Source organism: Convolutriloba macropyga, unplaced genomic scaffold, assembly GCF_964194025.1.
Source record: "Convolutriloba macropyga unplaced genomic scaffold, txConMacr16.3 SCAFFOLD_1161, whole genome shotgun sequence".
Classification (NCBI taxonomy): Eukaryota; Metazoa; Xenacoelomorpha; order Acoela; family Convolutidae; genus Convolutriloba; species Convolutriloba macropyga.
In genome coordinates, this window is record NW_027449742.1 from 1 (window position 1) to 63,055 (window position 63,055).

Consider the following 63,055-nt stretch of genomic DNA (forward strand, 5'->3'; position numbering starts at 1 on the left):
ATGCGCATTCAAGACCACCTAATGTGCAAATTTAAACGAGTCAAGCACTAACTCTTAAACACGTTGATAATTCAATCAGGCGCAGAGACGCCTTTTCCTACAATTCTCTCCTTACAATTCCCCAAATCCCGCAGGTGCTTTTACATCCCCTAATTGACACTTTAAGGTCGCAGTTAGCCCAATGGAATAATAAACAAAGGTAAACAAAGGGCCAAAATGACGGATTCTTGGGAAAACAGTGTCGACCGGATGGTCCCCGTTTGTGTGGCAGTGTTCACCCCTTTGGGGAGCCTGTCTTTCAAATTAACTCCGGACGCTAAATTTTAATGTGGAATTGCTTATTCTTTTCTGTTTTGAGTTCTTGTTAGTTGCATAACAATGAAATGAACACACGTTAAAAAATATACAGAGATCCTGTCAATATTTTTTTTAAAAAACTGGTAAATGGTTGAAATTTAAATTTGAAGCTGAATTGTAAAACATGACAACATAAAAAGCACCCATTTTTATTTAATCATGCGGCAGTACGGGTTCAATGGAACATATGTCGAGTTGAAAAAGCATTAAAGATCAGACTTTGCTTTGTTCATATGTTTTCATTTCAATCTTTCTCAAATGGCCAGTATTACACTGACCAAAAGATGAGTCTCCCATCGATGATAACATTACGCCTTGTAAAACATGGACTTTTGTTGTTTTTGAGGATTTTCGGGGCTTTTATGGATAACAGTGGAATATCTTGTTACTTTTTCCCAGTTTGTGTTAGCATTTCTCAACGCGGAAAATTAACCGTGGCACAACAAGTGGAGGCATTTCGGCACTAAATTTCAAGAATATTTTAAACGTTTTCCACAATTAAATTGCTAAACATTTTTCTCAATGAACCTAAAAATTCATTGCTCAGTTTTATGAAATAATTAGTAATGACTAAAATTGAAAACTTTTAAGTGAGAATTTTTTAGTGAGAACTAGTCAAGATCCCGATGGAGGTGAATATGTCGTAGTCAGGACAAAACCCATTGCCCACATACAACCAAAATATGCCAAATCGGTCAGTCTATTATTAAGAGGATCAAAAATATCACTTGGCTAAATAAAGCTAAAAAACATTTGATGATAAATTGAAGTTCATTTACAAAATTAAACAATAGACTATTTAAATTGGCTATAATTTAAAGGCCATGGACTTTCCTGCGTGGCTCTTAGCATTTGATATGAAACTACTACAACCGATTAGGAGATTAAATTGCCCTCTTTAGCCTGATGAAACAAGCTTGTAAAACCGAGTGCCAATTTGTAATCAGATTTTGTAACAGAAAGATTTAAAACGATAAATCAAGAATTGAGACGTTCAATGGATTGGCAGATAAATTTTTTAGAGAAAAGCGCAAATTTTCGTGTAATAGAATTTGTCACTTGACTTCTCAATCTGCAATCATTTTTGAGAGATTTCGAGGTAAATTTTACAGTCATTTATAAATTAGGCCTTCCTTCTTTTTGCCATGGCAATGTGCTGTTCAATTTAAAAAATTCTCATTAGATATTATCTCTCTTTCTCTGTCTCTCAAACTCTCTCTGTCTGTTGATCTCTCTCTCTCTCTCTCTCTCTCTCTCTCTCTCTCTCTTTCTCTATTCTAGCTTTTTTTATCTCTCTCTCAAAAACTCTCCACAAGAACTTTTTCTCTCTTCACAAGAACTCTCTTACACATACAAAAATAGCAATTGGCTGGACGTGCCTTAACAAACATTTTAAAACAATTTTGCCCAATAAAAACAAAGAGAAACAATTAATGACAGTTTGAATTTCTTTTACAGAACTAAACATAATTCTATTTAGCTTGGCTATTCTTCAAAGGTCATGGACTTTCCTGAGTGGCTCTTACGATTTATTATGAGACTACTATAACTGATTGCGAAATAAAATGGTCGTATTTAGTCTGATAAAACATTCTTGTAAAACCGAGTGCTAATTTGTAAACAGATTTTTGAAAAGAAAGATTTAAAATGATAAATTTGGTTTTAAGGCATTGAATAGATTGGCAGATTAATTTTTTAATGTAAAGCGCAAATTTTTGTGTAATACATTTTGTCAATTGACTTCTCATTCTGCAATTTTTGTTGAGAGATTTTGAAATATGTTTTACAGCTCTTCATAAATTAAGCTTTCTTTTTATTTGCCATGTCAAAGTGCTATTCAATTTGTAAATTTTCATACTCTTTGGATTTTATCTCTCTCTCTATCTCTCTTTTTTTCTCTCTCTATCTTTTTCCCTTTCTCTCTCTCTCTCTCTCCCTCTCTCTCTTTCTCTCTTTCTCTCCCTCTCTCTTCTATCTTTCTTTCTCTCTCGCTCTCTCTCTCTCTCTCTCTCTCTCTCTCTCTCTCTCCCTCCTCTCTCTCGTTCTCTCTCTCTCTCTCTCTCTCTCTCTCTCTCTCTCTTCTCTCTTCTCTCTGTAATCATTTTTTCTCTCTCCCACAAATGCATACAAACTTACATATGTATTTCCACAGGAATACTCATAAACATACAAAAAATTAGCGATTGACTGGACGCACTTAAACAATCGTTTTGAAAAACTTTGCTGGCACCAAGCTCCGTCCCAAAAGTTGGGACTGCAAGAAAAATTCGGTTATTTTGGAGCGTTTTGTTGTCTCAAAGTTTACAACAACTGACCCTCACATTATTTTTTTTGAACACATTGATTTTTCTACACCTTCAGCTCAGGAAAATTGAAAAAATACACAAATTACATTGTCGAAACTTTGCATTGAAAAAATAAATCTCGAAGAATTCTCTTAAAAATCTTGCTATAATCTGTTAGTCCGTTATCGTTTTGGTCTGTTAACGAAGAATAGTTTCTAAAACTAATTTTCATACTTCAAAATTTGAGTTCCGGTGACTACTTGAGTAGTGCATTGAACTTAGAAAGTTACATAGAAACCATTTGTTCTGAGACAGTTCATTGCTATGCTACTCTGCTGTTCAATTTTTTAATAGCCTGTTTTGCTTTCATTTTTCAATGAGTTGTATCGTCTCATCATCTGTATCAGCAACATTACTTAAGAAACAGGTGTACATCAGATAACTGGCGCAGCTTGACGCTGTCCAGACGAAACTCTCCTTTTTGAAAAAAAATGGCCAAAGGAAGAGCAGATTGCAATTGCTTCAATAAGTGAACTTTGCCAAAAGATATTTTACAATTCTCCTTTTCAAACAAGTCCTCCAGATTATTTTATATTGGCAGCGAAGAGAATGAAAAACAAGCTTTTCGGGCTTCAATTTTTTATGATACAGTGAAAAATGTTCAGAGAAAGCTTAAAGGCAATCAATTTCATGCATTATCCACTTTATTTCCATTAATTTTTCCCCTTGAGCAAATATTTTGAGTACGTATGCATTTATATATACAAAAGGGCAGAGAGTACTCTGTTTTTGTTCAGCTGAGGCTTAGAAGCTATTCACGTGGTGCTGACAGATTGTTATGACAGCAAAAAGATGAAAAACAATTCAATGGCAGACAAATAGGAAGCTTATATGGCAAAATTGTTCATTTTTATAAAGGGGAAAGGATTGGAAGTGGTACATGTAATTGAATTTTCCCAAAAACATATCAGCTGGAAAATGCTGGAAAAATGAAGGCCAGTCGACCGGAGATTACGCTGGCTGGCTAGGAAGCGGCTTTGGTTCCCTCAGGGTGTGTTTGGCAAATCGTCCGGTCAGCTTAACAGCAGTGTGAAAAATTGCCTTTTTTTGTAGTATTCTCAGAACCAATCAGATGGTGTGGGGGGGGGGGTTCTTGTAAGTTCTTTTTGTAGTCACTGAGTGCAATAAGTGTTGTTAGAGAAGTGATGTGTGTTGAAGTGTATTGCTAAGCTAAATTGAGGTAGATTGGAGTTTTATGGCTGTGTGGGTTGGGAAAGGGTTATTATATTATAGAGTGGGCTTGTGAGCGGGGGGGGGGGTATGATGGGGTGTTGGGTATAGGGGTACTGGTGGGCGGTGGGGTATTGGTAATGGAAGATAGATTGAGGGTGTTGAAAAGATATAGGTTTGACATGCCACTCTTTCTATTCAGTCGAGTATTATCTCTCTCTGATGTGGCTTGGCTTCACTTTGCTTTCCTTTCTCTTTCCCTCCAACCCTCTTTGCTGACTCTGCTCTGCTGTTAGCTGATGGTGATGAGATGGTGATAGATAGCCACCGTGTGATTAGATCACGCATGAAAAACCCAGCCACAAAGCTAGAATCTCGAGTAGCAGAACCGTTGCTACAAACATAAAAAATATCGCTATTCTTACAATGTCTAGAAAGCTAATATGTTTTTAAGCGATTGAAATGGCAAAAAAGAGCCGGTCATGAGCGTTGCACCTGTTTTGCGAACTTAAAAAAAATAAGAGGTTTCACCGTTTTGCTTTAAGAATTCCGGCCAAAAATGGTATTTTAACATGCTTTTTCTTGCGCAAGACTCTTGCAAGATCTACATGCGATCTGGACTAGCGTCTTTTTCGGACAAAATTCCAACTGTAGTGATTTTTTTTTCACTACTGCAAAGATTAGAAGCCTTCAGAAATTCTAGGAAATCAATTTGCAACTGAAAGATTTCAGCTATCTTTATTTGCTCATTTCCGTTTAAATTATAGAGTAAATACCTCTAAAAGAATCTTCGAGAACAGAAATATCCAAAATAGTAAAAAAGTATATACTCATACCGTCAATCGAGCACATTAATTAAACATTATTTTGTTTTTTTTTACAAATTAAAACAAAATGACAATTTTTTCTAATTTACTATGTATCTGCAATAAAAAGTTCATTCGAACCTAAACAGGGCCATTAATTGTTTCTCATCAATATCCGTTATAAACCTAAGCTTCAAATTCCGATTTATACGGAGAAGTTAGTGCTGATTTGTTCAACGATGATTTCAAGGCCAAGATTAAACAATTCACATAATAGCATTTTATTGAAAAAATTTATTGACTCCTAGCTAAATCAAGTCACCAGTTTAAATTTGTGCTTCAAAAGGATTACCAGCAGACTAGAGAATTTGTTCACACACACACACACCAAAACAAGTCATGTACAGACTGGAATTAAAGATAGTCCAGACAAAAATGCTTGCGCAGTTGTCTATATTGACTTAGGTAATTTTTCTTACCAACACGGGTATATTTTTAAAGTACTACAAGTGCTTCATACTTTATCTCACTGTACCATTCTTTTCGAATAACACCGTTCGTGAGAATTTTTAGAGATCGATGACAAAGATCAATTTTTGCCCGTATTCATGAGTGTCAACAAGTAATAAAAATATAAAAAATTTTGCAACGCAGCTTTCCAAACCCAAACCAGACAAATTCGCAAGTTTTTTAATTTAGTTTTCTAAAGAACTCGAATATTATAAAAGTTGCACATAAACTACAAGTTTTTGCAACATTTAGTCAATTTTATTACGCTTTTGAGAGCACCACAAAAAAATAAAAGTTAAAAAGTTAAATAATCTTAGAAGACAACTTAAGAGTTGAGATAAAAGTTTCATTTACAATTGGCAAGTAGACGTTGAGTGAAGGAAAAAAATATCTCTAAATCTCTTTCAAATTTTAACCCCAAATTTCGCCCAAGCGAGAGTTCGACCAACTGTAACTTATTAGCGATTCGACTGTTTATAACAAATCCCTTTCGTCTTCACATCTTTACAATCCAGAGGGAATTGCGAGAGAGATCCATTAATTCTGCGACTGAGATAAATGAAGCCAGGAACCCACTGCCACTCTTACAACCCCGCTTCATCAATCTATCCCCCCACCATGTATAAAAGTATATATACATCCTTAGTATTGTATATATTAGAGGGGTCTGATTTAATGGATGTGTCTCGAAGCGGAACAAAGCAATCTAGAAATACAGAAGAATGCGCCCTGGTTGAATGGTTTTGCCCAACAATACTTTATTGGGTTCTTTAGCTCTCGGATGAAAAGAGTCATTCTTTTCTAAGAGGGAGGATTTCTGGGTTTGTAATTAATTAATCGATAGCACGCTCCATTAAGTACGGGTTACCATAGAATACCCTCAAAGTGGTTTCAAAAAGGGCAGAAATACTTGCGAGGCTTGTTTTGTTTGTTATGGGATATCAGTTTAAAATACATGCATCATTTTTCAAGGTGATCGTTACCTGTAAACAAACAAGAGCTTGCTTAATGTGCGTCCGCACATTAAGTTCTAAAATGTGTCAATTAAAATTTTACGGCTGAATTTGGAAGGGTCAAGGCGTTTGTAGTATAGCAGCCACATGCTAGACAGAAGTGACTAGTCCTCATACAAATTCAAACTTATAGCTAGAGTTATGAATCTTAAGCTACGGTTTTCAGTCCAGTTTCTGAAGGATAGCGATAAAACCTTTCTCTTTCCGATTCTTTAATGGAAAAGGTATGTCTTAAACTGAGCAAAGTATCATATGAATAAAACCATTTTTTGTTGCAGAGCGATTATCTAAGAAGAAGCGAGCCAGGATCCATGTTTAAATTTAATTTGAACTTGATTAATTGAATTCCAATTTTTAAAAATTCGTGCTATCTTTCGTGAAAAGTTCCACGTTTTTGAGGACAGCAAAGCTAGACATAAAATCAACGATTCCATACATGATTTTCACCAGCCGTGACATTTATTAATGGTGCCCATAATTGTTCTCACATTCTTTGAAAAAAAAAATAGGCAATACTTTGATGGCCCCACTTTTTTGTTCAGACATTTTTTGATTTTTTGAGGAAATCCCAGGTTCGCAAATGTATCAATTTAAAGCTCTCTGCCACTAGAATTTTACTACAAAAAATATTATGCATTTTACTTTTTTTGGAAAAAAACTTCAACATTTTCTACCCACAATTTCAGGCAATTTAGGCAACTTTTTATCAAAATTAATCAAGACTTTTGTCTAAATTGAATAATTTTCCGTCTTTTGAGAAAAATGTTGTAACAAAAATTTAGCCAAAATTTAGACATTTCTTTCAACTTTCATCGCGTCCCTCACCTCAACTTCCTGATAAAAAGGGAGAACTTCCTTTTTTTAAGATCTGTATATTAATCGTTAAAATTTTTTTTGACCAATCAAAAACTATAGATATTTTATAACGAACTGCAAAAACGGAGAGTTTCAAATTTAGGTGAAAGCACACACTTTGTCTGAATGCACAATTGACTGAACACCAATCAACTTTGATTCTATCTGCATTTTAATTTTTTTGGCCTACACTGAGATATGGAAGTCAATGTCTGTAATTCATCAAAAAAACAATGATTATGAAATTTCAGGAGCAGCTCCACGTATTTAGTCAACTGTTGTTGAAATCCTGTTTCAAACAATTTAGATTGCTTTTGAGAGCAAACTTTTTAAAAAAAGAAACTCTTAAAACTTTTATGATGATTTTGAGGTCAGTTGGAATGCAAACTACAGGTAGCACATAGGGTAATTAATCTGAGGAAACACTTGAAAAAAATTAGGATTCACGGCGCAGACTGGTAACTCTGAGATAAGAGAGAACTCAGATTTTCATGAGTTTTTTCTCGTCTTGCCAAGCTTTGACTGCTGCTTTTAGTGATATTCTCTTTTCATTATTAGAGTCCTTCACGACTGCTTTTAAAACGCAACAGTTTAATTTCAATATTGCTTTGCTGCTTTGGTTCCCTCAGGTTGTGTTTGGCAAATCGTCCCGGTCAGCTTAGCAGCAGTGTGAAAAATTACCTTTTTTCTTTTTGTAATCACTGAGTGCAATAAGTGTTGTTAGAGAAGTGATGTGTTTTGAAGTGTATTGCTCAGCTAAATTGAGGTAGATTGGAGTTTTTTGGCTGTGTGGGTTGGGAAAAGGTTATTATATTATAGAGTGGGCTTGTGAGCGGGGGGGATGATGGGGGTTGTGTATAGGGGTACTGGTGGGCGGTGGGGTATCGGTAATGGAAGATAGATTGAGGATGTTGGAAAGATATAGGTTTGACATGACACTCTTTCTATTCAGTCGAGTATTATCTCTCTCTGATGTGGCTTGGCTTCACTTTGCTTTCCTTTCTCTTTCCCTCCAACCCTCTTTGCTGACTCTGCTCTGCTGTTAACTGATGGTGATGAGATGGTGATAGATAGCCTCTTAGCTAAATTTATTGACACTTAGCCAAATCAAGTCACCAGTTTAAATTTGTGCTTCAAAAAGATTACCAGCAGACTAGAGATTTGTTCACACACCAAAACAAATCATGTACAGACTGGAATTAAAGATAGTCCAGACAAAAATGCTTGCGCAGTTGTCTATGTTGTCTTAGGCAATTTTTCTCACCAACACGGGCAAATTTTTACAGTAATGCAAGTGTTTCATTCTTTATCTCACTGTAGCATTCTTTTCGAATAAAAATTTTTGCAAATAAATTACAAAAATCGGTTTTTGCCCGTATTCAAGCGTGTTAACAAGTCATCAAATTTACAAAGTTCAACGCAGCTCTCCAACGCAGCTTTGCAAATTGTTTATTAACTTAGTTTTCTAAACAATTCAATTATTACAAAAATTGCTCATAAAATATCAGTTTTTGCCAAATTTAGTCCAATTTTTGACGTTGTTGAGAGCAATTTTTGCTTCATTTTTTAACCAAAAAAATTTGATAAAAAAATAAAAATTACAAAGTTAAAGTAAATCTATTGTCGCAGGCTTAGGATAATGACAACTTAAGAGTAGAGATAACAATTTCATGCAGAATTTGGGTGGAGGAAAAAATATTTCTAAGTCTTCTTCAATTTTAACCCAGATTTCGCCCAAGTAATTTTTCTACTACCTGTAATACTTATTAGCGATGCTATTGTTTATAACAAATCCCTTTCGTCTTCACATCTTTACAATCCAGAGGGAATTGCGAGTGAGATCCATTTATTCTGCGACTGAGATAAATGAAGCCAGGAACCCACTGCCACTCTTACAACCCCGCTTCGTCAATCTATCCCCCATGTATAAAAGTATATATACATACTTAGTATTGTATATATTAGAGGGGTCTGATTTAATGGATGTGTCTCGAAGCGGAACAAAGCAATCTAGAAATACAGAAGAATGCGCCCTGGTTGAATGATTTTTCCCAACAATGCTTTATTGGGTTCTTTTGCTCTCAGATGAAAAGAGTCATTCTTTTCTAAGAGGGAGGATTTCTGGGCTTGTAATTAATAAATCGAAAGCACGCTCTATTTAGAGCGGGTTAAGATAAAATACCCTCAAAGTGGTTTCAAAAAGGGCAGAAATACTTGCGAGGCTTGTTTGTTTGTTTTGGGATAGCAGTTTAAAATACATGCATCATTTTTCAAGCTGATCGTTACCTGTAAACAAACAAGAGCTTGCTTAATGTGCGTTCGCACATTAAGTTCTAAAATGTGTCAATTAAACTTTTACGGCTGAATTTGGAAGGGTCAAGGCGTTTGTAGTATAGCAGCCACATGCTAGACAGAAGTGACTAGTCCTCATACAAATTCAAACTTATAGCTAGAGTTATGAATCTTAAGCTACGGTTTTCAGTCCAGTTTCTGAAGGATAGCGATAAAACCTTTCTCTTTCCGATTATTTAATGGAAAAGGTATGTCTTAAACTGAGCAAAGTATCATATGAATAAAACCATTTTTTGTTGCAGAGCGATTATCTAAGAAGAAGCGAGCCAGGATCCATGTTTGAATTTAATTTGAACTTGATTAATTGAATTCCAATTTTTAAAAATTCGTGCTATCTTTTGTGAAAAGTTCCACGTTTTTGAGGACAGCAAAGCTAGACATAAAATCAACGATTCCATAAATGATTTTCACCAGCCGTGACATTGTTTACTGGTGCCCATAATTGTTCTCACATTCTTTGAAAAAAAAAGCAATACTTTGATGGCCCCACTTTTTTTGTTCAGACATTTTTTGATTTTTTGAGGAAATCCCAGGTTGACAAATGATGTATCAATTTAAAGCTCTCTGCCACTAGAATGTTAATACAAAAAATATTATGCATTTCACTTTTTTTGGAAAAAAACTTCAACATTTTCTACCCACAATTTCAGGCAGTTTAGGCAACTTTTTTAATCAAATTTATTCAAGACTTTTGTCTAGATTGAATAATTTTCCCTCTTTTGTGAAAAAGGTTGAGAGAAAAATTTAGCCAAATTTTAGACATTTCTGTCAACTTTCATCGCGTTCCTCACCTAAACTTCCTGATAAAAAGGGAGAAAATTTTTTTTAGGATCTGTATATTCATCGTTAAAATTTTTTGTAACAATCAAAAAACTATATATATTTTATAACGAACCGCAAAAACGGAGAGAAGTTTCAAGTTTAGGTGAAAGCACGCACTTTGTCTGATAACACAATTGACTGAACACCAATCAACTTTGATTCTATCTGCATTTTAATTTTTTTGGCCTACACTGAGATATGGAAGTCAATGTCTGTAATTCATCAAAAAACAATGATTATGAAATTTCAGGAGCAGCTCCACGTATTTAGTCAACTGTTGTTGAAATCCTGTTTCAAACAATTTAGATTGCTTTTGAGAGCAAACTTTTTAAAAAAAGAAACTCTTAAAAATTTATGATGATTTTGAGGTCAGTTGGAATGCAAACTACAGGTAGCACGTAGGGTAATTAATCTGAGGAAACACTTGAAAAAAATTAGGATTCACGGCGCAGACTGGTAACTCTGAGATAAGTGAGAACTCAGATTTTCATGAGTTCTTTCTTGATTTGCCAAGCTTTGACTGCTGCTTTTAGTGATATTCTCTTTTCATTATTAGAGTTCTTCACGACTGTTTTTAAAACGCAACAGTTTAATTTGAAATGTTGCTTTGCTGCAACTGTGAGCATCAATTTTTTTAGAATTTGGATAATTTTTCGGTCTTCGAAGCTAATTCACTGCAAAAAACTGCCGACGTTTTTTAATTCTTGTTCTCATATCAGGAGGCCCCTTTTTGGTGGCTTGACTTCTTATGATTATTGACGACATTTTTGCTGCAAAGAGGTTTTTTTAAAGCATTCATTTCCGCTGATGCTCATGGAAGTTACCTGCTCAGAGTTTTTCAAAACAGAACCTTTTAGATTTCTAAATTTTGTTCTGACATGTTTTTTCTCCATTTTGCTTTGCTTTCTTTCCTGTTGTTGACATCTTTTTTGTGTCTTATGTTCAGAAAGTTGACCAAATTTCAGCTCCAACTCTTCGGTTTCTCTCTTTTAAAAATTTTTAATGTTGTTTTTCCATTAAACGAGTTTTAAATATATTTTTAAAAAGTTAAGTTTTTAGTATTGACTATTGATTAAAATGTTCTTTTCTTTCCAAAACAGAAACAATTAAGAGGTCTGAAGTGCTCTCTAGTGAGGCATATTTCATTCTTTTTGACCGTTCGTTTGCGTAGTTCATGGTTCTATCCATATTGATTTTATTTTGAGGTTTTTTCTTTTGCTTGATGCTCTTGAAAATACAATACACCTTCCTTCTCCGAGTACGAAAAGAAAAAAATTATGGCATGAAAATATGACTTTTTGCAAAGCTTCTCTGAGAGTTTTTTAGTTATCTTCACAGGTGCACATGTTTTTAAGGTACCAAAACTTTCTTCCAGTGTTTTCACATCTGAAGAAAAAATTTAGCTCTTTTCAAAATACTTTTTTTCTTTTTGCAGCTTTTCTGCCTAAATTTGCCCCATATCTTTTTTGTGCTCTGTATTTTTGAACTGTGGTCTTTAAGCAGCTATTAAAAGTTAGTTTTTTTCGGAACAAACGAAACGCCGCCTGGTATGGGAAACCAAGTCACATTTGTTTGTTTTTATCGGTTCTTCAGTTCTCCATAGTCTGTATTGTTATAACCATTTCTCATATGGTGTGGGTGCGTCACTAGGATTCCTGGCTCATTATTAATTTTACTTTTTTTTCAAATAGTTTGTTCAACACTTCTTTCTCAGTTTTGTAACCCTTCTAATTATCGTTTGTTGTTTTTCTGTGTTGGAACTTTATTCCGAGAATTGTCCTGCTTCGATCAAGAATTTCTAAACTAAATTCATTCGCGTAAGATGTTTTTCCGCTTTTTTATACAACTGCCTCAAAATCACTTTGACTTCTACTTGCTATTAAATTTTTTCGTTTTACAGAAAACAATATTTGGGGTAATTTTTAAAAGTAAATTTTAAAAAATGAGACTTTTTCCGTTGACTATATAATTCATATATAGACGTTGACTATATAATTCACAAAATTAATAAAATTGTGACAACTAATTATAAGAATATGTTTCCGGTCTTTTACCTAAAGGCATAGCTTGAAATGAGAAGGGCTTCATTGAATACACTTGACGTGGAACTGCTGATTCCATAAAGATTTCAGGGTTTGTTATCGATTATCTAGACAAAACATGAAAACTTCGAAAGTACTTTTTTAAATCAAAACTATTGTACTTATACAGCCACATTCACCAATGTCTTTGACCAAAACGTTCTTGCTGAGAAAAGTAGAGAGGATGAAAAACATTTAACCTTGAGTTAATAAATTGAACTTTAAAAGCGCTTAAAAATCTTTCATCCCTTAAAGAGTTATACATAGAACTGATGAAGCTCAATCAAAAATGTGTATATTGCAAAAGAATATAATTTTAAGGGTTTCAAATTTAGTTACAACGCGTTTCAGGAAAAAAACTTTTGATATTTTATATCATAATTTAAGTTCGACTAAGTGTTTCGCATTTAATTATTACTGAGGTGTTTTTTTCGTCAGAACACTCAAAAAATTTTCCGTTGTTTCTGCTTCAAACTGCAGCTAATATTTTTTGTAGCAGCTGGATAAAAGCAACATGTGGTTCCAAAACTAACGTTTCCGAATTATCAGTTTCGATGTATCAATTTGATATTTGTTATGCTTTCAAATTCCAGTGTGGGAACATTCTGCGCCACGCAAAGAACAAGCAAGCCGTCTTGTTAGTTGTTTTCTGAACTTCCTGACGCTCATTTGAATATGAATTGAAAAGTCTTCGCTGCTGATTTTTCTGCTGATATTCAATTTTAATTTCAAAGTTACAGAAAATTGATTCATAAAATGATCAAGCCCTCTTTTGTGCTGTTGCCCCCTTACATGTTTTTTCATTTTATCTATTAAATTGGAGTGCAATAATGTTCAGTTTTTTTGCGACAAGATAATGACTGTAGAGTTTGAATCGTGTACAAGATTTTGCCAGAGCAGTTTTATGCAGATATCATTCTGAATTGGATGCGGATCTGTGAGAGTCGATATCACGAAAATATTTCCGTAGTTAGGGAACCTTTTTCTTGTGATTTCAGGTCCTGCAGATGATGTGGAAGTGGGAATCCAGGTGTACAGCATTGGACCCATTTCGGAGGCTGACATGGTACGTCACATAACTGTTTCATAATATATATTGGAAACATTAACGAAGTTTTGATAAGTGTATTGCAGCAAACCATAGTGATCAAAGAATTCAGATTCTTGCAATAATCTTAAAGGTTCTCGCAAGATTTGAATATTCCTGCAAGAATCTCGAATGTTTAAATGCATCCTTCACTAGGGCAGTTGTGTTTGACACAACAACCGAAGCAATGTTTTTTTAACTGATGATTCTATTTTTCGCTTTATTTCTTACAATATGCTTTGCACTTTTTTGTGTGTGTGAAATGTGAACATAATAACATAACATTATTTATATTTAATCTGATTTAAAAACTCGTAAGATATTTTACGATGAGACCTCTTCGTCCGAGATTCTACACCAGAGTTTAACGGGAGAGTGAACCCATGCTGAATCACTTGAGAATCAAGGTATTTTTCTTAATGATGACATCCTTGCTGTTCATGGCATAAAAAAGTCTCACTAGTCTTTGATTTTGAAGAACGCCAAAAAATAGGAATTGCGCAAAGAGAACAGTTTGGTTTATTCTATATCAAATTTTTGTTCCGACCCCCACTTTAGTGGGGAGGAGGAACTATACACTCAACTGGGTTTTTTTCGCTCAGTCAATTTTGGCCGATCGATATATTCATCGTAGAGAATTGTGAGTGGTATCATTGAAAAGCCTGTCCAGTGTAGAATACGGAATTAAAATACGGAGTTATCGATGTTTAAAGTTTTGTGAACATTCGACTGTTTTTGTTCACATTTTCAGTAATTTTTGCTAAAATTTGGCACAATTTCGCTAATATAGTTCGAAATAAGTTAAAATCTTTAACGGCAGAGTGTTGTTGTTACCGATAGAGTGTTGTTGTTAGAGATAGAACAGCGTTGCAGAATTGTTTGATTGAAGTTTTTTCGGCCAAAATTCTTGAAATTATTTCATAATTCAAACTTTTTTCATCAAAAATGGCACAAAATATGCTTTTTTGGTCCACTTTGTTAAAGTTTGCCAGACTTAGTGACCTAGAAACCTTAAAAAAGACTCCATAATCTCAAAAAAACGCTATTTGCAATTAGGCTCCCTATGAAAGTCTTCTGGAATTAAAACTTTGCCGTTTTTTGCAGTTTTGCTTCGATAATTATACAAAATGCATCGTTCTTTTTTTAAATATTTTTATAAATTCCACGCAACAATTGGTCTAATTCGCAAACACTTGAATCACTTGGTCGGGTTGCTGGGCGTGCGACAGCGACAAAATCAGGGAGAAGTTCGACAGTATCATGGAATCTTAGAATCAGAGACTTTTTGGTTTTTATTTTGATGCTGCCTTTTTTCAAAATATTTTGCTTTTGTTTTTTAATGTTAATTACTGACAATATTTTATATTCACGGCTCCGTAGATGACAGCTCCAATTTACGTAAATTTGAAGCCGAATGTAGATACATTTTGTTTTCAGAGAACCAAAGGGTTTTTATGGCTTTGAGGAAGATTTTTATTAAAATTTAACTGAATTCTTGTCTTTTGCCTTCAATTGTTATTCTTTGGCAGTCTGATTTTTAAGTTTAACCACTCAAAGATCTAAATTTCTTCCTCAAGAGGTGCTAGTGAACTTTTTCTATTCATTTGGTTGTTACCTAATGTCTCTTATGTTATTGAATGTTTTTGTTTTAGGGAAAATTCTGTGATTTTTTGAACCTGTCATTTTTTTAAAATATTTTATTCAACATTTTGTTTGTTCTCAATAAGTACAGGTCGATAATTTCTCCCTATAAAAGACAAACTAATTTTGTGGAAGATTGTTTTAACAGAAGGTTTTCTTGTTTTTGGTACTACGAGTTCTCATACAAAATTTTCTGATTTTTGTGCATAATTTCCCATTTTTGTGTTGTTTTTGTTTCATTTGTAATATGTAACATTCTTTAACCCTCTAAATGAAAAAAAACTTTACAACATTTGAAACTAAACCTATTCTTTGTTTTCATAACACATGATTTTGAAGGTCTGCAACACCGTTCTCTTGCAGAAATTGGTAGAGTTTTTTTATATTTGTCATTTATTTGTTGTTAATTTTTGTTGTCATATGCCAAATATTGTGTAATTAAAGTTCTCAGTGGCCAACTATAGATAAACAATTGAACCTAATAACTGATACCGGTAAATAACTAATGGTTGTTTTCACTCCCGAAATAAATTTCTAAAAAAAGTAATAATATTCTTCAACTTATCCCTTTTTGTTCTGGTTTGCGTTTTTTTCGTATTATACAATCTTGTTTCATTTTCGTAAATTAACTTCATTGTTTAGAGCTTTTTCTATGTTTTGTTGAATCAAACAATAATTTTTCTGCCGTTTAAACGTTTCAAATGATGTCTTCAGGGCTTAGACAATTTGTTTCAGAAGAATTTTGTGAAGTTTAGATACTTTTCAGTTTTTGTGGTTCTTTTTGTTGTCATTTTGTGATAGTCGTTTTTACAAAAAGACGCTATGATGGTCAAAGAAGACGCAAATGAAGATGTTGTATTCTCGCGGTTAATATCTTATAAGTTAAATGGCTTCAAAACTGTGGTTTCGTAAAGTTGTTTGTGAAACTTATTAGTTCAGCTTGTTTTTAATGTTATTTTATAGTCTTATGGTTTAGTCTCATTAATAAAATTTGCTATCAATTTTCCGAGTAGTTGCAAAACAAACTGTCTACTCATTTAGTCGAGAGCTTTTGTTAGCTATGAATTTTGAAAATATTTTGTTTTTAATAAAAAAAAGAGATAGATTTTTGAGATCTGATAATTTTATTTCTGTTAATTTGTAGCTAAGCATCCTTATATACAACTCACATCATTTATCTTTTGAAATACAATTTGTTCCTTACAACGGTTTTACTTTCCTCATATTGTCTTTCTTCTTGGAACAACCAGTTTTCATAAAATTAATTTTCGTGATATTTGCAAATTTGCCCCCTTTTTTGTAGTTTTTTTGTTCTCTTTTCACAGTATCACAATAATGGGCGTCATTTGATTAACAAATTTTGTTACCTTCAAAAAATGCAAAGGAAGATTTTTATTCTTTTTAGGGATCAGCTTAATATTTAATGGATTGGGGGGACATCGTTTTCGTGCAGAATTTTTCGTGGAACTTTGTAGTTTTTGCCTGTACTTGTCAATTTTTTTCTAGTCGTATGACATATTCTGTATAATGAAAGGCCTCAGTTGCTCTCTATTGAGGTATAAAAAACTCTCTCAATGATTTCATTTGATGCGTAAAGTTTCTAATCAGTTCGAATTGAATTCTTTTTTTTGAAAAAAGCAATGTTTTAATAAACGTTGCCCCATTTGCTCATTTCTAGTCGACTTGTTGCCAAGTCGCATTGAGCAAAAGTCCCATATTTTGTTCCAACAAAGTGCCGGTGAATTTTCTGAGCAAAAATTTTATCATATGCCAATTTGATTTGGTTATTATTGGTTTTGGTCGTAATTAATGTTTGTAACTATTTGAATTTTTTTTGCCGTCTTTTCTGGTATTCATATTATGGTAGCCACAGGTCTCATAAGCCTTCTAGAGTAGAATGTTTCATTCTTTTAGTAGTTTGTTGAACGATATGTTGATATGTTAATTTTTTTTGTTTCTTCCTCATTTGGTAGACAATTAAGTGAAAAATGTAGATGAGCGGGGTCGGAACTAAATGTGCGAGCGCACATTACTGAGCCTCCTTGTTCATTCTGTAACCTTATCTGTCACATTTTAATTCCGTTTAAGATAATAGATGAAAAATATTTTCTACTCAACTCTACCACTTACAATGCTGCTGCCTCTGCTACAGGGGTTTCTAAGTGATGGGAAAAATACTTTTAAAAAGTTTAATGTGATGTAAACTCCGTTAAGAAGGCTTGATTGCAAATGATTACAAAAAGGTTTAAAATGTAAAAAGTTCCGAGTTACTTGTTCTGTGAATTACCCGAGGAAAAACATAACCGCAAATCTATCGCAAAGCTATACTTTTCTCTCTCTATTTTTATCTGTTTCAATTTTTTGCATCATTTCTTATTAAAACTATTAATTGTTTTAAGTAGCTGAAAAAGGTGCTAAAAATGTTCAGACAACAAATAAAAAGAATATTTAATGTTGATTTGAAAGTAAAATGAGTTCAAATGTTTTTGTTTATTGTTCTTTGCCTTCCTATGGACCCAAACAGATCTTTTCAATCGCAACAAAATTAGTAATTTTTATATTGTAATTTCAGCATCACTGTAATCTGATTCAAAGAAAATAAGAACAACAAAAACTGAATATAGAAATTTGTCATCATTTGTAGAATTTGCAACGAGCTCTTTGAAAATCCATAAATTTGCTTAAATTATTGCTAATTATCTGGTATAACATTATTCTCCTTAGCATCGGCTGAGAGAACCAAAAATTAATAATTTATGTTCATCAAAATTTTATTTGTGTTCAAAATTTGTGACATGCAGAGGAAGCCAAAATGTAAATAATTTTGACAATAATGAGAGACAAATAAGTTCAATTGTTTCTTTTTATTTGCTACAATTTATAACATTTAGTTTTGTCCGAGTCAAAAGTGGTTACGTGTTAGGACAGAAAAGTGACAACGTACCTAATCACTTAAGTGAACAATGAATAATATTAACATTCATTGACAATATTAGCGAATTTCATGTATTTTTGCATCTCTTTTTTGTTTGCTATAACACCAACGAGCCCACACACCGGTATTTTTTCTTCGACAACGCTCAAATATGCAAAAATTAATTCAATAGATGAAGAATTTTTGCATGGGTATAAAACTGCTGTTAAAGCAATTTCTGAGGAATGCCGCGATTGTAGGTGTTTTTGTTGAAACTCATGTTGCTTTTGGTCGTGTTGGCCTAAGGTCGCCCAATCACTTTGTGTCATATAACACACTGGAAATAAGGCAATTTTTCTGAAGGTATTAATATATATATTAATATGTATTAATGTGTATTAATTAATATATGTATTAATATATGTATTTACATATATATATATATATATATATATATATATATATATATATATATATATATATATATATATATATATTGAAATAATTCATACCTGGAAACGGTGGGTACTGGAGAGTACAAAACTCTGGTTCCTAGAATAGAAAATTAGGGTCTGTTGCAATCAAATGGATGCACAACTTTCAAGTCAGAGATGACCAACAGTTTTGTACTCAATGTGAAATTTGCACGTTTCTAGCAAAGGGAAAGACAAGAGTAACATCCAATAAGCCAACTCTTGTTTCAGTAAATTACTTGGGAGAATCCTAGTCGGGAATGGATGGTTATCTTGTGCGAAACTGGCAGAGTTTCTGACAGATACTTACAAGATGATTCATCTTCTGCCAGAAATTTCTGATGGATTCTTATAATATAATGCATTTTCTCTCAGAAATTTATGACAGATTCTTACAAGACGGTGCATCTTCGTCCAAATGTTCTGATAGACTCTCACAAGCTAAGAATTTTTCTACCAGATTCGTACAAGATTCTGTCAGATTCCTACACGATAACCATTTTTCTGTCCGATTCCTACAAAATAACTATTTTTCTGCCAGATTCCTTCAAAAGAACTTCTTTGCTGTCAAGTTCCTTAAAGAAACATTTTTTTGCCAGATTCCTCCAAGACGATCATTTTTCTGTCAGGTTCCTACAAAATAACTATTTTGCGTCAGATTCCTGAAAGATAACCAATTTTCTGCCATATTACTCTAATATAACCATTTTTGTGTCTGCGTCTTACAAGATAACTAATTTCTGTCAGATTAACAAAACAATAAAATGTTTTGGAAAGGTTCCCTAATATAAAAGTTTTTCTGAGAATAACCTTCGAAACTGGATATTTTTTATGTAAGTTAACTGTGCAAAAAACATAACGCCAATTGAGCTTGCAATGTATTACAATAAGTAATTGAAAAACTGATGTAAAAATAGGAAAAGCGTTTGTTGTAGTTATTTGTATTTCATTGAAGCACAATAAGTACGTGATGTACTCTATGTGAAGTACAATCAACCAAAAATGTTGTAAAGGTATCTCAATTAACCATCATATCTAGCAATTTTTTTTTATCAAGCACTGTTTAATGTTGTTTTTCTATTTTTTTTTCAGAAAATCGACAAGACAACAGTACTTTAGATAATTTTCTGTGAAAATAATTTAAGCAGATTAGGTATTATTAACCAATTGAAATGCAGCTCAACTTGAACGAACTTTTCGCCTATTATCAGAATCTTGCAAGATAACCATTTTTGTGCCAGAATCTTGCAAGATAGGCATTCTTCTAGCAGATGCTGCCAGATAATCGTTTTTTTTTTTGCCGAATCTGGAAGATAAGCCGTTTTCTTGCAAGATTATCATTTTGCTGCCAGATTTTGGACGATAACCATTTATCTGTCAGAATCTGACAGATCCCTGCAAGATAACCATCCGGTGTCTCAAGAAACAAAAAATTTTTTATAAGAAAATGGAAAAGAGTCAAGGTTTTCCTTTCTCTTGGTTTTGGAGAATTCGGGACCTGTCTGCAACAGGGTCCGAAAAAGCAATTTGTGACTGTTTCAGACAATGACGCTGGACATGTACTTCCGTACCAAGTGGTACGACAAGAGACTGAAGGAGACAGTGGATTCTCTTCTGAAGAATGACGAAATATTGGCCAAGTGGGAGAGAATCAAGGCTGCCACTGCTCAGATCAGCAAACAGCACAAACAGTCATCTGCTTCTTCCCAATCCACACAGTATGAACAGGTCAGTTCGATAGCGTTTATTTCATACATGGTAGTTCAAACCAGGTTGAAATCTTTGTCAAGGCGTTACGTTAGAAATTGCATTTTTGGATTAAGCTAAAAACCAATTTTTGCTCAGGACTGTTTCTCGCTTAAGCAAGTGCGGTAAGCCGAAAAATTGTCTCTGCGAAATTGGCTACTGTTAGAAGCCTGAAAGAGAATAACCTAATATAAATTGTGCATAAGATAAGCTTGGCAAGAAGCTCTACATATTCAACGTATACTTGGCTAGAGTAAAGAAGCCTTGGGGAGCAAGAAAGAACAAGAAGAGATGCCCAAGTTCGAGCGCTTAAGACCAGTTGGTATTGGTTAGCACACTAGGATTGCAAGTAAGAGATGCTCGTTCGAATACAGTACTGGTGCATTTTCACAGTGGTTACGTCTGCTTAGACCCCCAATAATTTGGAGTGCCTGAGCTCGCTTTTTGGGAGTCACAAATATCCTCGACTTCCGCAAATTGGATAATCCTCTCCCAATAATTTTTGAACTGATGACCTCGAGGTAAAGAACACTATAATGTTGAAACTAGGAGACTTATGGTGAAGCGGAGACAGAACTTCTGGCTCAAATCCAGATGGCAACTTTCGATGACCCCACAGCCAATCTGAGTTTCAGTGGAGGCAACACCAGCAGAAGTGTGGTAACTCTCGGCCAGGAGTACGCGGAGGCCATCTGGACTCCAGATCTCTACTTTCCAGATGCTATCGAGATCCTAAGACCTGGAAAAGGTTGGCAACTTGAATCTTGAAAAGACTGGTTGCACAAGGTCGGTAAACATTTCTGTAATGCGGCATATGTGCAAAAAACAGTACTTCATTACTCTATAATTTGTGTGTTCAATTTTTTCTCTTCATTTTTTTCTGACAGTGTAAATTGTAAAGTTTGCAAACAATTATAGAGATAAAGAGTTTGGGGCTAAAACTTTTTTGCTCGCAAAGTTGTTGTGACAATCTATTTGAAGAAAACTAACAGTGATAATAATCTCTCTTTAAAATATATTTTTCCTTCAAACCCGTGGAAGTAGCCAGGGCATTTCATTAAGTAACCAGTTGCTCTCGGGATTTGATGAAATCCTAGAATCTGTGGTCGTTTAGGTCTCATTTCGGACAGTATGGTGCTGGCTCTCTACGATGATTGTGAACTGTTCCAGTCCATGAGGTTACAGGTCAAGTCCAGGTGCAAGTTGGAACTCAGGTGGTTCCCTATGGACATACAGAGATGCGAGATATGTGTCGAAAGCTGTGAGTTACCGCAAACCTTATGAGTTAATTTGATACTTTTTTTCAAAATAACTTTTTTTGCTAACATCCAGCTTTATTATATCGAAATTTTTCTAATTGTACGAAAAATCTAAAAATTAAAGAAAAAAGAAACAGGGAACAGTAACCCATTACCTTTTCAAATATTTCCAAAAATTAAAATTATCTCTTTGAAATAAACAAAATTAAGATGATAAAAATGAAATACCCTAAATAAACTTGTTCTAGTGTTTAGGGACTCTAAAGCTCCAGATCAAAGCTGACAGACAAAAAACAATTTTTGTTTATTGCTCCGACCCAGTTTAGAGGGGGGACGAACTATATTCTCAAATAGGTTTTTCTTCAGTCAATTTTGGCCGATCGTTATAATCATCGGAAAGAATTGTGAGTGGTATTATTAGAAGGATCGTCCGGTGTAGAATATCAAATTTGAAAATTTGTTGACTTTAAATTGTTACAGGGAGTTATCGAAGTTTAAAATTTTGTGAATGGGAAACAATATTCCGATGTTTTTATTCACATTTTCCGCATTTTCGATCAAATTTTTGTCCCCTTTGATAGAATATGTTAAAATTGGTAACGGTAGTGGGATTGCTGTTATACTTAAAGATAGAGGAGGGTTGCAAAATTGTTCGATTCGAGTTTTTTTGCATGGAATTTATCCGCTATAATTTTCTCAAAAGTTAGACGATTCGTCAAATTTGGGACCAAATATGTTTATTAGCCCATTTTCTCTAATATTGGCGGAAGTAGACACTTGAAAACTGCAGTGATTTTGTTTGTAAGCTCAAAAAAGAGAGCTAGTTGTACTCTTACTGGCTTTAACAATCTTCTGGAATTACAATTTTGCCAGTTTTTTTAAACAAAATCGAACTCGATAATTATACTAATGAAAAGTTATTTTTGATAAACTGGATTTCTTAAAAACAAAATATGATCTAATTGGCAATAATTTGAACAATTGAGTGTTTTCTTAAACGCGCAACAATATCAGGGCTGATTTTGATCTGGCCAAGAATCCTAGGGCAATTTTTTTAATCTTAATGGGTTGCGGTCTTTTTGTTTTTGCAAAATCTTAAGGAATTCTTATGTTCTGATTTCATTTGTAAAGAATTTTGTAGTCCAATGAATTAGTCTCACCAATCAAAGATCTAATTGGCTTTTTCAAGAAGCGTAGGTGAACATAGACAATGCTTTTTTTCAGTTGCTACCTAATGTCTCTTCTGACTTTGATTATTTTCGTTTTAAGAATTTGTCGGTGCATTTTAGAACTTTGCCACTATTTTATCTTGTTTTTCTCAATTTCTGGCGTAGTCTCAGTAAAAACAAGCGGGAACTGATTTCCTGTGAGTTATCATTAATTTTCTGGGACATTTTCATATTTAACTAATGTTTTCTTGGTTTTGATACTTCGAGTTTTCAGTTTTGTTTAAATGTTAACAAGGATCTAATTGAATTTTTCAGGAAGTATAAGTTAACCTAGAAAAGGCTTTCAGTTGTTATTTAATGACTCTTAAATGATATCAACGATTTCTGTAAACTACTGACAACAAATCCGAATCAGGGCTCAAGTTTTAACAGAACTAATTGTAAAAAAAGAGGCCTTGCAAACATATATTATGGTTTCAGAGTTAAGATCAATGTTGTGACTAATTGTTTTTGAGACCAATTGTTTTTTTTTGGCTGTGACCAATTGTTTTTTGCTAAATTTCAAGGACTTCTTATGTTTTGCTGTCATCTGTAATGCTTTTTGTAGTCCAATGACTTTGTCTCCGAAATCAAGGATCCAATTTGTTTTTCCAGAAGGGTAAGTTCACCTAGAAAACGCTTTCAGTTTTTATCTAATGACTTTGATGACTTTGAATATATTTGTTTTAAGTAAATAACGGTGATTTTCTTTTCATTTTTTCACTTTTTATCATTTAATGACCAGAACAGTTTTTTTTATTTAACTAATGGCTTCCTGATTTCTTGGTTTTGATCAATATTTTCATTTTTTCATCTTTGAGCACAATTGTATTTTTCATGGGTTCATATTGTTTCCTTGTCAAATTATCACTATTTTGACAAGTCCAATTGAAATAAACCAAAACTGGAAAAAATGCAAAGCTTTGCAAAAAGGCGTATCTTCGTGTCAAAATGTTGTTTGTTTTTGTTGAACAGTTTATGGTTTTGGACTGGCACGGTTCTCAAGCAAAAAATTATAAAAGTTATTGCCTATATTTGTATTTCTTTTTGTAGTTGTGCGTCAAATAAATAATGATGGTATATCTCAATTGCTTCATCAGATTGTATAATTGCACATATTTAAAGGTTTCTTTTGATAGCTATTTGATTTTGTCATACATCATAAATTAATTTAGTGCAGTAAATTTATTATACGATGTACTTAATTTAATTTAGTGTACTTATTCCTGAAGGGCATGTGTATAAATCAATGTTATTTCACATGCTAGTCTGTTATTCCCATCTCCCGTAGCGGGAAATTATTGATCATATTTGTTGTGACTTCTGTAATACCAGTTGCCTTAATACTCACTCTTTTAGTTTTGCACTTCGCGAACAGTTGCCTAATTTAACTTATTCTTCATTAACTGTCTTACTGATCAAGTAAAGTAGTCAAGTAATTATCAAGCGATTCGCTAAGCGAATTCACTTAGAAATTGTGTAAAGCGCACTCGCCGCGCAAGTTAGGATATAAAACATAATCGTCACTCGCGATTCAAGATTAAGTACGCAATCTCATTTGCGTACGACATGGCGCAGTCAGCAACTCAGAAGCGGACCCCACTCAGCATTGAGCCATTTTGGGATAAACCTAGTGCAGACCCTCCGTTGAAATGGGAAAAGTGGCAGATGCAGGCCAAGTTAGCTCTTCTTGCGAAGGAAAATATCACACTAGACACTTTGTTGGAACCAAAACCCGAAACAGTACAACTACCACTTGAACCTATCTATGAGGATACGATAACAGGATCATCGGCACAATCGGAGGGGGAAAGATTGGCGAGGAACGCTCAATCAAAAATGAACTGGGAGAATCGGTGTCGGAGACAACTGGAGATAGGAGTAATGTGAGGAGATAAACCGTGGGCACAGGCTGATCGAAATACTTTGTCAATGCTATATCTCAGTTTGGGTACCGAAGGACGTCGAATTGTTTGTAGCAGGAACCCACACCTCAAGATGGACATTCTAACAACAGCAGAACTTTGGACAATCATGGAATCAGCATTTATTCGTCAGCGCAATATCACATTTAATAGGTACGTACTTCTCACTACAAAACAGACAAGAAGAGAGTCTATTGAACATTTCTATGGAAAATTGAAAGAACTTTCTGAAAATTGTGAACTCGGGAGTCAAGAAGATACTCTTATCAGAGATTTAATTATTGCGATTATGTTAGATCCGGAAATCCAAAGGGAATTGCTGCGAGAAACTCTAGAACCAGCTAAAGCATTACGTTTGGCCATAAATATGGAATTAGGTCAAAGAAATCAACTACAAATTACAAACTCGCAACCTGCTCCACAGGTTAACGCAGTAATTTCTCAACGACCTTCTCGACCACAGAGTCAACGGCCGACTACATCTAGTTTTACTCGACCACCAAATCAATTCTGCAGAAACTGTGGTTTAACTTGGTCAGCAAATCATAAATTTAAGTGTATTGCGAGAGGCAAGACTTGCAATAACTGTGGTTTACAAAATCATTTTTCGCGAGTGTGCAGGGAACCGAAGTCATCATCAAATAAACCCATCCGATCTAATGTTAACTCTGTTGAAGAAACTTCAACTGATCAGACGGTAAATGCCATACAAAATATGAATTATAACCCACAATGCGACTCAGATTACGATAGCTCAGATGATAATATGGTCGCCAGCATCGCAAGTAACGCAATACAGATTGAACCAAAGAACACTATCTTGCAAATTGGTAATACCCAAGTAGGACTTCTCATTGATTCAGGTAGTGTATGCAGTATTTTACCCGAGTCTCTTGCTTCGGAAATAGTGGAAAATTCTCCCCTTGCTCGATGGTTGATGATAGCGCCTCCCCAGGAACTCAAAACATTTTCAAACGAACCCATAAACGTGACGGGTATGATACAGGCACCAATTGCGAGCAATGGATGGCGACATGAAGAAGCTGAATTTGTGGTAGTCCGTGACGGGCTAAAACCACTGGTTGGTAGAGACTTGTTTGACGCTCTCGGAATCTCAGTAACTCAAACCCCAAAATATGAAGGTAGTATGGTCAACACTATCACATCCCATTGTCCATTTATAACACGTATTGCAAAACAATTTCCTCAACTTATTACACGTATTAGTCCCTCAAAAATACACGTTGTTAAGTCTAAAATCCATAGAAATTTTCAACCAAAACATCAAAAGGGCAGAAGAGTACCCATTAATTTACAAGAACGAGTAAATAATGAAATTAAAAAACTTCTTGAAGAAGGACATATAGAAAAATTGAATAACTGTTCTGATCAATATTTTATTTCACCTATTGTAATCACAGTTAAACGAGATCAAACAATAAAGTTAGCATTGGATTCTAAAACTCTTAATAAATCAATACACAAGAATAAAAATCAGATGCCAAATATCGAAACACTTATGGATTCCATATCACAAATAATAACAAACTACAAAACAGAACCAGCGGATAAAATATACTTCTCTACTATAGATCTTAAATATGCATACAGCCAACCAAATCTTCACCCTGAAACTGCTAAACACTGTAATTTCAATATTGTAAGTGGTGACATGACAGGCACATATCGTTTCGAAACGGGATTTTATGGTCTTACTGACATGCCTGCCGAGTTTCAGAAGGCAATGATTACACTTTGATTGGCCTCAAAAATACATTTTGTTTTCTAGACGACATCTTAATTGTAAGTAAAGGTTCTGAAGATGATCACTTACAACTTGTATTAGATTGCCTTAAGAAACTGGACGCGGATAATCTCCAAATTAACCTTCCTAAATGCCATTTTGCGAAGCAAAAAATTTCCTGGTTAGGTTATAATATAACACAATCTGGGATATCACCACTCGAATCTGAAACATCCTCTATTATGTCATTACAACCACCGAATACACTTAAAATATTACGTTCATTTCTCGGTTCAGTCCACTATATTAGTAAATTTATTCCAAATTTAGCTCAACTCTGCCATCCTTTAAGACCTCTTCTTCGTAAATCAACTAAATACTTTTGGACTGACGCTCAAACTCTACATTTTAATGCCATAAAAACCCGCATAGCAAATCATACAGAAAACATCCACTATAACCCCCAACTCGAAACACGAATCAAATGTGATGCTTCTCGCTCCGGATTGGGAGCAGCACTAGAACAACTAACAGTTGATGGTTGGAAGCCGATCTCTTTTGCATCAAGATTTTTAAATAGTAGTGAAGAACGTTTTAGTATTAACGAATTGAACTTCTTGGGGTGGTATGGTCCATGGAATATTTTAAAAATTATTAGTATGGTAAAGAGTTAACTATTATCACTGATCATCGCTTATTACTTTCTATTTTAAAAGAACATCGATCAAATAAAAGTTACAATAGTAGGTTATCACGATGGGTTGATCGTCTTTTGCCTTATCAATTCTCAATAGAGCATCTGCCGGGCGCGAAGATGGGACTAGTTGATTACATCTCTCGAAATCCATATCAACCAGCAAAAAGTGTTTCAAAATATGATGAGGAATTTTTAGTCGCAACATTATCAAGCATACACTCTGATGCTCAATCACTTCAACAAAAACACAACATTTTAGCTAATTCACTTAATAAATTATATATTGATATTGATGGTGAAAATAAAAATGCCACCACTAATACTGAACAAGTTTTAAATATAGATTATGTCAAACCAAATCCTCAAACAAAAGTTAACGAATTATTCGCTCCGCGAAACAATAGTTTAAAATTATTCTCAAAACAAAATTCTAATTTTGACATAAAGTCCGCTCAGCGTGTACGCTTAACAAATGTTAGTTCAACTCTCGCGGCGCGAAAATACAACTCTAACGTAACCTCCCTTAAATTCAATAATCAGTATAGTAAACACGCCTTGCGCGTACACTTATCTCAAAATATTAAATCACTCGCGGATCAAAAGTATAACCCGATTTTTAATCCCACTAATAGTATTGATTGTACTAGTGCACATGATCAGCGAGTACATTCAACTCAAAATGAATCAGTATTCGCACATACATATCCTACTTCAAAAGTAAACCTTTACAAATTAATTAATACCAATTCTAATCTCGCATCGCGAGTACGCTTTTCATTTAACAAATTAACACTCGCAAGGCATAATACTTTATTAGATACTCAAAAGATTAGATTGCATTCTTCCGATGCCTCTTTTGCAAAGCAAGTTTCTAAATACCAAATTCATTCTAAATTTGCGTCACATAGTCTACCAATTACAATTAAACCTCTACAAATTGAGTCTCAAATGCTTGCAGAAACAGGAAAAGCGTCTCTCGCTTACCAAAATACTCCTAAATTTGCTTCAATAAGTCATTCATTCTCACTTGTCAATCAAAAATCAGTCTCAAATTCCTATCTTATTTAGTAATCCAAACTCAAATACTTTAAATAAATCATTACTCAATTAAAAAAAAACAAACAAGTGCTTTTTGCCCAAACTCAACCTGAAATTCAGTTGTCTTCCTCTTTGTCAATCAATTTAATTGAAAAAACTCAACTCTCATCAACAATGAGTCAACAAGCTTCATCTCTAAAGGGAAAATCCATCTCATCCCGAACAACAAGAGCTTCGCCCCGCGTATCATTTACGGATAATGCAACAACAAGCACGCCACGCAGATCAACATCTCACTCTAATCTAAGCACCCAACTCACGGATAGCCCTCAAGTGGTGTCCTTTGAGAAAGTGGTGGGCAAGGTATTCAACAAAGGGCTAATCGCATCCCTAACAAGCAAGGATGCAGTTCTGAAGGAGGTTCGGGATTGCATAATCAGGGGAGATGAAGAACGATTAAAGGCCCTCAACCCGTATCTCCATAGCTTTTGGCAGGACCTCATGTGAATAGCGGATGTGTTTGTATGGACGAGAAGTTAGTCATACCGAACGCGCTCAAAGATGCACTCATTGAAGATTTGCATGCGAGTCAACCAGGTAGCTGGGGGATGGTATGTATGGCTCAGCACTGCTGGTGGCCATACATGAATCGTGATTTGCTTGTCAAAGCAAAAGAGTGCAAATCTTGCACTAGTATCGGTAAAATTTTGAAATCTGTTATTCCCGCAAAACTATTTAAAGCACATACACCATGTATAGTTGCGAACCAAGAAATACAAATAGATTTTGCAGGACCTATTAATAACGGAAAAAACATGAAATATACATTTTAACATGTATTGATAGATTTTCAAAATATCCTTCTGCAGAATTAGTTGATAATGCAAATGCATCGAATGTAATAAAATTTTTAGATAATTATACACAAATTCATGGAGTTCCTCGTTCCTTAAGAATAGACCAAGCTCGTTGTCTTATAGGTAACCAAGTAAAAAATTTTTGTATGAAAAATAATATCACATTAATACCAGCTCCGGCGAATGACCATCGTGCAATAGACTAGTTGAAAGACTTATTGGTACTATTAAACAACGCTTAGCAAGTATAAAAGAAGCAAATAAAGAATTAAATTCGTTCACCATTAAAGCAGCATTAGAATCAATTATATACCAGCTTCGCATATGTAAACATAAAACAACTAAGCTTTCGCCATTCGAATCTCACTTTGGGCGCAAAGCCAATACACCGCTTAGTAACATAAGTACTCAACCAAAGTCATCTGATCTAAGTTATAAAAAAATTTTGAATCATTATTTAGATGAAGAAACAGTAACTCCTAATGAATTGTTGCTAGAGGACTACTGCGGTAACAGCCGTAGCGACAATGAAATCGAGCGCAACATGTGCAAGGCAACAAAGGACGCTACCACACGTGAACGTCTAGCAACAGACAACGAATCCCGTTTCCTTCGCAACACAAAAGCGCATCGTCCACTACCTCTAAAAGAACACGCCGTACAGTTGAACATTGCTCGGAAGAAACATCTCCATAAAAGATCCAAGAAAGATCTTGATGGACTATATGAGAAGTTGGCTCCAGGATCTGTGGTACAAAAGACCGATCAATATACTTCTGTCATTCTTGAACCGGGGAAAGTGGAAGTAACAGTGCGCAATAGTGACATTGCCAAATTTGGTACTCGGGAAGAACGGAAAACGAAATTAACAGAATATATTAACCGTCGAGGACCCCGCACGCATGAGAAGACAACTGAGGCTAAGATACTTAGCCACATAAAAGAGTCCGCGCGCATACTAAAGGGAGATCGAAAGATGAAGCATCGCAAGCGAGAAACTGGAAGCGGTGTCCCATCAAATAAATCAAACAATGCTCGTGCAAAGCGGGTACGTATGCCCAAAATTCCGGAAAATTTCGCTCTCCAAGTATTACCCGAAATTCCCGAGGCTGCTCCCGAACAGCCAATCATAACTGGAGAAGTATTGATCGCACCCCCTCCTACAAATAACCAACCAGAATTAATCTTGCCATCTACATCGGCTCCAGCAATAGCATTACAACAAATACCGATAAGAGCAACAAAACGGACTAGAAAAAGTCCTAAATACTATGGATACGATAAAGAAGACTCGTCTGGTGAATCTACTAATTCCTGCCCCCCGAACTCTGATCCACCCCGGAGAAAACGACGCGTAGGAGATATTGAATCGATACAACCTTCAGTTGTACAAACAATTGTAGACACAGCATCGCGGGTTGAACCCATAGAAAATGACTTCCCATCGCCTATCATAGGACAGGTATCACCAACAGATCCTCGTATATGACCAGCGGATCACAGTTCATCAAATGAGCTCATAACTGATGAAGAAGACTTGTTAAAACTTTGAATAATTAAAACTTGATACATTAATATTTATGAATAGCTATGATAACCAGTACATATTTTGTTGATACTATTTAACCGGTGAATAAGTATAAATATTATTCATATTTTTATTAAAGTTTTATTTTACGCAATTTTAATTTTCATTGAAGCGGAAGAAATGTCATACATCATAAATTAATTTAGTGCAGTAAATTTATTATACGATGTACTTAATTTATTTAGTGTACTATTTCCTGAGAGGCATGTGTATAAGTCAATGTTATTTCACATGCTAGTCTGTTATTCCCATCTCCCGTAGCGGGAAATTTTTGTTCATATTTGTTGTAACTTCTGTAATACCAGTTGCCTTAATACTCACTCTTTTAGTTTTGCACTTCGCGAACAGTTGCCTAATTTAACTTATTCTTCATTAACTGTCTTACTGATCAAGTAAAGTAGACAAGTAATTACCAAGCGATTCGCTAAGCGAATTCATTTAGAAAGTGTGTAAAGCGCACTCGCCGCGCAAGTTAGGATATAAAACATAATCGTCACTCGCGATTCAAGATTAAGTACGCAATCTCATTTGCGTACGACAGATTTACTGACTTTCAACTTAGTTTAAATTTTTTTTTCATTTGTCTCTTTGTGCTCTCATTTTTGTTACCCTTGAGCTCAATCGCACTAATAAGCAGTTACAAATACCTTGTTGTTTCGAAATCGTTTGTTTGTTAATTATATGATATGACGGTTATATTAGACCTTTTTATTCAATGAAGAATTTTCCATATCTCTATACTGTTCAATTTTTGGGTTTTTTGTTGCCATTTCGCCGTAGTCTTTTTTGCAAAGAAAAACTATTGATGTTCAGATGAGTAGCAAGTGATAGTTAACAGTTCTTGCAGAAACTTTCTATAGATATAGTGCCCTGAACACTGATGTTGTAAAATTGTTTGCGTAATTTTAGGTTCTGTTTTTATTTGTTGCCATTTTGTTATCTCGTGACTTACTTTCATTAATAGCCCGCCTATTTTTTTGTGAGGTGTTGTAACTTAATTCATCCTTTTAAATTGAAATCTTGCGGTGTCGGTTATGACTTTTCAAAAGGTTTATCTTCAAAAATATTTTTTTGATTTTTGAGCTTTGCTTTTCTTAATTCTTTTCGGTCGATTTGTAGCGTACGCTGTAAAGACAAGTCACAGCCCGTTTTCATTGCACTCTAATTTAACCTTTATACAAATTTAAGTTTTGATCTTTTGTTTTCCGGCTACTGTTACTACGAGATTTCAAGAGAAGTTTGAGATTTTTATTTATATAAAATTTTTAAAGGATTTTTCCCATTCCTTTTTAAAAAATAAATTTATTGTAACGTCGCATTGGCTTGAAAATTTTCTGAAATTTTCAACTTGAATGCTTTTATTGACTTGTTTATGGTTTCAACGGCTTCACTGCTATTTTTTGCGAAACTTTGAGCTAATTTATTCTCTTTTTCCGGTATTTGTCCCTCTTTTTGTAGTAGTATGACGTACACTGAATAATGACAGTTCTCAATTGATTCTTATGGAGATATGAATGAACATTTTTGTGATTTCAGTTATTATCTTTTGATAACAATCCCATTTAAATTAATTGAACTTATTTTTGACATTTACATCTTTTGCTCTTTTTTGTCAACCTGTTACACAGTCGATTGAGGACAAATCCCATAGCTTTTCTATTGAAGTATATGTTAATTTATTTTGTTTAGATTTTATCTGATACCAGCTTGATTTTGTTGTGATTTCTGAAAAAAGACATCGCGTTGTGGCCTTAATTAAGTTTTCTTATTTTATTTTTTTTTCAAGTAGTCATATTAACAACAAGTTTCGTCGACCCTCTAACGTTTTAGCGTGGTATTATTTTATTCCATTACTAGTTTATTGGACGCTATGTTTGTTTGTGAAAGTTTTCTATTACTTCATCATTTGATAGCCACTTAAGTCAAGAATGTGGATAAGCGGGGTCGGAACATTATGTGCGTACGCTTATTACTGAGCCTCCTTGTCTTGTTATCAAAATCATCGAGGTATATTGCCACATCAAAGTAAAATGCAAGTGAAGCTCACAGGATAATTTTACTTATTTGCTCGAAAGGGCGCTTTACTTAAGCTTGGAAATAATATCCATTTTTCAGGACAAATCTCATTTTCTTTCAGAGGACATCATAAAATCCTTATTGCGGCAGAACTATTACTTGATATTAAATCCTCAGTTTTAGTGTAAATCTTATAAACCGGTCAGAACTTGTAAAAAGTGAAATAGTGCTCAATTTTTCCAACAGTCATTGTTTTTTTGAAGTAATTTGTTAAACCCCTTTCAATTTGATGCCAACGAAGTGTAGTGTTATCAGACACCTTAATGTTGTCGCTCCAAATAAGAACAAATAATATGTCGAGGACATCACAAGTAGAGAACTTCACTTTGTCTTTTGACTTTTCTTCAACCACTTTCCACAGTAAAGACTAAGGAAAATTCAATTGTCGCATATCATTCCGTTTCCCGGAGTTGCCGCCCAGAGTATTTGTTCCCACCCCAATTGTGGGGGGGGGGGGGGGGAGGAACTATATACTCAAATGGGTTTTTTTGTTCAGTCAGTTTTGGCCGATCGATATATTCGTCGTAGAGAAATGTGAATGATATCTTTAAAAAGCTGGTTCAGCGTAGAATTCAAAACTAAAAGAGTTTTTTTATTTTCCTTTTTTTTCGGGGAGTTAACGAGGATTGAAGTTTTGTGTGAACACGTGATATTTGTTCACTTTTAGTGTAATTTTTCTTCAAATTAAAACATTTTTTAAAAAAAAAGATATTTCAAAATTAAATTTCACGCCAAAAAATGGTCCAATTTTGTGTTCCTAGTAGACTAAAGGCGATAAAAAGATAAAAAAGAATAGTTCTGAACTCATAGGGAAGTTCACTATAAAAAAATGAACTCTAATTGAGAGCTCTTTTTTTTAATAAAACTTTTCTCTTTTTTGTTTTTTTTAAATCACCTAAAGACTAGTAACTTTTTATATCGAGCTTCTATTAATGACAAAGCTCCTTTACAGTCAAATGAAGCCCAATGAACAAAAACATCGTTTTCAAGGAATTGCTCATGTTTTTTTTGGCTTCGATTCTGAGTTTTCGTAATTTTAAATGAAATTCTGAATTTCTTTTTGAAGTTTTACTTATTTTTTGAGTCCTATGGCATGGATTCATTCACTAACAGCGCAATATGTTCCATAATGAGCATTAAGTGGACATATCTAGTTTTTTGATGGGACAGCTAATGGCTGCTAAGACTAAAAAAAATGTCGAACTTTTTTTAACATTAAAGAATCATAAACTTATTATTGTGAACTGTAAGTCAGCACAGGGCTGACAGCACCCTCTTCCTCGACATAATTTTGACCTCTTCCTCGACGTACTTCGACCAAATTTAATCGGGTTAGCTGTTTTATCTTCTAACTATTGTTTATATGACTTCAATGACACAAGATTTCAGAAAAATAAAAAAATTTTTTGGATATTTTCGTATTATTGGTTACATTTGAAATCTTATCTCATTATCCAAATATTGACGCCTCAAATTGGCTTAAAGAAGATGTTCAGTGGATCACAGATAAAAATTTTATGAAAAATTTATGGTTTAAATGGCTTCGACACATTCTTCTTGCACTTTTCTATTGATTTTTTGGTTTTCGCCTTTTTTTGTTGTTGTTTTAATAGTCATAAGACTTATTGTGATGTCTTAATGATTACCTCTGCATGACAAACATACATATACTCCCATCGGGGCATCTTTGAGTGTATTTATTGACTTCCATTGAAAGCTATTGAATTTAATGTCTGTTAAATTAGAAAGAATTTTTCGTATATTTTTTTGAACACTAATAAATCTTAAATTTCTTCGTGAACTGTTAGTCAGTGTCAGTATTGACAGGACTCACTTGCTTTTTACTGCAACTAAAATGAATCTGGTTGGCTGTTTTATCTTCTTACTATTGGTTATATGACTTCAATGACACAAGATTTCAATTTTTTTTTGTTATTTTTGTGTTATTGGTTACTTTTGAAATCTTATCACTTTATCCAATCATTATACACACTATCCAAATAGCATTGTAATTCCATTGGCTTAGAGAGGACGTTGGGTAGATCACAGAGAAAGTTTTCAGAGAAAAGTTACTTGTTTAATTGTCTTCGACACTTTCTTCTCGCACTCTTCTACAGAATTTCGGTTTTTGCCTGTTTTTGTTATTGTTTTCAAACATAAGACTTAATGTGATGTCTTGTTAATTATCTATCCATGACAAACATCATTTTTCTCCGCTCGCGTTATATTTGAGCTTAGTTATTGAGCTCTGTTGAAAGATTTTGTGCTTAATGGCTGTTAAGAGTTTAAAAATGATTTTTCAATTTTTTTGAACATTAACGATTTCTAAACTTTTTTCGTGAGCTGTTGGTCATTTTCAGTACTAAGGGAATGCCTTTCTTTTCTACTGCAGCCAAAATTAATCTGGTTAGCTGTTTTATCTTCTACTTCTTTGTTTTTAAACTTCAATGCCACAAGATTTCATATATATTTTTTTTATTTTCGGGTACTTTCTTTTATTTTTGGAACTTTTGAAATCTTATCCCATTATCCTACTGCTGATGGTCCCCATCGGTTTAGGAAAGAAGTTCAACGGATCATAGACAAAGTTTTCAGAGAAGAGCTTATGATTTGAATTGCTTCGACATTTTTTTCTGGCACTTTTCTACTGAGTTTTTGGGTTTTGCCTGTCTCTGTTGTTGTTTTCATAGTCAATAACTTGTTTTAAGGTCTTGTCGATGAAAAACCATTGGTAAACAAGTTTATTGTCCAACGAAGAATAATTTATTGTATTTACTGGCTTCCGTTGAGTGTTAATGAATTTAATGGCGTTGATAATACGTGTTTTCTCGAAAATTTCGTGCTTCTAATGTTTTTGAACATATTTGTTGATTTTTTGAAAGTATATTAATAAAAAACCAAATCCCAGTGTTATTGAAAAATTAATTTTAAATAGAAGAGTTTTTAGTGAAAAGTTCATTTTTTAATGCGTTCGACACTTTTCTCGCTCAATTTTTTCTTGAATTTGCTGTTTTTGTTCTTTAGGTAGCCGTAAATTGCTCACAGGTCTCATAGGCTTGTAATTGAGGGTTGAATGAATGATGTTACCCAAAGCAGTCTTTTTATAGCGAATAGTCTTAAAATTTATCATAAACATTTTGGAATGTTTATGATAAACATTTTGAGTTTCTCGTTAGTTTGTTTCTATGGCATAGTCTGAACAGAGACAGGTGTTTTGGTTTTGTAATGATTTTTTAGTAATTTATCATGGATTATATACCCAAAAGCTAATGATTTTTAATAATTTTGAAACTTCTTGTAAAAATTGTTCATTAATTTTTAAGTTTCGCCTCACTGTACTGTTCTTTCTTTTTGTCGACTTGTTACCTAATCTCATTAAGAAAGCTTTTCATCTGCTTTATAGTTAGGAAAAAGTAATCTTGTGTAGTTAAGGTTTTATCTGACTGCCTTTTGGCATTGTTGCTAGGTGATTTTGAATTTAGATATTTAGTTTTTGCTGTGAAGTTTTTGTTGGTGCTAATTTTTTTTGTTTCTTAGTCTTTTTAATGTCAGATCACGTTGGTGCTCTAATGAGGCATGGCATTAGGTTATTCAATTAGTAGGTTGGGTAACGATTGTTTTAAAATCAAACATCTATTTTTGTTATCTCTTCATTTGGTTGACAAGTTAGTCAAAAATGTAGATGAGCTCGGGTCGGAACATCATGTGAGAACGCACATTAACGAGCCGCCTTGTTCAGTATAGAACCATTGTAAAACGATTGACATTCTCTGATCATGTTAAAAAGCAGTCTAACTTTTAGAGTAAATTAAAAGTAAATTTAGAGTAAATTAGTAAAGTAAATTGGTGAAAGTAAAGTAAATTACTTTTAAAGTAAACAAGGCGGCTCAGTAATGTGCAATGGCACATAAGGTTCCGACCCCGCCCATCCACAATTTTGGCATAACTGTCTACCAAATGAGGAACAGATAGAAAAACCCAAAAATTATTTTTTGCGAATCCCAAAAAAGCCCAAGTCTTTTTCAAAAAATTCTGTATGAACGATGAGATAACCTCCAAAACAAATAACTCAGTGGAGTAAAAATTGATGCATTAGATTGCTGTAATATATCAATATTAAGAAAGCGAGTCAAAACGAACAGCAAAATGAAACAACAACAACAACAACAAACATTAATTACATCAAAAAATTTATGTCCCTCTTAAAAACTAAATTTAATAACAAAGTCAACATACCGTCAGATAAACCTGAAACTAAACAAAAATAACTTATAAATCACCAGAAAACATATGCGACCAGTCCATGAAAAGGTTTGGTAACAATTATACAAAAAAGAACAAAAACAGAAAAGTAAAAAAAATTAACTTATTTTTTTGAAACAATTAACTTCAAAGTAATAAATACCATTAGGAATAAATTAATATTACCACAAATTTGCGATTACCACTGCTTCTATAGAAGGGCATTAGGACCTGATCTTATTCATTTTTAGAGCGGCTAAAAAGAACAACAAAGAACAAACAAAATTTCAATTGAAACTTGCCAGAAAACGCTGTCAAAACCGTCAAGCCAAATTTTGGCACTCAAAATATATTTGACTGCGCCTTCTTCAAACAGCTATAATGTAGTACGTGGCCATTCATTAGTAAGACTAGGTAACAAGTAGAAAAAAATGCGAAGTGCTAAAGTATGTAATACTTTTAATTTTTTTTCGAAACAAAATTACATTCAATGTCATGAAAGGCATTATTACAAAAAGAGCTATTTAAATATCCTCGTTTTTTCATGAAAAGGAAACCCTCGAGACCTGTAATTATCCAGAATATTTCTTGCATCTACAAAAAGAACGTCAAATTTGACAAAAATCAAATTAATTTAATTTTTTTTTGTGAAAAAGCGGTGTCGAAGCCAGTAAGGTCATAACAAAATCTTTAAAAAAAAGATTTTGGGACACCAATCCCTTTTATTCCCTTGACACCCATAATGCCATATTTGACCTGTAATCAACTAACGAGATTAGGTAACAAAAAGAAACATAAAAAGAACAAAATTGCGAAGTTAAAAAAGTTTTTTTTTTAATTTTGGAAAACGATGGGTTTGAAAGTCATAAAAGCCATCATATATCTGCTAATATCAAAATATCGGTTTTTCTATTCTTCCATGAAAAGTCAATGAAAGCTATCACTATACAGGAAATTTCATACGACCGAAACTACAAAGTATATAAATTTTGCCTTTTTGATAATCAACGAGTAAAGTTAGCAAAAAACGGCAAAGTTTTAACTACAAGGCACTCTCTGCGGACTCTGAAGTAGAAATAGCCCCCCTCTGAGTCTACAAAGATTGTATGAGTGTTGTTTGGGGGTGTACTGTAGGCAAATTTAATCAAAGTGGACTAAAGTAGCTTATTTCGTGCTGTTGTTGATGAAAAAGGCTAAATTTTGAAATGTTTATCCAGATTTTTTGACCAAAAAATTAAATCAAAACAATCAAAAATGTTTGTTCGTCTTCAAAAATAAAATCAACGACACTATTCTTAAAAATTATAACAAATTTTAGCAAAATTGACGAAAATTTAGGCAAAAATTCCGGAAAATGTGAATAAAAACAACGTGAATTCACTCTTCTTTTCTCAGAAGTTTAAGCCTCGATAACTCCCTGTAGAAAACGAAAATTAAAAAAATCTTTTTAATTTCATATTCTACGCTGGACGAGCTTTCTAATGATACCAGTCTCAACTCTCTACGGTGAATATATCGAGCGGCGAAAATTGACTGAACAAAAAAAAAAAAACCCAGTTGAGTATATAGTTCCTCCCCCCTCAAGAGGGTCGGAACAATTAGTGAAATTCTTAAGATCATAAAATAAATACAAACAGTTTTCAAATTACACCTCGTTGAGGAACTCTTTGATCATAAAGACCTGGCATTATTAAATGTCATCTATCACATGAAATTTTTGGGATATACGCAAAAAATGAAAATTAATCGCAGAAAAAACTATACGTCACTGTACCTCAAAATCACAAGACCGCGTAGATATAAATATGGCGAATGAGGTAAAAATTTTTCCAAAAAATTAAATTAAATATGAAATCGACTGCTTGTTAATTGTATAGGTCTTATTTACAAAGCTTTAGAAATTTTCTGTTACCTTAGTCATGCTCATTTATTTTTGCATGGAGTCAGACTCGGCAGACCAAAAATACAATGGACTTTGATTGGGCATACTGATGAAGAAATATTGTTGCATTAGAGGGATTATTTACAGGTTTTTAGCGATATACCTTTTTTTAATGGTTCAGTATTAATTCATTGGTTGCTGACTCCGGGTTGCCCTAAGTGGTCCAACGATTAGTAACACAAAAGGCAACATCAACACAGCTAAAACAAAAAATTTTCTTTCACTCCTAAAATCTTCTTTTTGTCTAAACCAAAGTACGAGCCTTCGACAAAAATAAGACGTCAAGGCAAAAACTTACTTTTATCTTACCATATATCTGAAATATAGTTTCAAGTTCCACACTTTAAAACTAAAATTAATGAAAACGTGCCCAAATGTAGCCTAACAATAATCGAGAACAAAAAAAGATACGAAGTAGGAATTTTGTTGTCAGATTTTTGTGGTCTGATTTTAGTTAAAAATGACACAAACTTTAAATAAAAATTAAAATTTGCGTAGGTAATTATTTTGTGAGAAGGCTACAAAGACTTGAAACTAGTGACAGATTGAATACCTAAACATGTCATGTTTCAAGAACTAAAGTTTATTCAAACTGAAAAGGTTTTAGAAATATTTTTCTATTGAGAATAATTGAATCCTGGTCAAAAAGACTGATTCGGGGACAAAGTTTGCAGAACACCGCCAAACAATACGCCAGGAAATTTCGCCCGCTGAGTTGGGGTAGGAATATTTATCCCATAAATGAAATTTTTGAACACTGCAAATCTTTTCTTCCTTCCACCTCCCCAGCCTTCACCAACCCCCCCCCCCCCCCCCCCCCCCGCACGCACACACACACACACACACACACACACACACACACACACACACACACACAAACAAACAAAAAGTTAGGTACTCCTGTTTGTGTATGTAAGAGCGCAGGTGGGAATGCAGGGGACTTTGAATGGTCAATTTTGTTGGTTTTAATATTTTTATCGTTCTGATAACTCAAAAATGCGCATAACCATTTTAAACTTTGAGCGGAGAAAAAAGACGGCCCGCTTTGTTGGAACATCAAAATGATTCTATAAAAAAGTAAAGCGTATCATTTATTTAGACCAGTACCACACAGACGACGTGCGCATCATGTTCTGGGAGAAGAAAGTGGTGCTGGATGGGGAGAGACTGGAAAAGTACGGGACTGCCAACTTCTACATAGACTACGACAACTCATGGAACAGGACAATCGAGAGAGAATCATTCAGTGAGTGTTATACGTGTTTTACTTATTAGTACCAATTGGAGACAGGTTTTTCAAAGGAAAGGGTTCTTTATAGCAATTAAAGGGGTTCATTTTTGACGTGAGAAATGGTTACTCGCTTCAAGACATCAATGTCACTCAAACATATCCATAAATTCCCACATTTTTTTTGTGGATTTTGATCAATCAACGTCTGGCAGAGGATCAGCCATAGCAGAATAGGGTCAATTTAGTTTAAAAAAGATTAAATTCCAGGGTGAAGTTCACAAAATATGCAAAATCAATTTCTGAACTCAACAAAGAAGATTAGTGACGTCATCTTTTCGTATATATGCATGGTGCACTTATCTATCTGATACACACTCTATGCATTGTAAAATTGAACACACTGCGTTTCAATTTTGCTAGATTGAAAAGTGCTGAGAGTCAGAGAAGACGATTTAAGTAAATTTTGTCGGCTGAACGGGATTTAATGACACAGCGAAAAAACTTGGTACTGAGCACGATTTTTAGAAGACCAAAGTTGATCTTGAGAAAATCGCTCCCAAAAAATCCATACGTGACATTTATTTTAAACAAAACTCTGTTAGAAATCGTTTTTTTACACTCCTTCAGCTCTTTAGGGTCTTCAGCTAGTAAAGATTCACCACTTGCCGTAAATACGACCGACAACATATAACGGCACAAAGCAGGTCTGCGTATTTTTCAACTCGTGTTACCGAGTAAACTAAATGAACAATCTATTTAAAGCGCTATTTAAATAAAAGAGCAGCGAGAAATCTATGCGCTATCCAGCGAGAAAGTTTATTACGTAATCTCTTAACCATATAAGCCTTATATCCGTTCTTTTATACTTAGAGAGCTCAGAAAAAGTTCGTTAAACATAATTTTCGTTGAGCCTACTAATATACTGAATCGATTGCGCTCTTTTTAGGCTTAATATTTTTATGTTTCGAAAACGTATCGGTGACCAATCTGAGCCGAAAATCGACTCAGACAAAATACCTGCTAGCAAATACAGCTAGATTTGCCGGGCCAGTTAGATGTGTTTTTGCCTTGATATATCGTAGAAAGAAGTTGCCTTTGGGAGATATAGCTTCAATAAAAAGTTCTCGAAAGAGCGTTTTACTCGCCGATAGTCTGAATTATCAGCTATAAATTTGGTGCCGCATCCCACACCTTCGGCTCCTTCTTTGGACTCTGCGGATTTGATAAAGCAGTTGGCGGACGCAATTACTTGTAAGAAGAACGATCCACTGCCCGAGTGGAAGTTGGCACAATACAATGGTGATCCCCTGCAGTGGCACGAATGGTTCGGGCAATTTAAAAGCGCCATAGACGCACAGTCCTTGACTGATGACGTCAAGTTAACATACTTAAAAACTCTTGTAACTGGAAAAGCTAAAACCGCCATCGCTGAGTTCGCATACTGTGGTGTAATGTATAAGGATGCACTTAAGACACTCGAACGTAAATTTGGCCAACCACAGGCAGTAGTCAGTGCACACTTAGAAAAACTCAGCTCTTTTCCACCACTAAAGATGCACAATAGTGATAACATCATAAACTATTCTGCAACAATTTCAAGTCTTATTGGGGTCTTTAAATCACTTTCATATGACGCAGACCTTAAGAGCGCCTCACTTCTCAACACGGCTGTGCAAAAATTGCCGCCCAATCTGAAAGAGTCTTGGTCACTCTTCACAGTGAAGAAACATTGGGTTAAGCCAACACTCCTTGACTTCAACGATTGGTTGAAGGAGAAGGCCGAGGCACATGACTTAATGAAACAAACTTCTTTGAAAACAAGAACTGAGGATAACACCAACTCAGTAGTAAAGACCAAAGTTGCCTCAAGAACTTTTGCTGCTAATACACAAACTAAGGGCACTCAGAGACCAGCCTCAACATCGGCAACGCCTGCAACCCCTCGCTGCATTGTGTGTAAAGGTATCCACCGCATCTGGGAGTGTAGGGTATTTAAAGAAAAGTCTCCCACTCAGCGAGCAAAGGTAGTGGCTGAAGCAAAACTTTGTTTCTCATGTTTGAGAGAAAAGCATATGTTCAGGCAATGCCCAAACCCCAGGAAATGCAGGAAGGACGGTTGCAACAGCTCCCATAATACTCTTCTCCATGGAGCTGAGAGGGTTTATCCATCAAAATCCCCTTCAAACAACAACAACAATAATTCTAATGCTGGCGCAAATCAAAGTAAACTTCCTAGTGTCCAATCATCGAGTAAGACCACCACTTTGTCATCTGTGAGTAATGTGAAAGGCCTCCTTCAGGTGACTGAATTACAGTTGAAGAGCTCTTCTGGTAAAGATACCACGGCTTTAGTTTTGTGCGATACCGCTTGCAGTAACTCTTGGGTGTCCAATGATCTTGCAAATAGACTTGGTTTGCACGGTACAGCATTGAAATTAACAGTCAAGGGTATAAATACCGAGGAGGTTGTAGACACTAAGTTAGTTGAACTAATTGTAACACCACGCGACAACCAAGCATTTGAACCATTTAAAGTAAGCCCTTACGTAAAGGAAGATCTAAATGTAGGCGCCGATGTCATCAACATTAAAGCACTTCAGGAAACATACCCGCACCTAGCAGTCCTAGACCCAGTTACATATTGCTATGGAAACATCGAGATGATACTTGGACAGGATGTCTATCATGCCATCCGCCCGTTAGAGTACTTCGCTGCCGACGAGAAGTCCTCGCCCTTCGCTGTTCGCTTGCCCATAGGTTGGGTTCTAAGCGGCCCTCTTCCGTCGTCTTCAGGTTTAGTCTCGACTTGTTTCAAAGCTAATATGGAGCAGGATTTTGAACTCGCTAGTCAGGTAAAATCTTGGTACGACATGGAGTCGTACGGCGCACTTAAGCAAGTAGACCCACGATCCGCCTCGGATGCGCGTGCGCATGAAATTCTTGAAAACACCACCGTGCATAATGGAAAAAGGTACGATATAGGAATGCTATGGGCTGAAGATAACATCAAATTGCCCAACAATTATTTTTCTGCGCTTGTCCAATTAAAGTCTTTGGAAAAGCGGCTCACGAAAGATCAGACCTTAAGGGAAAAGTACTCGAGTACCATCAAAGAGGACTTAGACAAGGGCTACGTAGTAAGGGTCAAAGATGCTCATAAGGTGGAAAGTCGCTCGGAACGAGAGTGGTACCTACCACACCATCCGGTTGTTAACCTGAACAAGCCGGGTAAGGTTCGTAGGGTACTAAACGGAGCAGCAAAATTCCATGGCGCATCTCTTAATAAGTCATTACTTACCGGACCTGACCTACTACAAAACCTAATCTATGTACTCCTACGGTTCAGACAACATCCATTTGCCGTATCCGCCGACATCGAGGGAATGTTCCTCCAAGTTGGAGTGTTGCCATGTGATCAACCATCATTGCGCTTTTTGTGGCGGGAGGACCCCACATCAAATGTTGTGGTACACCAGTATACGCGCCACATCTTTGGTGCAAAAGATTCGCCCACCTGCGCCAACTACGCACTTCAGCGCACGGCCTGCGATAATGCTAAGGAGTACCCAGAAGCTGCGAAAGCCGTCCTTGAGAACTTCTACATGGACGATTACTTGGACTCAGTGGAATCCCCCGAAAGGGCCCTCATAAGGTCGAAGGAATTGGTACATATTCTCCATCTAGGTGGGTTCAAGCTTACTAAGTTTGTAAGCAATGTACCAGATCTGGCTGACCGAATTGATGGGTCTGCTCAATCCACCGAACCGAAGGTCATCGTTTCATCCAAGGAGGAATCAATGCACGTGCTTGGGCTCAAGTGGGATCACAACAACGATACTCTGGTTGTGAGTAGGGGTACTAATAACACCATCACGAAAAGTTTAACGCAGCGCTTGGTCTTAAGTCTTGTGTCAAAGGTCTATGACCCAATTGGTCTTGTCGCACCGTTCACTGTTGGTGCTAGGTTAATCTTGAAAGACATTTGGCGTGTCAATGGACAAAGTTGGGATGACGAGTTACCTAAAGACACAGTTGACAGATTCCTTGCCTGGTGTGTCGAACTGCCGCTGTTAGCTGAGATCACTATACCGAGAAGTTACTTTTCAGGACCATTCCAACATCTTGAACTCCACATGTTTGGTGATAGCTCGCAAGACGTATTCAGTGCAATAGGATTTCTTAGGGCTCAAGTAACTTGCTCCTCCGGGGAGATTATAACAGAGCTGGCGTTTGTCTTGGGCAAGGCCCGTGTTGCACCTATGAAGGTAATGACAGTTCCTAAGTTGGAATTACAAGCCGCTCTCCTCGCTGCCCGTTTAAAAAGGGAAATCTGTCGAGCATTAACGGTTACTGTGGATAAAGTCTTTATGTGGACAGATAGTACCATCGTCTTGCAGTGGATAAACTCAACAAACAAACACCCCATCTTCATTGCAAATCGTGTTAGTGAAATCCTGGAGAACACCAGCGTTGACCAATGGAACCACGTCGCCACTTATGATAATCCGGCAGATGCTGGCACGCGTGGCATGTCCGCTGAAGTTTTGCAATCAAGTAGCTGGGTGAGGTGTCCTGACTTCTTGAGAACTAAGCAATTCCCTTTTGTGCCAAATACTGACGTCGTTGATAACATCAAACTCGGCGTTGTAACCAAGGAACAAGATGATGACTCCATCTCATCTTTAGCCGCATCCGTAACCAAGCCCCCTAAGGAACAAAGTATCAATCTAATCCCGTTTGATAAGTTCAGTTCTTATCAAAAATTACTGCGTGTCACCGCATATGTGCTCCGTCTTTTACCATCTCATGAAAGTTACCGTACCGTAGACGGCAGCATAGCCGATCCTGTTGAGCTTGACGAAGCCGAGCGTCATCTCCAGTACTTGGTTCAGGAAGAGTCCTTTAGTACTGAAAGAAAGGATCTTCTTGACAACAAATCTGTTAAGAAGAGCAGCCGCATTGCTCAGTTTACTCCGTTTATTGGGCCTCATGGTCTCATCCGTTCTTCTGGTCGACTCCGACGGCTAGTGGAAATTGACTTTGACACTAAGCATCCTATCGTGCTGGATGCACGTCATACTTTTGTTAAACTGTTTCTGCGGCATACTCATTTGAAGAACCATCATCAAGGCATTGATTACCTAAGGTCAAAGGTACAGGAACGTTATGCCATCCTAAAACTACGTTCCACACTGCGTTCCATCAAATCAAACTGCGTGTTGTGTAGAAAGTTCCGTGCAGCAACCATTCAACCTATCATGGCAGACCTCCCAAAGGAGAGACTGGCATACCAGTCTCCTCCCTTTACCAACACCGGGGTTGATTACTTCGGCCCATTCTACGTCACAGTTCGTCGGACTACCGAGAAGAGGTGGGGATTTCTCTTCACTTGTCTCACTACTCGTGCTGTCCATGTTGAAGTTGTCCCGTCCATGGACACTAGTTCTTGTGTAATGGGAGTGGAGCGGTTCGTCTCCCGTCGGGGTACTCCTGCTATGATTTGGTCGGATAATGGTACGAACTTCATTGGAGCGGAGAAAGAGCTCCGTGAATGTGTGGAAAAATGGAATACGCTTAACATTGCCACCGAACTTGCACATAAGGGCATTAAGTGGAGGTTCAATCCACCCAGTGCGCCACACCAAGGTGGCATCTGGGAGAGGTTAGTTCGGAGTTTTAAAAGAGTACTGTACACTATCCTCGGTACGCGTCGCCTCACAGATGAGGTGTTGAACACTACTTTTTGTCTGGTCGAATACGCACTGAACTCACGTCCCTTAACGCCCGTAAGCGCCGACCCGTCCGACCTAGGCGCTATAACACCTAATCATTTTCTACTCGGTAACCAAGCAACCAGAATTCCGCCTATCGTTGGCGTCGACGAGTTCGATCATCGTAAGCGATACGCCCGTGCACAGTCATACGCCAATGCAGTTTGGGCACGTTGGCTCAAGGAGTACGTACCTGCGTTGAACCGTAGATCTAAGTGGCAGACGCCTGCCGAGCATCACCTCAAGGTTGGTGATTTAGTTTGGATCGTTGAAGAAAGCAACCCTAGGAGTTACTATCCAACCGCTCGGATTGAGGAACTTCGGTACGGCTCCGACAGCGTCGCCCGCTCCGCCGTCTTACGCACGTCATCCGGATCGCTCGTCCGCCCACTCGTTAAGCTTGTACCGATCCTCCCAACATTTTCTTCCGGGCCGGAGGATGTTACCGAGTAAACTAAATGAACAATCTATTTAAAGCGCTATTTAAATAAAAGAGCAGCGAGAAATCTATGCGCTATCCAGCGAGAAAGTTTATTACGTAATCTCTTAACCATATAAGCCTTATATCCGTTCTTTTATACTTAGAGAGCTCAGAAAAAGTTCGTTAAACATAATTTTCGTTGAGCCTACTAATATACTGAATCGATTGCGCTCTTTTTAGGCTTAATATTTTTATGTTTCGAAAACGTATCGGTGACCAATCTGAGCCGAAAATCGACTCAGACAAAATACCTGCTAGCAAATACAGCTAGATTTGCCGGGCCAGTTAGATGTGTTTTTGCCTTGATATATCGTAGAAAGAAGTTGCCTTTGGGAGATATAGCTTCAATAAAAAGTTCTCGAAAGAGCGTTTTACTCGCCGATAGTCTGAATTATCAGCTATAACTCGAACAAAAAAGTGTTTGAAAAATAACATTAAATATGTTTTTTTTTGTAAAAGTTGCTGTGTTCAATTTGTCACAGATGCTTGCCAGAACTTGAGAAACTTTTCTGAGAAGCCTTCGAAGTCTGTGATTGGCCAGACATTGAGCTCTCAAGGTACGCTTTTGTCATCTTCAACATGTCGTCTATTTCTTTGATCCGGTTGATATCGTAGATGAGCCGGTCCGAGTCGAGGCTTCGATTCCGACTGCCTCCGCTATGACCTCCTTTCTTTGACTGTGTTTGTTTCGGAGACTCGTTTTTGAAGCGCACGTGACCTGATTACAGAACACATGAGAGGACATTGAAGATGATAATTTATTTACTACAATTATCAAGAGCTAGGGGACCATTATCGATTCCGTTTCTTCTCTTTAGTCTACCAGGCAACACAGCGCATACCAAATAAAGCTATGGCAATTTTACTTTTATAAACAGAGTTAAGATACACTTCTGTTAAGGTAAAATTAAGGTAGAGTTAGCTTAAGTTAAGTTAAGGTCAGTTAAGTAAAGGCAGATTTAGACAGCTGAGGTAAGTTAGTTTTTTTTTTATTGTAAAATTACTCCCAAATTTATTTAGTTTGTTGGGAAAACGATAACTTGGACGATAATTTTAAACGAAAATGAATATTGAATGCTTTTATGATCAACCAAAGCATTTTCAACTCTAACCCTTTTGTTGAGAACCCGTCGGAGACCTAGTCGAGTCACGTGACTTGGAGCGCTTCTCTCTTTTGTCACGTGACTTGCTCCTTGACCTATCAGTTGGAGATCTGCTTCTGGATCTGTTTTGTGATCTGGTTCTCTCTGCCTTTTCCAGTTTGTCTTTGTTCTTTTTCCTCTGTCTTTCTTTCGACTCAATTGAGTTCTCAATTTGTTCTATTTGCTGCAAAAGTTTCTTGTTTGTCTTCTCTTTCCGTGGACTCTTAGCAGATGATGCCTGGCTGTATTGATGTTCTTTTTCGTTCTGATCTTTCATTAACTTCTGAAGTCGTTTTAATTCTTTTCTTTCAATTTTCAGTTGTTGTTCAAGTTTGTTTATCTTCAAGTTTATGTAAACATCGTCAACGTTTATGTAGCGGTTATCAAGCGTCGGCCGATCGAAATCATTGAATCTTCTTAGTTCGAAATCAATTCTGCTTTCGCTCATCGACCTTCGTTTATTTTTGAGGTCTTTATTGGGTTTCGTATCTTCTTTGAACACTTTAGCAGCCCGCTGTTCGTTCATTTGTCGTCTGAACTCGTCACTCGAATCTGCTGACTTTGCTTTTCGTAGTCCTACCATCGGCGGGATCTAAATCAAATGCAACCATGATTAGACCTCGTGCCATATCTCGGCAGTTAAGAAGAAACACTTCTTATTCGGGTTTTATGTGGTATAGCCTGACTTTTAGAAAATTTGCTGCTTTTTAATATTTTTCCTGCTTTGTTCACCATAGTGCCCAGGTTGAGGTGCCAGACCGAAAGTCGATATGTACAGACCGAAATGAACGCACAAGGTGGCGTCGTGCGTTCAAAATTACACGGTCTGGAAAAAAAATGAACGCACGATAGTCTGGACATAGGCAATTTTGAACGCACGAAAGTCTGGACATGAGGACTTTTGAACGCACGATGAACGCACAAAAAATTTTGAACGCACGAAAGTCTGGACATAGGCACTTTCCATCTGGGAGGGTCTGGACATAGACACTTTCCGTCTGGGACGGTCTGGACATATCGACTTTCGGTCTGGCACCTCAACCTGGGGGTTGAACTGCAGCTGCTCTAAAATTTATCTAAGACAATGAGAAAAGCATAGGAAAATCAATTTACTTCAAGCAAAAATTGTCAGTTTACATTTGGATGAGTGTCATTTTAAATTTTATTTCAAACTATCGATCTTGTTCCATTCTCTAATCTGAACATTTTTTGTAAGTTAAATTTTCAAATTAGTGATAATCAGATGAAAAAAATCGGATTAATTCCCGATATTACTCCAAGATTCGTTTCTACTGACAAAAACAACCTCGAAATGACTAGTATCTACTACATTAGAAAAAAAGTCAGAAGTTTTCAATAATTTTTACCATAATACAAAAACATTTCTATACTAATTTCCTATAATAATTTTCCTAATGAATTTTGCTATTATCTATAATATGAAAATAATCAGACTATATTAGACCAGCCAAAAAAGATTTTAAGAAAATGCAAAAAAAAATTGTATAACTCTTAAAAAACGACTATAATTATATCTTTTTTAGGTAACTTTTATCATTCGTCAAACAAAAAAATTTATACCATGAAAACCGCAAGATATCGTTAATTGAAATTTTTACGAGCAATAGAAGCATTCTTCCAAAAATTCAGCCTGAACCGTTATCTCATTGCTCTGCCATCAAAGTTTTTTTCACTAGTCAAACCACTACAAATTTCAGCACGTGTGACATTTTTTGTTTGAAATTCACTTCAAATAATATAAAAATGAAAAGCGAAAGATTTCAAGACTACTTTTCGAGTCGTAAGAAAACTTTTGTGGCTATTTAAAGCACTCGTTAATGGATAGGCTCCCTGGTGAAATTGATTTGTGATCTGAATGCAAGGTTTATGAGATTTTTTAGAAAAAAAATTAAGTTTGAAGACAATCAGTTCTCCAATCAATGCCTCAAACATTGCCAAGTACTCTCAAAAAACCATTTCGGGGTAAGAAATGAACAATATGATGAGCAAATCTGGTAAGAATCCTTTGACGCCTTAAGGCTAGCTTCTTCGAAAAATTGAACTCAAGCTTAACTACAACTTAACAGATTTCTATTCTGCTTAGTTTTGTTAAACCAACGCTCAAGAACCACTACCGACCTTTAAAAAAATGCATGATTATTTCAAGTATGGATTTTCAGTTCCACACAGCAGACATTGGTAAAATTGCGGTTTTCATTTTCTTAAGCACAATAGTTAACACCAATTTTCAACGTTGCGTCTTCATTTGCCCCAAGAAACATCAAATTCGGGCTCCAAATATGCCAGAATATAGTATGAGGAATCCGTCGGTAAATCGAGCTCAACCTCGGGTGAAAATTTACTTAAAATTGAGCTTTAATTGGCCTAGCCTTCATGAAACTCTATTCTAACATATACAATGAAAACAAATGAAAATTGCAAAAAATTAATGCACAGGAACTGTTTGAGTTTTCAAGTTCTTAAATTCAATTAGAAATGGTTTTTGTTAATCCATCAAGAAGACTTCTTTATGTTATAGAATGAAAAAGTCGGCCCTGTGTAAAAACGGCGCAATGTTTTTTTGTTGAAACATGTTAATTATTCAGATTATAACCCTAAGATTAGATATCTACACGCTTTCAAATGTTAAATAAATTAATCAGAGTATCTGTATTGTTGTTAATATAAAAGTTGTGGCTGTTCGTTCTCATAGGTAAAAATAGGATTTGAAGGCTCCTATTTGTCTGTTAACGGGTACTTTCTTGTGCTGATCGAGCAAAAACTGGGTTAAAACATTCTTAAAGCAAGTTTTACTGTTAAAAGTTCTTATTGAAGAGTTCTTTTAATGTATTCATGCTTGTTATGTATTTGTGGTTGTTTACCTTGTGCCTTGGGTGCTGTATGGAGAGGAAGCCCTGCTCACTCGATTGACCAAACTTCCCTCGTCTGAATCCACGCATGTTGTCATAGTGGATCCTGCGGTACCTGCAACAACTCATAGTAACAATGATTTCTCATTCTAGCACATGATTTTGATGATTAGCTGTCTGATAGAGAAAAAAACGCGTGGATAACAGTTCATGACTGGTTTTTAGAAAAGACGACAACTTCTGTTTTTAGAAACTCCAAGCAATTTATTTTACTACATGACTAACCAACTGGCAACAAACAAATTTTTTGTCTGAAAAACAAATAATTTGGGCGTATGGTTCCGGCCTGCAAATTTACCTCGAGAAGAACTTAAAAATTGTGTCAGTTGATTTTTTTTGCTAATCCCGGATGAGCTGACGCTTTTCTAAGCTTCCTTTTGATTCAAAGACATGCGATTGTGGTCAAAGTTCAAAGGTTTTAACTACCGGATCGTCTGTGGATCCAACTCCCACCAGTTGAGGTTCGGCTGTCTAGGCTTCCGCCGTGAACTCCTCGGGTCCCCGACCGTGGTCGTCCCCCCACTTGACGAGACCCCTGATGTCTTGAAGTTCTGGTGGCTGCTTCGGATGCTGGACGTCGATCGGGATCTGGACGACGTTGATGAGAATCCCCTGCCGCCCACTGCTTGTGGTTTGCGTTGCTGGCTCGTTCCCGAGTATAGACGTTCCACACTCTGTTTGATTCTGTCACATCAAAATTGACAAACTGACACATTTCACAGTGGTTCTTAATTTGGCTTTCATTTTTTTCTTGCGGGGCAGCTACCACAACTTCGGCTTTTTCGAGCAATATTGCTGACTTTTGCCCAAAAAAGTAGAGCTCCTAATGTTGATCAAACAATGTTAAACCCATTTACCGAGGTCAATCTTTATTACGACTATTCAGTATTTGAGTCGATGAAAAAAATTGCAGACGCGAATTCCACTTTGACAACGTCTATTTGCAAATGAGCTGTTTCTCAAATCAACCAAAAAAGAGTGAAAAAATACTGGATTGCGATAATAAACTCGAGCGGAAAGTTTACAAGAATTCATTTGATAATGTCAGACAGAGATGTCACAGGGGCAGATTCAAACAAAGGAATCTCAAGAATTTCTAGGATTGATCAAAAATCTAAATTTGAATTGAATGTAGCCACTTAAAACCTTACCTATGCTTTCGGAGGTCCTTTCTGCTTCGTCCGTGAATTTGACGCATGTCTTGCTCGTGCACCCTCTTCCGCTCCTCGACATCTGACAGGGTCTGTCCGTAGATCCGTTTTGGTTTCTCCTGCTTCGCCGGAACCTATGATCAAACGTCGAATTTATATCATTTATTTTTTGGAATCTTAATGCCATGTGTGTAGAAGTTTGTGTAAGACAGCTTTTTTGTGCTTTCGAGTAGTCACAAGCTTTTGATGATGATAGTTACTAGATATAAAAATGAACCATTAAATGTTTCGTGTTATGACTTAAATGATTTCAACTTGATTTCAAGTTTTTACGTTTCCCAGAACTTTATGTTCCGGTTTTGTCGCTTCAATTGTTTTGTACATACTTCGAAGTATCGTGGTATGTTTTGCTGTTGATGCTGTTGCAGCTGCTGGTCATGTTTGTGTTGTTGCATACGAAGTACCTTGCGAAGTCTCCGTCTCTCAAGATCGGTGTGATCCGATCTGCCGTCTTTTGTAGTTGCTCTTGCCTTGTAATCCGCCGAGAAGTTACTGTTGACTTGAGACTTGAGGGAGCCGAATGACATCGCGGAGGAACTGCGTCTGTGGTAAATCCCAGCATCCTGCATGTTTGGCAACAGTTATGATGCAATTTAGTTAGTTACAAACACGTGCCCGATTTTAAAAAAAAATTCAAGCGGCTGCTTTTTAGCAATGAAATTCAGAGCACTAGATATACATATATATGTACTGCTCATTTCTCAGAATCTTCTAGGCACATCTAATTTTTACAATTATTCTGTACCGAGTTCTCGGTTTGACAATAAAAATGAAGAGCTACAATATATTATCAATCCGTATTCGGAAAAATTTGACATTAATAAAAAAACGAGTAGACGAAGCTGTTTTACCCGAACATTAACTTGGTGGACACCGAAATGTTAATTACTATAATAAATGTAATAATTATAATAATTGAATTCAAGCAAAGTCCCAAATGATGGTCAAAAGCGATGGATTTGACTCAATTCGTACTCACTGTCTTCGTTGCCTTTCGAGATCTGCGGGTCTCTTTCTCTTTCGAGGCCTGGGAGCGAAGGGATCCATAACTCGGGTACGAATCCGACTGCTGTTGTTGCACTTCGGATGATGGATCTCGTCCCCGTCGCTCGGGGGATCCCACACCTCCGGGTCCGCACTCAGTAGACTTCTGTTTGAAATTACAGCATTTTCAAGTCAAATACTTAAACTTAAACTTTCGCAAAAAAGTACCAAAGGAATTTTTCAAAAAAAAAAACGGAATTTTTAAAAAGTTTTAACGCCATTATCCATTATACAAAAGGAGTATCTCAAAATTAGCTGAAGGGTAAGAAAAGATGTGGATTGAACTGGTAAAAAATATTTTTTGGTGTTAAATGCAGAATATGGAGAAAAAGTGCAAAAAAAGTGTTATCCATAAGATAGCTGCTGACAAAATTTGATTTTTAAATTTCGTGGTAACAAATTTAAACAGACAGTAAATTTAATAATTGTAAATTCAATTTCGTTTTTCAATTGATACAAACCTGCTTGTGGCGAAAATTTGTGGTTCAAACTACTGACTTCAAGAATCTAACAACAATTTTGCTAGCGGTTTACTGTGTCTTTTTCTCGGAAGCTAGCTAGGGTGAGTTTGATTTGGTACTAATTGCGAAAGATACCACTTTGTTGTCAATGTGAGTTCACCTCGTTTTAGTTTTTCAAATCTTTGAACCTAGTTTCTGGTCAGCTTGATAATTTCATTCAGCTACTGATTTTTTCCATTTTGAAAATTGATGCGGTCTAATGTAATATATATCAACAATAAATATCGTTCTACTAATTAGATTGTTGCTGTTGCGTTGAGAAAACATGTTTGAAAATCTGCAATTGAACAAACTTTTGATAGAGGGCTCTTTCCCTGGCGAACATTCTGCTGGCGCACATTCTCTGCTCCATAAATGTTGGCGGACGGCGAGACACTTCCACTGCGCCCCCTCCCCCTCTCCCTCCCCATTTTACCCTGTGCCTGCTCCTGCTCCTGCTTCTGCTGCCGCTTGAGTTCCTTTCGTCTCTCCTCTTGCTGTCTTTTTTGTTGTCTTGGAGTGGCACTGCATTTGGTACTGGGATCCCCCATTCCATGCGGTGAAACACCCCGGCCTGAGTCAGAGCCCCTGCAACATTTTCACCATTTCCGGAAAATTACCGGGGTAGCAGCAAACTAGATAATACGGGAGTGGTTGCCAATCAACATTGGTTCTGTAATTGTGAAAAATTGGTGGATTTGCTATTCTACGTAGAGGGCTCCGGAGATAGAGGTTTGTGGCTGATAAGCAAGCAGCCTGTTTTCAAATTTCGCTAGTTATATTTCTAACAATTCTCAATTACAGAAGAACAACATGTAATAACGAATCCAAAATCAAATTCTTTTTTTGATGACGCAAAATAAACGCAGAATGAGGCAGAATTCAGGAAGATTAGCAAAACCCCGGGAAAAAATCAATTTCAACCTTTTGGACTTTGTCACGTTTGAGTAATAATTTTCAGAAAGAAGTTGTCTCAAAATCAAACATTCCCGACCCTTTGCTTTTAAAAAAATCAATTCATTAAGGTAACTTTATTGCAGAAGTTTTACTACGAGAAATATTTTTTGTAATCCGCTCACGTTACGAGCTTCGTAACGTGAACGGATGACGAAAATATTTCTCTTATAAAACAATTTGATTGAAAAATTCTACAAAAAAAGTTACCTTAATGAAACAAGTTAATAATAGTTCAATCTTTTACAAAAAAATCAGATTCTAGAATAAGTATAGTGAAAAGGAAGCCCAGAACAGTCTTGAAGACTGTTCTGGGCTTCCTTTTCACTACACTTATTCTAGAATCAGATTTTTTTGTAAAAGATTGAACTATTATTAACTTAGTTTTAACGAAACGCTTAGTTAGTATATGCTTAGTTTCAACAAAAATTATCCTTTAAGGGACTTTTCTACTAAATGCTGCAATCCTCCAGATTTTTTTTAGGGTATAGTAAGTAACTCCCTATTAGCCGGGTGTTTTTTTGGTTATGTCAATTTCGGCTAACCGATATGTTTTGCGGAGATTCAAAAAAGTAACACCACCAAAAACTTCTTGATACTTTGAGTCAATACCAGGTATTTTTTAATGTTTACAAAGCAAAAAAAAAACGGACGCTCGTTTTGGTCAAATTTTTTTAAACTGTCAACCGCTCGCGCTGATTGTACGCTTTTTTCCTTAAATATACATTAGATATATTACGAAATGGATCTCTTGAAACTTCAAATTTCAGTTTACTTCAAAATAAAGTTTTCGAAGAAAGATATTGGAAGACAACCAATTTTCGCTTTGCAATTCATTGATTACGATCGATTCGATACAGCTAAAACAATTTCTGGGACGCTTTTATTCATTTTTTTCAATTGAGCACAAAATTTAGTAGTCAAAAAGGTTGTTGAAATTCAGTTCTAAAAAGAAACGATGTTTAGTGACAAAAGCAAGCAAGAGCTGTAAATTCAAGCTTTGTTTCCTGCAAATGAATGAAAGAATCAAAAATTGATATTGTTTTAGCACATTGAGTTTAATTGTGATTTCCGAGAATCGTAAAACTCAAACCATTGCTTCATCATCACCTTAATTACTTCTTATTCTGCCATTCTACAATCAATGAATACCAACCTACGACGGATTTTATGTAACTAGATGAAATAGATCTACTTTACACTTAGTGTAACTATTGAAACACGGACCATTTTTTTGTCTATGCCCCCAAGTTTTGTGAGTTTATTTTATTTCCACCCCCGGAAAATAGGACAATTTCTTACATAATTTTGAAATAGATAGCATTGTTTCGAACAAAAATTTTTACTTGAATTTTTGGATCTTTTGTGCTTGTGCCCCCCAGCTCAGTGGGTGTATATCAATTGAATCCCCCGACGCACGTGCCTTATCGTTACAAAATGATTTACTTTGTAGTGACATGTGCTCTCTAACTGGGGGTGCAAAAGGTACTGGGGGGCAAAAATGGAAAAGATATTTTTTACTGCTATGTGCGCAGTGATTTTTTTGTTATTGGTAAAAAATTGAATAAAATTTATAGTAATAATTAAACGGAATTCTTGTTTGTCTTAATGACGTTCAAACTTGCATCTATAAAAAGTTTAGCATACTTTTTTTTCACTGTTTAGCAAAACTTTTTTTACCCCTTTGGACATTTTGCACTTATCGAGGTATACAGAATCAGTTCCAAATGTTCCAAGAAACCTGACCGATAATTTGAGAAAAGAAAGTAATTGTTATATCTTGATAATGAGTTTTCGATATGAGCTTAAAAAGTCTCAGGTAATCATGTTCTGGATGTTTTTCGTTTGTGCCCCCAGTAGATTATGCTCCCCCAGTTACAGAGCACGTGCTTTTACATAGAAAATCTTTGTATAAATCTTAGTGTGTCTGGGGTTTGCAAATAATATGCACTTTTGTGGTAGTATGGTTTCTAGGTCACTAAACTCTGTTTCGCCCCCAGTGTTTTTTATGACCCCCAGTTACAAATTATATGTTGTTATATAGCACGTTACTATGTAGGAAAATAGCACGTGCGCCTGGGGGGTCATAAAAATTTATGCTCACTAAGATGGGGGGGCGAAACAGAATATATCCGATTATTTATTGTTTATGAACAAATGGGGCCTTTTCTCTCGTATGCGACACTTCAGTAATCGTTTTTTGAACTTCGCAAAATTTGGAAAAATTATATGATAATATTTTTTTTTGAATATTTTGAAGTTGAAGTAGCTACGGAAGGTTAAGAACTTTAAATTTGGTTAGTTAGCTTTTTTCATGCTAGAATTAAATAAGCTCCTTTTTAGCTCCTAAATTGATAATTACGTCAGCAAATGAGTCCACAATGCGTCTGAAATTAGGGAAATTTTTGTTGACTACCGGCATTCAGTAGACATTTTCTCTCAAACTTAGACTCTTTTGAAACAATGCCAGTTTTAATTGTTATTAAAGACAAAAGGGGTCTTTCCCATTATAGTCCCCCATGAAAATATAGCCCCCCCATTATGGTATAATTACCATGATGGGGGGGGGGGTTATAGGTTATCTGACCACTAAGCTGAGGGCTATAATGGGAAAGACCCAACAAAAGCTCCAAGTCTTTAACTAGAAAAGCGATAAGATTCTCATGCCGCTTTGAAAAAGGAGAGCTAAGAGAGTGAAAAAGACCTCTCAGAAATGGATAACCTTGAGGGGGCATTCGCTTTGACGTTGTTCGACTCGTTGGCCGCGAGTAGAGATAGGTCGTGTTCATTATTCCACGGGTGGGGTGGGGGATTGTTGGACAGAGTGCTGGAACATCTCCTTTGGACCAGCATCGCATCCGATGATGATGTCAGAGCAAATCGCTCACAATTGGCAGAGTTTCAGTATTATGGTCATAACTATTCTGCTCAAATGTTTCCATCGTTATAAAGTTCTGGCAATTGATGGATAGATCGGATCTTATATTATCATCTTTTCCGTTTGTGCCCCCCCCCCCCCCCCCCACCCCCAGTGCGTTTCATAGTGTGCTATATTCACAGCGCATAATTTTTGTTAACTCTGGGTTGAAAAGTGCGGTATACCGGAGGGGAGGTTGGTGGGTAAATGTTTTTTTTACCCACAGGACAGGTCAATTTCACACGATAAACACAGGACAGGTCAATTTCAAGCTCGCAAGTAGGGTAAGAATTCGACGGCAGAATAGTTTGTCTTTTGCTATTAGGTTCTTGACTCGTCTTAGAAACAAGATGGTGTTTATTCCAATATTTTCTTCAGAAGCCAAGCATTTCACAGAGCAGTCCCAGAATTTTGTTACATTGGTTGTAAATGACTCGAACTTTAATCGGCACCGAATGAACAGATCTTTAGGAAACGAGTAACCGGGTCTTTGAAAAATGAATTTGTGTGCTTAGTTCAACTTAGTTGGACTCCAAATAAATTCGAATCATGTCAACGCAAATTTCCCACGTGTGTTTTCTCAACCAATTTATCCAGATTAATGCGTGCAAATGTTTGCTCCAACCTCGCTCGGCTCTTTCCCATTATAGCCCCCCCCTCCCCCCCCCCCCCCCCACACACACACACACAAACACAGCATCGTAGTCATATGCCAATAGACAATTAGAATCATTCGGTTCTTATTTTCGGTGGCGGTCAAGCAAGCCGATAGGCAAGCAAGCCGAAATTTGAAAATGAGGTCGAGTAAGCCGAAAAATTTTCGGATACCCGTTTTTTAAGTTGCCCCTGGCGAGCCGGTGGGCGCGCTTGATAACCAGCCCGCTATTTCCGGATTACATCCCACAGCGGATGAGAGGCATGGCCATGGACAGCGGTCTGCTGAGGCCCGTACCCACTAGATGTCTAAAAATTGACGCATTTTTGTTTCTTTGGTGCATTGGAATACATTATGCACTATAATACTACGCGCAATATTCATTGTAACGGCTGACAATGTATTATTTCTGATAGATTACATAACTATTACATAACTTTCGGCTTGCTTTTCTGTCGGCTTGCTTGCCTATCGGCTTACTTCGCATTCGCCCTTATTTTCATATACAGTAGGGAACAGTTTAATGGGTAATATCAATCAATAACCAAGAGATCATTAAAATAATAATACATAAGATTGGTTATTTCCATAACTAAATTTTTTTTATTAATCTGAAGGCATGTATACTTTAACCTCTCGGTTATATTATTAATTAACATGTTGGGAAAGAAATGTATATCACTTACACTCACCCCAATCCTAGTAATCGTGCCACAATGGGGGTATTATTTTTTGAGAGCTATAATGAGAAAGTTTTTTTGTTGCAATGGGCAACATAGTGAGAAACGTAACAACAGTGCAAGTAAATACCAACAAATGAATGGTAACATTGAAAACATCGTTCAAAAAAGTGTCCTATCAGTAATTAACTTCAGCTACAGAATGAAACCACCAGGTCACTAAAACGGCCATACGATTCGGATTGAATTTATTATTTCTGAGAAAAAAAAGAGACGGATTCAGAGAAACCAGCATTTTTTGAAAAAAAAGTTATTATTGAAGTTAAAATCAATAAATGAAAAAATGTGGTCCATTTATTCTACTAAAAACAGTTTACAGATGTTTTTATGCGACTAATAACAAAAAGCAAAGAAAAAACATGCAAAATTGACAAGATAAAATGTCATTGATGGCTCCAAAGAAATTTCATTGGTCCTACGGGCCTTTCATTGTTGATACTTAGTGATATAGTGATAAAAGAAAAAGGCCAAGCCGGAAATAGCAAAACGAAAATAAATAATTTCTATGTTAAGAAAGATATAGTTAAGGCCAGTAGATATTGGAAATTTTTATTGACAAAAGAACAATGATAGTTTTTTTTAAAAACCTGAGGATACTGATAGATTCTGCGATCAGAAGACAGAAATTGATACAAGTAGAAGAAAACTGAAAAAATTACTAAATTCTCGTGAAGACACCAACCTTCAAAGCCATAAATACAGTAACTATTGAGTAAAGAAGCTTTAGAACTTTATGCTTCTATATAGCTCACTTGACCTCTCTATTATCAACCTGAGTAATCAGATGGCCATAAACAGAAGACTCTAAAGTCTAATAAATTTCAAAATAACTGCCATCTCAAAATCATTGAATGAAATATGTTGTGAGAATATGACCTTTAGAGGACCATTTGTTGTTTCCAAAGTCTTCAATCGGATCTTTCTCATAAACTAATTCACCAGAAAAAAGTTAAAACGAGTGCGAGTTAAACCTAAAATTTTGAGTATTTTTAAGACAAAGTTCAGTCGATCTCCAATAATTGATTCAGTAAACATGCAGCTCTAAATTTGTAGAAAAATAACGACAAATAATTGACACATTAAAAAAACTAAAGCTTTTTTATGTCGCTGTTTTACTATTCTATGTTTACCAAGATCACTTTTTCAACTTTCTTAAAAAGTGCCACGATTGGTTGCTGAGTGGTAGCTATTGGTATAGCTTTAACAAAAAAAAAATTGACGCTAAATTCAAATTGGACGAACTATTTAAATTTTGTTCAACAATTACGCTAAAAGTAAAAAAAATACAGCCAAATGCCAAAGGTTCACAAAACATCAAGTCGCGATGTCTCCCAAAAAGACGAAAAATTAATAAATCTTTTCAATCCACAATTCTACAGTCAATCAGATTTCTCTTGAAAGTACTCGCGCTTTTCTTTGGCAAATATCGATCGGCCAAAATTGACAGAACAAAAAACCCATTTGATCATATAGATCTCCTTACTTATCATTGAAGCAAGGCGATTCGATGCTTACCTATAAGAAGACACTTATCGCATCGCAGGATTATAAGCAATTTCAATCAATTTTTACCTTGTGGTGAAAATCAGATTTAGCTCGTAGATTTTACTGACCACTTGTTAGTAGTGCAATGTACATTACCCCGCAAAGGCGGACCTGAAGTGCTTGCTTGCCTCTGTCCAATTTGCCCGAGAATGTAACTTAGTTCTGTTTTGCTATTCTAATACAGTCTAATACACGGGATATACATGAGTTTTGAGGAATTTGGTTGCATTCAAATGCTAGCCTATTTTGAAGGGAAAAATAATAACCGATTTTGACTTCTCGATAAATTTAACTCAAATTGCCTGACCATCAATAGCGATGATTAAAATTAATTGCAGTGAAAAGTATAACTACATGCAGAACTATGGAATTTAGTAACCTTAAATTAAAGATTTTAATATTCCTTATTTTGGATGCAGAAATTGTTGAACTCAGTTACCGGATTTGGTAACCAAATTCGGTTTCTGGACGTAAGGCAATTCCTCGACAAAAATAGGAAAATTCATTGGATATAGCCTGAATTCTGGAATTTAACGTAACCGAATTCTACAAGGGAAATGTCAGCAAAACTCATTTCGAGTCGACCTGTGTGGTATAAAGCAAGAGTTTTCGTTATTCGAAAGTATTGATACAAGTGTATTTGAGTCTCAACCTATTTTTTAATCCAAACAAGGCGGTTCGGTAATGTGCGTTCGCACATTAAGTTCCGACCCCGCTCATCTACACTTTTCACTTAATTGTCTACCAAATTAGGAAGAGATAAAAAAATTAACATATCAACATATCGTTCAACAAACTTCTAAAGCAATAAAACAATCTACTCTAGAGGGCCTATGAGTACACTGGCTACAATAATATGACTACCAGAAAAGACGGCAAAAAATCAAATAGTTACAAGCATTAATTACGACCAAAACTCCTTGTCCATTTTTTGAAAACCACTAGTAACCAAATCAAAATGGCATCAGATAAAATTTAAACTAAGAGGATTAACCGGTACTTTTTTGGAACAAAATATGGGACTTTTCATCAATGCAACTTGGCAACAACTCGACTAGAAATGAGAAAAAACGGCAAAGTTTATTAAAATATTGCTTTTTTTTTAAAAAAAACGAATTAAATTCGAACTGATCAGAAAGATTACGCATCAAATGAAATCTTTTGGAGAGTCTATTAGACCTCAATAGAGAGCAACTGAGGCCTTTCATCATTCGAGAAATGTCATACGGCTACAAAAAGAACAACAAATACAGGCAAAAACGAAAAATTTGCACGAAAAATTATGCACGAAAACGATGTCCCCCCAATCAATTAAATATTAAGCTGATCTCTAAAAACAATAAAAATATTCATTTCCATTTTTTGCAGGTGACAACAATTGTAAATCAAATGACGCCATTATTGTGATACTGTGAAAAGAAAACAAAAACCTACAAAAATGGGGCAAATATACAAAAATCACGAAAATTGGTTTTTTGAAAACTGGTTGTTCCAAGAAGAAAGACCATTTGAGGAAAATAAAACCTTTATGAAGAGCACACTGTATTTCAATAGATAAATGATGTGAATTGTATAAAGAGATGCTTAGCTACAATTTAACAGAAACAAAATCGGCAGATCTCAAAAATCTATCACTTTTTTTTATTAAAAACAAATATTTTCAAAATTCATAGCCAACAAAAGCTTTGAACTAAAGGAGTAGACAGTTTGTCTTGCAACTACTTGGAAAACTAATCGCGACTGTTTTTGATGAGACTAAATAATAAGACTATAAAAACATTACATACAAGCTGAACTAATAAGTTTCACAAACATCTTTACGAAACCACAGTTTTGAAGCCATTAAATTTATAAGATATTAACCGCGAGAATATAACATCTTCATTTGCGTCTCCTTTGATTCTCATAACGTCTTTTTTTAAAACGACTATCACAAAATGACAACAAAAAGAACCACAAAATGTGAAAAGCAACTAAACTTCACAAAACTCTGCTGAAACAAATTGTCTAAGACTGAAGACATCATTTAAAACTTTAAAACTTTTAAACAACAGAAAAAAAAATTGTTTGATTCAACAAAACTTTAAAAACAGCTCTAAACAATGAGGCTAATTTACGAAAATGATACAATATAGTAAAATACGAAGAAAAAAACGCAAACCAGAACAAAAAGTGATAACTTGAAGAAAACTATTACTCTTTTTTTTTTAGAAATTTAATTGGAAAGTCAAAATAACATTTTGCTATCTACCGATATCAAAGATTAAGTTCATTTGTTTATCTACAGTTGGTCACTGAGACTTTAATTATACAATTTTTGGCATATGACAACAAAAATTAACAACAAAAAAAGCGCAAAAATAAAAAACTCTACCAATTTCTGCAAGAGGACGGTGTCGCAGCCCTTTAAACCGTATGTTATGAAACTAAAAAAATGTTCCGTTTCAAATGTTGTAAAGCTTTTTTTATTTAGATTGTTTAATAATGTGACAATTTACAGAAGAAACAAAAACAACAGCAAAAATGGGCAATTATGCACAAAAATCAGAAAATTTTGAATGAAAACTCGTAGTACCAAAAGCAAGAAAACCTTCTGTTAAAACAATCGGCAACAAGTTTAGTTTCTATTCCTTAGGGAGGAAAGGGTGACCTGTACTTCCTGAGAATAAGCAAAATGTTGTCTAAAATAATACAAAAAATTGAGAAGTTCAAAAAACCACAGAAATTTTCCTTAAAACAAATACTTCAATAACATAAGAGACATTAGGTAACAACCGTGTGAATAGAAAAGGTTAACTTGCACCTCTTATGGAAGAAATTTAAATCAATGAGTGGTTAAATTTAAAAATCACACTGCCAAAAGAATAGCAATTGAAGGCAAAAGACAAGAATTCAGTTTAATTTTACTAAAACTATTCCTCAAAGCCATAAAAACCCTTTGGTTCTCTGAAAACAAACTGTATCTACATTCAGATTCAAATTTGAGTAAATTGTAATTGTCACTATGGAGCCGCGAATAAAAAAATGTCAGTAATTGACATTAAAAAAAAACAAAAGCAAAATATCTTGAAAAAGGCACCATCAAAATAAAAACCCAAAAAGTCTCTGATTCTACGATTCCATGATATTATCGAACCTCTCCCTGATGTTTTCCTCGCGCCCAGCAAACCAACCAAGTGTTCCAAG

The 63,055-nt window shown here is 35.6% G+C and overlaps 2 protein-coding genes across 7 annotated transcripts; one reads left to right on the forward strand and one right to left on the reverse strand.

The window, feature by feature from the left end:
- Positions 1–13,215: 13,215 nt before the first annotated feature.
- Positions 13,216–40,631, forward strand: LOC142355292 (ligand-gated ion channel 50-like). The gene is made up of 5 exons (XM_075407503.1): positions 13,216–13,377; positions 19,969–20,154; positions 20,722–20,920; positions 21,287–21,433; positions 39,848–40,631. The coding sequence occupies exons 1-5, from the start codon at positions 13,375–13,377 to the stop codon at positions 40,021–40,023; spliced, it is 711 nt and encodes a 236-aa protein (XP_075263618.1). The 5' UTR covers positions 13,216–13,374; the 3' UTR covers positions 40,024–40,631.
- A 6,018-nt stretch (positions 40,632–46,649) lies between these two features.
- Positions 46,650–57,506, reverse strand: LOC142355290 (uncharacterized). Of its 6 annotated transcripts, none has more exons than XM_075407500.1 (10): positions 57,264–57,506; positions 56,735–56,931; positions 53,373–53,646; positions 52,494–52,664; positions 51,841–52,077; positions 51,455–51,588; positions 50,730–50,987; positions 50,256–50,358; positions 47,344–47,965; positions 46,650–46,949 (listed from the first exon to the last, which is right to left on the reverse strand). In XM_075407500.1, exons 2-10 carry the CDS (start codon positions 56,863–56,865, stop codon positions 46,708–46,710), a joined length of 2,172 nt encoding a protein of 723 aa, XP_075263615.1. In that variant the 5' UTR covers positions 56,866–56,931; positions 57,264–57,506; the 3' UTR covers positions 46,650–46,707. The 6 variants fall into 6 exon arrangements, with proteins under 6 accessions (XP_075263615.1, XP_075263614.1, XP_075263617.1 ...); XM_075407499.1 differs by having other exon boundaries at positions 56,735–56,921; positions 57,249–57,506; XM_075407502.1 differs by having other exon boundaries at positions 51,919–52,077; positions 56,735–56,916; positions 57,242–57,506.
- Between the last annotated feature and the right edge of the window lie 5,549 nt (positions 57,507–63,055).

What these genes read in the sequence shown, in the direction of transcription:
- LOC142355292 (XM_075407503.1), top strand. An exon ending in AATCCACACAGTATGAACAG is followed by an intron (nt 20,155 to 20,721) that starts GTCAGTTCGATA and finishes TGTTGAAACTAG; the next exon opens with GAGACTTATGGTGAAGCGGA. An exon ending in GATCCTAAGACCTGGAAAAG is followed by an intron (nt 20,921 to 21,286) that starts GTTGGCAACTTG and finishes GTGGTCGTTTAG; the next exon opens with GTCTCATTTCGGACAGTATG.
- LOC142355290 (XM_075407500.1), bottom strand. Translation starts at nt 56,865, where the DNA reads ATGCTGGTCCAAAGGAGATGTTCCAGCACTCTGTCCAACAATCCCCCA. An exon ending in AAAGCGAATGCCCCCTCAAG is followed by an intron (nt 53,647 to 56,734) that starts GTTATCCATTTC and finishes AAAATGTTGCAG; the next exon opens with GGGCTCTGACTCAGGCCGGG. An exon ending in ACATACCACGATACTTCGAA is followed by an intron (nt 51,589 to 51,840) that starts GTATGTACAAAA and finishes GTTTGATCATAG; the next exon opens with GTTCCGGCGAAGCAGGAGAA.